The sequence below is a fragment of the Mauremys reevesii genome, linkage group 25 (assembly GCF_016161935.1).
Source record: "Mauremys reevesii isolate NIE-2019 linkage group 25, ASM1616193v1, whole genome shotgun sequence".
NCBI lineage: Eukaryota > Metazoa > Chordata > Testudines > Geoemydidae > Mauremys > Mauremys reevesii.
This window is the reverse complement of record NC_052647.1, coordinates 18486724-18557156: the sequence shown is the minus strand read 5'-3', so window position 1 is coordinate 18557156 and position 70433 is coordinate 18486724. Positions and strand designations below refer to the sequence as shown.

Genomic DNA, 70433 nt, shown 5'->3' with positions numbered 1-70433 from the left:
CTTATTTAAACTCCAGGTAAGTCTTAAACAGCGACCTCGGACAAATCCTCAACATCAAATAGCCGGAAAAAAATCACAACTGAAGAGGACAAAATGAAACGGATAGCACAGGAAATTACGAAATGAAACTGGAGATGGCTAGGACACACATGGGAGGAAAGACCGGAGCAACACAACAAAACAGGCATTAGAATGGAATCACCAGGGCAAGAGGTGACAAAGTAGATCAAGGATGACATGGAAACAAACCTCAGAAGCAGAACTTGGAGCCATCAAAATGCCATGGAAAGAAGCTAGGACTGCAGCCAGAGACTGTCAGAGATGGAAGACCCTATGTTTTTGGTATGGAATAAAGAAGTTGCTTGTCTTACTCCATCCCTCAGGTTCTCCTCCCAGCTCCCAATTAAATCAAGCTACTTCCTTTCATGTTTCATCTGCAGACCCAGGGGCTCCTGCAGGTGCTCAAAGTCTTCCTGCAGTCTCCTCCCTCAGCCCATCATGAGCTCCTGCCTGGGTCCCTCTGGTGTGGACAACCTCCTCCTACTCCCAGAGAGGCCCTGAAGAGGCCTCTTCTTCCCCTGCAGCTTCCTCTTTCCTTTCAGTAATGTCAGGTGCCGCCCATCAGGACCATCTGGGAAGCAGCTACTTTGTCACAGAGGAACTGGGCCCATTTCTCTTAAAGGGGTCAGTCACCCTGTGACAAACATCCCAGCTTCTGGGCAAGTTTTGTGGGGTTCCTTCTTCGTCCATTACCAGGGGTTCTGCAAGAAGTCTATGCTGATGCCACAGCGGCGGCCAGCAGGTTGCTGATGGGAGTGTCAGACCCAGCCCTACTCTTGAAGAATGGAAGTCAGGGAAGGATAACGGTAAAGGAAAAACAGTTGATAATGGGAGCACCTAGGAATTTTGAAATCGTATGGTCAAAATTGTGGACAGCGTAGCATGTTTCATATTACCACAGAATAGGTCATTTGAAATCCACGGTGGAAATTATGTAGCTAGGTTAATTCACCTATGTACACGAGTTATACCAATTTGTGTCACTAACTTAGGAAACGGACCTACGAAACTAATTACATTTACATTCACATAAATTGGGCATGTACATTACAATCCCCCTCCCCCTACACACACACACAGTCTCATGTTCTAATTCAAACAATATGCAGCCCAAGAATTATTCTCCAAAGAAATTTCCGAATGTCATTATCGGTTTCTGGGCAGTTTGTTCCGAAGGCCAGCACTAAGATTATACACCACATAAATCCCACTGATTTTATAACTTAAACTAACATCAAAGCAGAACCCCAGTAGAGCGTTAAGCAGATCTCAAGGGCTGAGTCAGATGATTTCCACAGACAGTTCAAGCCATGAAGTATGGAGTGTTGCTGTAGCTGTGTCTGTCCCCGTACATTAGAGAGACAAGGCGGGTGAGGTAATATCTTTTATTGGACCAACTTCTGTCCTTGTCTCTCTCACCAAGAGAAATTGGTCCAATAAAAAGCAATGAACTCACCCAACTTGTCTTCCCAAGTCAGGAAGCTGAAATTCCAGAAATTTCTTGGACAGCTGACAGCATGTAGAACTGTAAATAGTCCTACATATTAACATGATTGCAACCAGAAGCCGAAACTCAGGACTGGCACATTCCAGTTTGGATAGGAGTTAGGAGTGTCATGAAGTGAAGAAGGTGTGATTACGTGAGCCAGGCGTTTTCAACCTTTTTTTCATTTTGCGGAACCCTAAAAAAATTTCAGATGGAGGTGCAGACCCTTCTGGAAATCGTAGACAGAGTCTGTGGACCCCAAGTTGAAAGCCACTGCTCTATCGTAATGGCAAACCTTTCGTGGACCCCTTAGACAAAGTCTGCAGACCCATAGGGGCCCCACAGACCACAGGTGGAAAACCACTGACATAAGTCAATGAAGCAGAGACGCCCGCCAAATTAAAATGGGATAATGGTATCCCAAACTGTCCTCCTCTTAGGGCTTCTGTACGTGGCATGGTAATGTTCGCTAAAGGGATGTGAATTCTAAAGCACACGGCGCTTGGCGCACTAACTGGCCTATGTAGACCCTACTGGCGGGCAATAAATGTTAATATGGTGCACTAGAGAACTTTTAGTGGATGCCAGCAGGGCGTACACTGGCCAGTTAGTGCGCAACACGTTGGTGTGCTTTAGAATTCACACCCTTTAGTGTGCACCGCGGTGCCATGTAGACGAGCCCTTATATGATGGGATGGAACAGTGTTTGTTACGGGAAAAAGACAGAAGATGCTTCTGTTTCAAAACAAGGGTGGGACCATTTTTAACTACTGGCCTCAATCTGGTTTCAAAGTCAACACCCAAAGGAATTTGGCAATGATTACAGCAAACCAAGCAAGAAAAAAAAAATGCCTGCACTTTCCCCCTATTATTACTGATGAGTGAATTAGCTCTTAAAGATGTGATAACAAATGCAAAGAAACTTTATGAAGTGTATTTCAAACCATTAATTAACCTTGTATCAGAAGATCTAAGACATAGGAAAACATGTAATTAGCTGAATGGAACACACACATTACAACAGGGTGGGACGGGAGCCAGGTTTTTTTTCTTCTTCTTTTTTTTTTTGTCCAGTAAAAATTTTTGAGATGTCAAAACCATTTCCTGGCCCCAATGCAGAGGAAAAGTCAAAATCTCAAAAAAGGTTGAGAACTGACAATCCTAAAAATAAATGTATCGGTTGAGGTCAGTCAAATGCAGTTTGTTTTGATCATTTCAAAAGGCCTCGTTTTGATCTCAACCATTTTTAATGTATTCATTCATTTTTTTTACTTAGAATTCGCTTTGAAATGAAAAGTTGTTTAAACTCGAAAAACCGGAATGTAGCATTTGGAAAATGACAAAATGAAGTGTTTAATTTAGTCACTCTTTTCAGAAAAGGTGCTAGGATAATACAATGAATAATAATAAAGTACCGTGCATACGCCACACACCTAGAGCCTAAGTCTAAGCCAAAATCCACTGACGTCAATGAGCAGAATCTATTGACTTCAGTGGGCATTGGATTCAGCTCCTATTGAGCCAGTTGCAAGGGCTAATTTTTGTTGGGGCTTCGTACCCCACACTATCCACCTATTGATGGGCTCAGATATGCACAGTTTGGTACCATCAAACCCACACTCAAACTCCATCTGCTTTGCTAAGCAGCCCGGAGGATTATTCAGAATTAGTGTGTGATGTACACTGTGCTGTATGTGAGATGTGAAGGTATGGGGAGCTCATGTCATGGGATGGACGCATCGCCTGCAATGTATTGCTCTGCTTGCTTCTGGAATGGGCATTTTCCTTTATCATATTATCCACTCTTCTGTGCATGAGGCCAGTTATATGATTATCGCAAAGAAGGGCCATTTCTCAAACTACATATTTAAAGTGTAATTCTTCAGAATGGGCCCTTGCAGTATGCAACTGAAGAGATGGTAAAAAAACACAGTACTCCGTTCATGAACACACTCTGGGATAAATATTCTATACCATAATCAACATGAGCAGAATATGTTAAAAGCAAAGTATCTTCTTGCAAACTAAGCATTTTTTATTTGCTTATTATTTCTGAAATGTATGATATTTACTGTTGTGTTTTTCGTGATGAAAGGCATTAATTTGCTAACAGGCAAACCCAGCACTTGAAAACTCTGAATTATTTCTCAGATCTATCCAAGCCTAACTTTTCAAACACATATTAGGGTTTGATTCAAGGTGTTACATCAGGGGAGTACTTTCTCAAACCGCTCTTTTCCTATTTTGAATAAGCCACAATGACCGGATATACATCCATTAAAATCTATCACTGGATGAAGGGTCTTCACTTCTGATTCTGCTATTTATGGTCTAGGCAGATGTAGAACTTATGCAGCTCTGAATATCAGTCTTTTGGGAGATGAGGTGGAACTGGTGGTTATGACAGAAGAAGTCTCTATAATACAGGTGGAACGGGGAGAATTTCCCATGATTAAGGCATCTGGAGGCTTTAGTGTTGGACATTATGGGCACTGTGGCTATGGTAGTTCACCACAAACTATGGCAGTTCGTGGCAGGGTTTGTCTTTCTGGCTTTAGAAGACATGGTACTTTTGATGGTCTTGGTAACCTTGGTGATTACAGAATGTTTCAAGCTTATGACAAATTTGGAGCTCTTAGTATATCATAAGGTTCTCCTGGAAGCTCTACTGATTGCAGAAGTAATGATATCTGACGGGTGAGCACTGAGGAGAGCCTCCTGCACCCCATCTGTGTGTGGGAGCTGACCAGAGGACCATTAAGTGCTAGCAGAGGAGCGAGAACAAATGAAGAACCTCAGCAACCAGTTTGCCCAAGGTGAGAGCAAAACTTTATCTATATTCTATATGGCCTGTGCTAGATATGGATCCAGGTCCGATTTTCCCCAAGTTCATGTGTGGTTCGACCCATGGTTTCAGATCCATGCTCTTTCTAATGAAAAGTGAGAAAAATTGAGATCCTGTTTTGTGAAAAAGCATCTGCTAGTAATTAATATGTTTCCCAACCCTTCTTTGAGATAGACCTCAAGCACCCAACAGACCCCCGTGAAATCAATGGAAAGGCTCCCATTAACTTCAGTGGAGTTGGAGAACACCCATAGACCGTGCCACTACAGAACTTACCCCAGGGGTCGGCAACCTTTCAGAAGTCCTGTGCCGAGTCTTCATTTATTCACTCTGATTTAAGGTTTCGCGCGCCAGTAATACATTTTAACGTTTTTAGAAGGTCTCTTTCTAGAAGTCTATAATATATAACTAAATTATTGTTGTATGTAAATAAGGTTTTTTAAATGTTTAAGAAGCTTCATTTAAAATTTAATTAAAATGCAGAGCCCCCCGGACCGGTGGCCAGGACCCAGGCCGTGTGAGTGCCACTGAAAATCAGCTTGAGTGCCGCCTTCGGCACGCATGCCATAGGTTGCCTACCCCCTGACTTAACACTTTGGAAATAAATAACAATAGTGTGTGTGGATTACACTCCCTTGCAGTCATCCTTAAAACATCTTTAAAGCACCAAGGACCGCATTGCAAATTTACTAGTATTGTGAATGCAGCTGGTTAAAATTTTTCCAGTAGAAGTTTTCTGTTGGAAGATGCTGATTTGACACAATGAAATGTTTCATGGGACTGTAGCTATTTAATTGAAATTTTCAGCAGGAAATTAGCAAAATGTTTCATTTTGATAGTCAAAACAAAAGGGTTTGTCCTTATCGTTTTCACTATCATATCGTATATAATGCAATCTATGAAGTTGAAACAACATGTTTCTTTTGATAGGGGTAAAACATTTCCATAAGGTCTAAATGAAATATTTTGTTCATGAAAAATTCCGAGATTTTGAATTTTTGTCTCAAATTGGGGTGAAATTGCATTTTGAAATCTTGGCATTTCCTCTGGGATGGAAATATGTTCTTTTGGAAAGCTGTCATTGAGAATAGTTATTTTAACTGAACGGAAAACAATTGCAATGGATCGTTTGTCTAAAAGGGGTTAAAATAATTGTAGAAGCACAATTATGTTTTCTTAAAGAAATACAAAACCTGGGCCTGATTCTTCTATCCAGTATAAATAAATTTACGTCCGACTGCTGGAGCCGTAGAACAAGTTGCTGATGACCAAGTGGAACATCTTGCATGAGCACGTTAGTCTGGAAAAATCTCAAGCCATGCTGTGAGAATTACCTCTGCGGGCTGAGGAAGCCGTTTGACCATTTGTTTAAGCAACAGAGAATGACTGCGTCTTAGAGGGGTGATTAAGAAAAAACAGAAAGCATACAAGGAGTGGAAGATGGGAGGGATCAGCAAAGAAACCTACCTTATTGAGGTCAGAGGGTGTAGGGATGCAGTGAGAAAGGCCAAAAGCCGGGTAGAGATGGACCTTGCGAAGGGAATTAAAACCAATAGTAAAAGGTTTTTTAGCCATATAAATAGGAAGAAAACCAAGAAAGAAGAAGTGGGACCGCTTAAAACTGTAAACGGGGTGGAGATTAAGGATAAGCTAGGCATGGCACAAGATCTAAATGAATATTTTGCCTCGGTCTTTAATGAGGCAAATGAAGGGCTTAGGAATAGTGGCAGAGTGACTGATGGGAATGAAGGTGCGGGGTTGGAAATTACAGTATCCAAGGTAGAAGCCAAACTTGAACAGCTTAACGGTAGTAAATCCGGCGGCCCGGATAATCTTCATCCTAGAATATTAAAGGAATTGACGAGTGAAATTGCAAGCCCGTTAGCGATAATTTTTAATGAATCTCTAAACTTGGGGGTTGTACCGTTTGACTGGAGATTAGCTAATATAGTTCCTATTTTCAAGAAGGGGAAAAAAAGTGACCCGGGTAACTACAGGCCTGTTAGTTTAACATCTGTAGTATGTAAAGTCATGGAAAAAATATTAAAGGAGAGAGTAGTTATGGAGCTTGAGGTCAATGGCAATTGGGACAAATTACAACATGGTTTTACGAAAGGTAGATTGTGCCAAACCAACCTGATCTCCTTCTTTGAGAAAGTAACAGATTTTTTAGACAAGGAAAATGCGGTGGATTTAATATATCTTGATTTCAGTAAGGCGTTTGATACGGTACCGCATGAAGAATTACTGGTTAAATTGGAAAAGATGGGGATTGAAATGAAAATCCAGAGGTGGACAAGGAACTGGTTAAAGGGGAGACTGCAGCGGGTCGTATTGAAAGGTGATCTGTCAGGTTGGAGGGAGGTTACCAGTGGAGTTCCTCAAGGTTCGGTTTTGGGTCCGATCTTATTCAATCTATTTATCACTGACCTCGGAACCAAAAGTAGGAGAGGGCTGATAAAGTTTGCGGATGACACGAAGTTGGGAGGTATTGCCAATTCGGAGAAGGATCAGGATATCCTCCAGGGAGATTTGGATGACCTTGTAAACTGGAGTATTAGTAATAGGATGAAATTCAATAGTGAGAAGTGTAAGGTTATGCATTTAGGGATGACTAACAGGAATTTTAGTTATAAGCTGGGGACGCACCAGTTGGAAGTAACGGACGAGGAGAAGGACCTCAGAGTCCTGGTTGATCGCAGGATGACTATGAGTCGGCAATGTGATGTGGCCATTAAAAAAGCTAATGGGGTCTTGTGATGCATTAGGCGAGGTATTTCTAGTAGAGATAAGGAGGTGCTAGTCCCGTTATACAAGGCATTGGTGAGACCTCATTTGGAGTACTGTGTGCAGTTTTGGTCTCCCATGTTTAAGAAGGATGAATTCAAACTGGAACGGGTACAAAGAAGGGCCACTAGAATGATCCGAGGAATGGAAAGCCTGTCGTATGAAAGGAGACTTGAGGAGCTTGGTTCATTTTCCTTAACCAAAAGAAGGTTGAGAGGAGATATGATTGCTCTCTTTAAATATATCAGAGGGATAAATACCAGGGAGGGAGAGGAATTATTTCAGCTCAGTACTAATGTGGACACGAGAACAAATGGATATAAATTGGCAGTCGGGAAGTTTAGGCTTGAAATTAGACGAAGGTTTCTAACCATCAAAATTCTGGAACAGCCTACCGAGGGAAACAGTGGGGGCGAAGGACCTCTCTGGCTTTAAGATTAAGCTTGATAAGTTTATGGAGGGAATGGTTTGATAGGATAACGTGATTTAGTCAATAGGTCAATAACGTGCAACCACTGGTAATTAGTACCGAGGGTCAATGTTGGGATATTGAAAGTCTTTTTCCTGAGTGTCTGGCTGGAGAGTCTTGCCCGCATGCTCGGGGTTCAGCTGATCACCATATTTGGGGTCGGGAAGGAATTTTCCTCCAGGGTAGATTGGCAGTGTCCCTGGAGGTTTTTCGCCTTCCTCCGCAGCATGGGGCAGGGGTCGCTTGCTGGAGGATTATCTGCTACTTGAAGTCTTTAAATCAGGATTTGGGGACTTCAACAGCTGAGTCAAGGGAGAGAATTATTTCAGGAGTGGGTGGGTCAGCTTTTGTGGCCTGCATCTTGCGGGAGGTCAGACTAGATGATTATAATGGTCCCTTCTGATCTTAAGTTCTATGATTCTATGATTCTATGACTGGTAAGTAAAAGAGCATGCCACAAAGCAGCTTGTGGATCAGCTCAAGTGGAAGTAAGAGATTATCCATCAGTTATTTTCTTCTCTCTCTGCCTGTGGCTACAGTCCTTCCTCTCTTATCCACATTTCTTGCGTCCAAGGAATTCCACAGCCATTGCTGAGCTGTCTCTGGCTGGCACTGTTAATATGATTGACCTGCAGTATAGCATCATCTTCCATCACTAATTATACTGACCTTTCAATTAAGCAGCTTCATTTTTGCTCAGTTGGTCATAGTCACTAGCAGCTCAATTCTTTGGTCTTATTTGAAAACTCCCTGTGTTTGTTACCCCTGTAGCTCATTAGCACACTCCTAATTCTTTGTGTTCTCTGTGCATTGATCTCAGGCTTCTTTTTCAGGTTGGAATTACATGAGAGGTTATGCGAGCTAAGCCACTTCTTCCACTCTCCTTGTTGGTTTAGCAGCATCAGCCTTCTTTTCTCTTCACTCAAGCTTGGAGCCAGATGTGTCTCTCCATCAACTTCAATTCTCCTGCAAAATTCCTAACTATGTATTCAACCCTCTGTCCACATGGGCCACTTTTCCTAAGTGGATTTGCTAGTCTCTAAGGTGCCACAAGTACTCCTCGTTCTTTTTCCTCAAATAAAATATGGCAAAATGTAATATTAAAGATCTCAGGATTGATTCTCTACTGCAGGGGTTCTCAAACTGGGCGTCGGGATCCCTCAGGGGGTCATGGGGTTATTAGATGGGGGATGATCGCAAGCTGTCAGCTTCCACCCCAAATCCCGCTTTGCCTCCAGCATTTATAATGGTGTTAAATATATAAAAAAGTGTTTTTAATTCAGAAAGGGGGGGGGTCACACTCAGAGGCTTGCTATGTGAATAGGGTCACCAGTACAGAAGTTTGAGAACAACTGATCTACTGCGTTTCTACCATTTGGTGCCATTTTAACTTCAGTGGAATTGCACCAATGGGGAAATGGAGTAGACGAATCAGGCCTGATTTGCAGGTTGGAAGGGAAATGTATTGTCCATGTTTCCCGTAGTGATTGTTGAGTCTGACAAGATCACTCATCTCTTCTTTTTCCCACCAGAGACAAGGAGGAACTCAACAGGCCCGTGGCTACAGAGAATGAGTTTGTGGTGCTGGAGAAGGTGACACATTCAGGTGGCTAAAGATATGAATTTGTAAATAAATACATTTAATGTGGCCATTTCAGGAGCAGTAGGTTTCAGGAGAGATTTGAATGAGAAGAGGATGATGGCTTGGTGAACAGGACTAGATTGGGCTCAGACTCAGATAATAGGAACCACTAAGTACCTAAGACAGACCCTAGCTCCCTTTAATGTGATTTTTTTTTATCACTGGTAATAGATTGCTAGATAGATCGCACCTGTTGGGGTACCATTAACACCAACTAAATATCAAAGCCCTAAAACACAAGCACCTCCCAATTGTAACAGGGGCGGGATAGCTCAGTGGTTTGAGCATTGGCCTGTGTGACGAAGTGGGACTGTTCTTAATATTTCCTCAGTTATGCATTTCTTAAGTCTCTAGGTGGTGGGATAAAGGCCGGTGTGCATAAATGGCCGGCACTCTGTCTCCTGGCAACAAATGACTGGGGCCCTTCCCCTCTGCAAGGAAATAGCTAAAGGTGAACAAAGAGATCAGGTGACCTCCTGGCCCGGGAAAGAGACAAAGGCCAGGAAGGAGGGGCTGGAGGGGGTTTCAGTTTGGGGCTGGCTGGGGACATGGAGTGAGTGCAGACGGGTTGTCTGGCTCGCTGGGCCCCAGAATGGACCCAGCTGTGGGGTCCCATTCTCTGTACCTACAAGCTCTGTTTTACACCGTGTTCCTGTCATCTAATAAACCTCTGTTTTACTAGCTGGCTAAGAGTCACGTCTGACTGCGAAGTGGGGGTGCAGAACCCTCTGGCTTCCCCAGGACCCCACCAGGGGCGGACTCACTGTGGGAAGCACGCAGAGGGACATATGCTTAATGCTCCAAGGTCAGACCTAGGAAGGTGAAGCCGTGGGAGCTTCTTGCCCTGAAGACAGTCTGCTCCAAGGGAGAGGAGGCTGCCCAAAGTCCTGACTGGCTTTGTAGGGAGCAGTTCCAGAGCATCACCCGGGGACTCCGTGACAGCCTGCTAAACCCAGGGTTGTGAGCTCAATACTTGAGGGGGCCATTTAGGGAACTGGGGTAAAAAATCTGTCTGGGGATTGGTCCTGCTTTAAGCAGGAGGTTGGACTAAATGACCTCCTGAGGTCCCTTCCAACCCTAATATTCTGATTGCTAACAAAGTATTCACACATAAGGCTTTCGACTTTTGAGTCCCCTGAAAAACCCATGTTTGCAGAAGATAAAGAAATGTTGGCATTAAAAGAGTCCTAGAATGTTCTCCAACTGTTCTCCCAAATAGACTAAGGGGTACGGTTGGATAACATACATATGCTGACTTATAACATTGAAATATCAAGACGATGAATTGCTAAATAGTCCGTTTAAGAGCTTTGTTAGTTATACTTTAATCATGTATAATTACTAATAGTGAATGAGTGTTAATAAGGCTAAGGCCTTGCTGGCCTGCTTGTGGTTTTGCCAGTTCTTCTCTCATGTAGATTTGCTTCAAAAGATGTTATTGCTGACAGGACAGAGGTAACATCTTGTGCTGGAAGTTTGGAGATAAAAAGAATACACAAGCCTTTAATGACAAGAAGCCCTTTTGACTGGGAAAACCTAGGGGCAGGATGACCTGAAACAGACTGACACAGAAATTGTCTAAACAGCAGAAATTGCGCACATCAACACTTCTGCATGCGTTGCATAAGAAATGGGCCCAACGTGCCTAACGGAGCTGATCAGAGAGAGGCTAAGAAATATGTAATGAGGAAATACATATGAAGACCCTGGTGGAAAAGGCCCAGGTTGGAGAAACACCATACCAGAAAGTGAAGAAATAGACTGAAGGACCCAACCCAGAGACCGGAGGAGGCAGTGAGCATCCTGGAGCTCTGGTATGAGGTAACTTGGGCCCTGTACCTATTCTGTTATTGTCTGGCATAAATATGCATTCAGCCGCTATAAGGGACAATAATTCTGTCTGAAATTGTATAAATAAAGGCAAAACCTGATTAAAACTAAAACTGGGCTGGCTTGTGACCGAGTTACTCACCTCACGTTCTCAGCACACCTCTTCCTCCCCATTAGCTTTGGAGCTGTTTGATTTCATTCTGGAAGAAACTGCAGCATCTCCAGGATGCTTCTTAATTGGAGATATCATGCTTCAAAAGTCTGGTTCAAACGAGTGCTAGTTTTGCTGCGGCTTCCATTTTGTTCCGTGTTTGAATGGGAATCATTTTAGAACAGTGGTTTGCAACCTCTGGTCCATGGACCTTGGTCCGCAGACTAAGTCTAAGATTTCCAAAGGGGTCCATAGTTCCATTCAAAAATTTGTAGGGGTCCCTGAATTAAAAAAAGGTTGAAAATCACTGGTTTAGAATACCTGTGACCTCTTTTCATGCACATGTATTACCATGTTAGAGCTGGAAGTGAAGGTGGATTTGTTGAGACAGGAGCTGGAATTGCTGAGATGCATGTTTGAAGAGGTAAGGACTCCTCCCAGTCTATCCAGATGGAAATTCAGCATCTGCTTTTCCTGAAATCGCCTTCATTTTGGGAACGATCCAGATTGCATTCGACAGAATGGATTTCATAGCTGGAATTTCTATTTTTATTAATCCACTCCTACATATGGAACTGTCAATCCCATATAAAGTTATACTGGGAATCTTCAACATTGAGCAGGAATCCACATTGTGACAAACCAACAGAGGTGGGAATAGTAGGCCCCATCCACTGGGCATGGGCCACTTTTCTGGGTGGGTGGACCCTACGTCTGCATTAAAGGGGAGAGGACTCTATATTTCTCACAGGCAAAGCCTTTTACATTGGATTTTAGTTGCCGGATCAGAACTTGCTCAATAAAATTAGCAGGATGTTTTCCCATGCAGGGGTGGCTACAGGCACCAGCACGCCAAGCATGTGCCTTGGGCAGCAAGCCACGAGGGGCGCTCTGCCGGTCGCCACGAGGGTGGCAGGCAGGTTGCCTTCAGCGGCATGCCTGCGGAGGGTCCTCTTGTCCTGTGGCTTCGGCGGACCTCCCGCAGGCGTGCCGCCGAATCCGCTGGACCGGGGACCTCCCGCAAGCAAGCCGCCGAAGGCAGCCTGCCTGCCGTGCTTGGGGCGGCAAAATACCTAGAGCTGCCCCTGTTCCCAGGAGTATGAATGAGGGGATCTGGAGAAGGAGCTCTAACGCAATCACTTGATTGAAACTTTACGCAACTTCAATTTTCTATTTCTGCATATAGTGATAAACTGTGCAATGCACCAGGCAAATCGTGTGAAATCTGCAAGCAATCTCCTTAACCACTAGTTGACTTATGATATACACTTGGAGTACCTAGTAGAAAAACAACGGTGCTTCAGGGACATTATGCCCCCACTCTGTATCAATCCTCCTCAATCTGGAATTGAAACGGTAAAGTGAATCCTTAGTCTTAAATGCTCAATAATTACATAAAGGGAAAATAATACATTCCCTTTGTCTTTGACAGGTTGCCTGTTTGCAAACAGCCATTTGTGATGCTGAGCACAATGGAGATTGTGCCCTTAAAGATGCCTGAGATAAATATGTTAGATTGCAAAACGCCCTACAGAAGTCCAAGGATGGGCTGGCTTGCATGCTACGGGATTGCCACGAGCTGCTGAATGTCAGGTTGGTCCTGGATATTGAGATTGCTACATACAAGACATGGCGGGAATGAGAAGAAAAGAAGGAAAGAGACAGGCGCATAATACCTGTAGGTACTGTGTATAGTACTCAACATTTCAATGATCCCACTTTGTATTCAATGAGAATTCAATTATTTAATCATCAGAAGATATAGAACGAGTAATATTGCCATATACCAATACAGGAAGTTGTGTTGCTCCAAGATTATGGATGCTTGGATTTTCAAAGACACCTAAGGGATTTTCATGCTCAACTCCCACTGAATTTCAAATGGAAGTTGGGTGCCTAATTCACTTAGACGCCTTTGAAAGTCCCAGCTGTAGAATATGTCTCGTAGTTAGATGAATTTCTAAAGAAGTTAGGTCTTATCTAGTGCAGCTCCTTAGTAACATAGTCGGCTTATGGGATAATTTGTTTCTTTGTTTCCCCCCAACAGGATATGTTCAATGCCTCATGGTCACTGGGTAAATACTAAATGAAGCAGACAGTGGATGTAGGCCCTTACCTGACCAAATGAGCCAAAAGACCTTTCAAATTCCTGTGCACAAAAAGCGCGCTGACAAAGAGAACTGAAGAGCGAGGTATTTAACCCGGGACCATTTCAGAAAAAAATCAGGATAAGAGGGGCAAAGTGGTGCCAGCACAGAGAACATTCTGTGCCATTACGTTATAATCTGAAGTGGAAGATGCAATGAAGCATATAGACCTTTGTAAAGTAGGAGGGGAGGACCACAAACCAAGATCTGGAGGGGCAACTGCCTCCCCATGTCCCATAGCAAGTGATGCCCCTGCTCACTAATATGAACTGAATTGACCTTGGGCAAAATATAAAGGTAAATGAGGACTAAAGATGGATGCTTCTCTGTAGTGCTTTTGAGAAAATGGCACCGTATTGTTGACTACCTGGAGATTATGAAGTATCCCAATTCCAAATAGACTTTGTCTTGTATCAAAGAGATTGGCACCTCCATAGAGAGTTGGGTGAATAACTCATCTGGCAGTTTGGTGGCAGCTCTGAAGAAATGAAAAAATGATATGTTCCGTCTGAAATGAATCTGAAATTTTTGGTGAATTGAGAAGCTCTGTTTCAGAGTGAGGACTTGGACCTGGGTTTCTCACATGCCACTAAAGGGTATTAACTTAGGGAGTAAGGGTAACAAGGAAGGGGGCAGCATAGTAGAAGCTGCAACACCACCACCGTCTCCTCCTCCCCCTCTGTTTTAGACTAGATGAAACTATTCGTGTCAAATTTGTGAATAGTTTCAGGTCAACCAAAATTGCATTTTTCATTGAATAACCTATTTGTCTAAAATTTGTTGTCGGCTCTTCCTGCATCTACCATAGTCAGTGTGTCCTGAAAAGACCTAAGAGTCATATAGGGGATAGCTTTTATTCTACGTAAATTCTTATACATTGTTCCAGTAGTGCATTAGTCAACATGACTAACATCTGTCACATGTAGTTCGTTCTCCCTCTGATCCTCTCCCCAACGGAGGATAATTGCGAGGTTTTGTTTTCAGAGGGGTTTGTTTGATAGATCTCTGTAATGAGAAGACTGACAAGCTGACGGGGCTGTGACGGAGAGATGAGATGGATTTGAGTCAGAGATGCTTAGTGCAAAGCAATCTTTGAAGCCTGTCATCAAAGTAGGTGTGGGGAGAACCAATGGCTGGATTTCACAGAGGCTTTGTGAGACAACTTAATGGAAACTTTCGGTTCCCTTTCCAAAGGAACCACTGAATCTGCCAAGCCTCAAAGCAGGGAGTGTCGCACCAGAACTGTTACCTAGCAATAATGTTAATCAAGAAATGGCTGGGTATCCCTGATGTAATATTTTGGGGGAGACGGTCACAACTGAAAAGGATCTTAATATCTGGATTCAATATTTGAAGCTAAATGACCATAGGAACACTCCAGTGTCTCAGGCCTTGTCTAAACTACCACTTACTTTGGTATAACTTATATCCACCCCCCTGAGCGATGTAAGTTATACCGACTTAAGTGCCTGTGTGGACATGGCCTGAAATACTCATGGAGGAATAGTTATAGTGTTGACGGGAGAGTGCTCCCTCGTCGGCATGGAGCATTTTCACCAGACATGCTACAGCCGATGTAGCGCTTATAGTGTAAACTAGCCCTCAGTGGGAATAGTGTTTAGGCTCCAATTCAGCAAAGCACTTAAAACATTTTCCTAACTTTAAGCAAGTTCTTGAGTCCATCCCGATATAGCAGCTCATGCTTAACTCCTATGGAACTCAAGCGCATGCTTTAAGTTTAGCATGTACTTACATGTTTTGCTGAAGAAGGATGGAGTTAAGTAAATGCTTAAAAGCTCTGCTGAATCAAGACCAGTCTTACAGCCTGGGATTCACATCTCACCAAGGAAGAGGAAAAAAACCATCTGTGTACTGTGGTTCTTCAAAGATGCTAGTCAGCAAGGATACAGAAGGCAAAATCAGAAAGTACATTAAAGAAAAAGGTGGCTTCAGAATTTTACTAGTTCTGAGCGTATGAAGATAAATAAATAGACATAAAACACTATTAAAATGCGTCCTTCAAAAAAATGACCTTGCATAAACTTCAAAGGAGTACAGATTTCACATAGTGCTCAGGGCTTTGATCACATGACTTCAAGCCGACTTTTATGAGAAAGCAGTTAAAAACCTGAAGCGCTGCCTTCAGACGTCTCCTCTAATGTACCAGCAGAGCAATCTAAAATCAGAGTCACTTGTGAGCATAGGAGGAAGGAATCAAATGTTGAACCATACACTGGGAATTTGCAGCTCAGAGTGGAAAATGCTGCAAGTGTTACACATGTAGAAAGATATAAGTAGGCTTGGAATGATTCACTTTTTATTGGTACATGTCAATAAACATTGATTTCCCTGCACACACACACAGACTGACAAAAATATTTCCACCAATGATAATGAAAATATAGAGACAGGTGAAGTAAGGAAAATGCTATTTGAGAACTTATTGGAGTTTGATGTAAGGATGTTTACTTGGTATAGTTTGACATACGATGTGGACAGTTTGCGTTAATGGTTATAGAGCTTTAACGTTTTGAATCTCAGTGAATAGGGTCATTAAATAATTGTCTGACCCTCATCTTCATGTCCCACAACTCTGAACGTGTACATTGATAAAACTAGAAAAAACGCTTAAAATACATAAAATGACATGCATCCGACGAAGTGGGTATTTACCCACGAAAGCTCATGCTCCAATACGTTTGTTAGTCTATAAGGTGCCACAGGACTCTTTGCCGCTAAAATAAATACGTTTATGCAACCGTGAAAATTTAAATTGATAAACATCTAAAAAAGCTTAGAAATAAACATCAATATTATCTGTTGAAATTATTAAAAACAATGGATTCTGCCAAGCCTAGATATGAGTTATGGGAGTAGAGACCTCAGCTCATGGAAGGTAGGGAATTGGGAACCTTTTTATCACTTTAGGTCTGGTTTGATGGCATGATACAGAGCTTGTTGGAACTAAAGGCCAGATGATGTTTCAATTCAAAGCCAGGGTGGTAACATTTCTACCGACTGCACTCAATCTGTTTTCAAAGTCAACACCCAAAAGTCCTAAGCAACGATTGTGCCAAAACTCTAGTCGAAAAAACAAAGGTGTTTCTGAATTTTTCCCTTTCAAGTTACTGACATGAGCTTCAGCTACTTAGGAATTCCCTTGATTATAATTACATTCAATACTGTTGAAGTTAATTTCATCCAGTTGATTAAATTTGTATAGCAAGATCTACAGGACTGGAATAATAATTACATTATCTAGATAGGATGTACCAACCTTCTGAGCAGGGTTTTTTCCTTAATAACACGTCTTTGTTGCCTATACACACGCCCATTGAAATGTTCAGAAAATTCAAAGTCCCTTTAAGGATTTTAATTGAATGACACAAACCCTCTCATTAAAGACATTACAATAATTTAATGTCAAAGGGGTGTGGCACACAGAGCAAGGAAAAAAAATTAGTTTCAGATACAATTTTTCAACCCATTTAAAACTTTTCGTTCCATTTTGTTTATTGAGCTTCTCCAGAAATCACTTGCTTGAATTCTAGGAAGGCGCCAGCCAAATTACATACAGATATTGAGACTGAAAAGGCACAATTTCTCCCTGACAACTGCCACCCAGACATATAGTTTGACTATACATGCTTTGCTGGGTATGCCCAAGATTTTTTCATGTGTCCTGTGTTGCATCCATAGAGGTGTAAGAGCATGTGTGCTTATAACAATCCATTCAATACCCCATACTACTCTTCTCCCATAAGTTGATCATTGTACTTTTTGCCAGAAGCTGGGAATGGGCAATGAGGGGTGGATCACTTGATGATTCCCTTTTCTGTTCATTCCTTTTGGGGCACCTGGCATTGGCCACTTCAGAAGACAGGATACTGGGCTAGATGGACCTTTGGGCTGACCCAGTCTGGCCGTTCTTGTGTTCTAATGTACTGTGCCTACTGGCAGAATCCAGCTGTTTGAGAGATCCTGAAAAATGGACCAGTAACGTAGACCAGAACCCTGTCATGGTATCAAGTATCAGGGGTGGGGGGGGGTAGCCGTGTTAGTGTGTATCCACAAAAACAACAAGGAGTCTGGTGGCACCTTAAAGACTACCAGATTTATTTGGGCCTAAGCTTTCGTGAGTAAAAAACCTCACTTCTTCAGATGCATCTGTCATGGTAGGCACTGCATTTGTCGAGCACCTCGCACAATGGGATCTTGGTCCATGAATGGGACTCCTAGGAACTATAAGAATAAATAATAACAAGAACAACATTCTGCAGCCTGTTCTCTTATAGCATTAAGAGTGGTGAAACTCTGCTGTAAATAAGCCATGAGGAGTCCCTTGACTTGTTTGGCTAAACTATAATTAGACTTTAAGGAAGCAGAGTAATTAATTAAAATATAAGTCCCGCAAGTGAAGCTTGCAAGCAAAGCATATATTTTAATTTCACATTTATTTCATGTGTAATAGAATGTTTGCTCTGTTTAGCTTCTTTATAAGCCATTTCTTGCTGCCAGGCAAACCAAACCCACAATCTATAAATTAATTTTATGCATCCCATGCACCTCCTGAAACATATATAAGGTGAAGTTCCTTAACACTATTCAAAGGAAAGCTTTTTCCTTCACTCTCTGCTCTTCTCTTCCACTTGACTGCTTTGCTGATACTGCTCCATTCTCACTCCAAGCAAGCCACCATGAATCGAATGTGTTTCTCATCTGGTTCCCTTGGTGGAAGAAGGTGCTTCTCTTCGGCTTCTGCCGTTGGTGGCCTCAGTGGAGGTAGAACCAGCTCAGGCTCCATGTCCTGGCCTGCCGGAAGAAGTGAAAGCGGTGGCTTTGGCAGCACAAGTCTCTTTGAGCTGGGTAGAAGTCACAGAATTTCCTATGGTGGAGGCTATGGTCTTGGACACTGTGGTGCATATGGTGGTGGGGGGTATGGTTGCGGCGCAGGCTATGGCAGTGGCGCAGGCTATGGCAGCGGTGCGGGCTTTGGCAGCCATTTCGGTGTTGGCAGTGGTGCAGGTTATGGTAGCTGTGTAGGCTACAGCAGTGGAGGCTATAGAGGTTCCTCTGGCTTCGGAGGTTACTCCCCCTACCATTTTGGAAGTGGTGTACGTTATGGCATCGGACATGCAGGTAGAAGTGATGGTATCCAAGGGGTGTGCATCCATCCAGAACTGTTGAAGCCTCTTTCTGTGGGGGTTGACCCAGAAGAACATAAAATACGAGCACATGAGAAGGAGCAGATAAAATGTCTCAACGACCAGTTTGCCTGCTTCATTGACAAGGTGAGAGTATAAAGCGCCTTTCTTTTTCTTGATACTGAAAAACTGAGATAAGACAGAACTTCATATTGGAGATCCAAGCTTTCCCAGGGGTCAGAGGTGTTCATCTTTGGAACATTTAGTTTGGCCTCTGATGGCCCATGAGGTGTAGGAAAAGTTGATATTAGTAGGATAGGTTAATTTAGTTGATATTCCTCTCCTTCCTAGACAGAAGAATATCCAGGAAGCCACAGCATCTCTCAATGGTTCTCTGCTGAGAAAGAATCAATAGGAAAAAATTGATATATGGAATGCCACTCAGACATGATGGTTATGGGTAGCAGTATAAAATCCTAAACTAGAATAGGACCAGTGACAATTTCTATCAAAGCACAGTGGTTTAATGGTCTGTAACTAGGTATGTACCAATAGCCCTCACGGACACAGAAGGAATTTTATGCTCTAAAATAGTATTTGTGCTATAATATGTGGAAATACACAGGGATTTAACTAAGAGAAAGTAGTTCTCTTTCAACTTCCATGAATCTCACCCTGGTACAGTTGATTTAATGTAGTTATTTTGAGAAGCAAATTTCATATTCATTATTATTGTTAAGGATAAAATCAGCTGCATTAAAGTAACCTAAAAGGAACAACAGCGACAACAAAAAAAAGGATTTCTGCCTTTTTGCTTCTTTGTGACATATGGTGAAGAGGGCCTAGGTTGTTGTGTTTTTCAGCTTCTTTTCTCTTCCATGACGAACACCAGCAATGTCAAATCTTCTCTCCCCTGGGGTGTTTTTGGGAGCACTTTTTGAATGACTCAGTAAAGTGTAAGAGAAGCTTCTTTATTCCTATCATTGAAAATCAAGAGATGACTGAACCACGGTTTATGAGAATCTTCACAGGGAGAAAATAATCTAGCAGAGAAAGGCAGAACTAGAACCGACGGCTGGAAGCCGCCACCAGACACATTCAGATTAGAAATCAGGCACCAATTTTTAACAGTGAGGGCGATTAGCCATTGGAGCAAACTATCACAGGAAGTGGTGGATTCTCCAACTCTCGATATCTTTTAATCAAGACTGGATGCCTTTTTGGAAGATACACCGTACTCAGACACAAGTATTGAGCTCAATATAGGGATAAGTGGGTGAAATGCCATGACCTGTGTTTTACAGGAGGTCAGACTGGATGTTCTAATGGTCCACTTTGGCTTTCAAATCTATGAAAAGGCTAAGTTGTTGCATGCTTTTCTCTGCAGGACTTTATTTAAAGAGGCATTACCCATAATTTTCTAAGCAGTGTGAATAAAAATCACTTCCTCTCTCAGGCCAGGTCTATACTACAGGCCTATACTGGTATAGGTACGTTGCTCAGGGGTGTGAAAAACCTCCTTTTTATGTTGGCGGGAGAGCGTCTCCCGTTGACACAGCTACCGCCCCTTGTGGAAGCGGATTATCTACACCAAGAGGAGACGGTCTTCTGTCAGCGTGACAGCGTCTTCACTTAAGCACTACAGTGGCGCAGCTGTGCCAATGCAGTATTTTAAATGCAGCCCTGCCCTCAGTTAACAAGGTTAAATGTCTTTCGGAGGCTTTAGAAGAGTTAAAACAGTATTGCATATTTGGCTTTCAGGTCCGCTTCCTTGAGCAGCAGAACAAGGTGCTGGCAACCAAATGGGATCTCTTGCAGCAGCACGTTGTGCCAGCAAGGAGAGACCTTGAACCTATTTTCGAGAATTACATCTGCCAACTGAAGAAACAGCTGGAATGTTTGTTACATGACAGGGCGAGACTGGAAGATGAAGAAAAGGCCGTCCAGGACTTGGTCCATGAGTACAAAAGCAAGTAAGTGAGACGCTGAAGTGCATAAAAGCTGTATATTAGGGCTAAAGAACCATAGTGCGTACTGGAAAGGAACTACTCGCCCATGTTTCGGTCAAGAAAATCTAAATCCCAAGCCCTCCTTTCCTGTCATGTTTCTGCATTCATGAGCTATTCTCCAATATCAGAGCTACAGGCTCATCTATGTCCACTTCATCTTCAGATTCTTAAAGCCATTCTTGACTTGAACGTTCACGGCTGCTGTCAACCCCACAAAAACTACAGCCTGCGTCATTTCCTCCCTATGCCTTCCTCCTTATTGTCACCTCATTCATCCTACCTCCCAGCAGGTATCTGGGTTGCAGGTATTATTATTGTGCTGGAGCTGCCTAGAAGCCCCAGTCACAGACCGATACCCTATTCTGTTCAAAAACAGAAGCTGGGAATGGGCGACAGGGGAGGGATCACGTGATGATTACCCGTTCTGTTCATTCCCACTGAAGCACCTGGCATTGGCCGCTGTCGGAAGATAGGATACTGGGCTAGATGGACCTTTGGTCTGATCCAGTATGGCCGTTCTTATGTTTTTTATGTTCTTAAAAAGATTATTATTGCCCCAAGATCTTACCATCTAGGTGTCTCGGCTCTAGCTGCTCATTGTTCCACCAAAAAGGAATACCAGGCTCTTTAACTGGTTTTGTGTTGGTTCTTTTAGTCTTTGCTTCTTGGTTTCTATGGGTGCAAATCACACCTGTGCAGAGGGCCAGCGCAAACCCTGCCTGTGATTTATATCTTGTTTCAGGCTGGGATTTTCAAAAAGGATTAAGGGGTTGAGGCCTTTGGAAATCCAGCATAAGCGCTCAAACAAAAGCTTAAATTGGCCTCCCTGTATAAACTTACATGGAAGTAGAAAGACACAGAGATGTTCAAACCCACGACAATGTGGGAGGCCACCTCACAGATTTATACAGCTTTCCGTTTGTAAATGCTGGGCCTGATTCACCTCTGTGTTACTCTGGTTTGACATCAGTGTAACACCACTGAAATTAGTGAAGTAAGGATACGTCTACACGACTCGCCGGATTGGTGGGCAGTGATCGATCCAGCTGGGATCCATTTATCGCGTCTAGTCTAGATGCGATAAATCGATCCCCGAGCGCTCTCCCGTCGACTGCTATACTCCAGCGCCATGAGAGACGCAGGCAGATTCAATGGGAGAGTGGCAGCAGTAGACTCGCTGCGGTGAAGACACCACAGTAAGTCAATCTAAGTATGTCGACTTCAGCTATGTTATTCACGTAGCTAAAGTTGCGTAACTTAGATCGACACCCCCCCCCCCCCCCAGTGTAGACTGTTGGGAAACTGTAGGAATACATTGAGGCAGGATCAGTATTTTTGTCAGAAACAATAATATAAAAAAATGAGCAGGGTACAAAATTAATAGGGAACAGCTTTGTTTGCATCACTCTTCCTGTCTTTGCTAATGGCTTAGACGACAGAGTCAAACATTGGCTCTCCTTTCTTCTCATAGATATGAAGGGGAAATCAACAAACGCACGCATGCAGAGAATGAGTTTGTGGTGCTCAAGAAGGTAAGTCAGGCTACGAAAGCATGAAACAAGACAAAATTAGCTGTTTTGGGCATTTCACTTTAAACTCAGTCCTAGACCAAATCCTCAACCAGTGGAAGTGGTTGTATTTCAATGGAATTATGCCAGTTTAAATCAGCCGAGTCACTGATTTGCAACGGGGTTTAATAACATACCGAATGGAAAGGTTTTTGAAATCATTATACTTGAGGAAATGAATGGGCAAACCTTGCCCTGATGTTCTCCTCACACCTCCGCTTGATGGAGGACAATTGGCGCTGGGGTAGAAAAAAGGAAGCATATTTTAAGCATCAAGGGAAAACTATCAATTTTCCTTGCTTGCTTCCACTTTGGAATCAGCAGATGAAAAATCATATTTTCAGTATTCGTTTTGGACAATCGCTAATTGGTATTGGGTTTTATTAAGTCACGTCTAGGCATACTTTAGTGTGGAGGGATGAACGATTAGACAACCTTTTGGGGACCTTTCCAGCCCTACATTTCTATGAACCATGTGACAGAGCTGGACTCTGGTCTTAAAGGGCCAACAGAGATTCCCCTTGAGGAGGGAAGTTCTTTGCTGCCATAAATTCAGAGCTGGCAGCTGTGTCCCTCCCCACGTCCTGGCATGATGGGGGAAAGAAGAGTGGGGGTAGTAGAGTAGAACTCAACAAGGAAGATTCTCTGACAGTGGTAGATGCCTGAGCAGTCAATGGGCTGCCCTAAATGATGCAGGGGCTTGGGTATCACCTAATCAGCTGCCATAACAACCCCCTGGTGGCATCCCCTGAGGAGCTCAAACACAGGGAAGAAGAGAGCCTGTAGTGCCTGGTTCTTATCTACACCAAAGACCCTTACATCACTCTGACAGTGTAAAAGGGCCATAATGTGGCAATGAATCATATTTACACTTGATATAAGGCCTGTTTATATGGCCACATTGGTGTAAAGTGACCTTTGTGCGACCAGGCCAATACGGGTTGTAAAAAACAACAACCCATCATCTTTCCATGGATTTGGAAGATATTTAGTTTTTCCCCTATAAGACGTCAGAGGGTCCTGAGGAAGCCCCACGTCTGAGACATCCTGCTCCAAAAGCCTGACCACAAGATGACTGCGGGAGTTGCTATTGTTGCTATGTTTCTCAGTGTTTGGATCAATACCATTTCTGATTGCCTGGGGCTGCTTTTCAGGATGTGGACTGTGTCTTCATGACCAAAGAGGAGCTGGAGGCCAAGCTGTTGCAGCTGAAGCAGCACTTTGAGTTCCTGAAATGTATCTTTATTGAGGTAGGTATTCTGCCCATTCTAGCCACTTGGAGATTGGTCCCAATGCAATATTAATCGATGACTTTTCTGAAACCTCAGTAAGGGTTGTTACGATGAAGCCTAATGCAGGCAAAATAATTTTCTTTATAAAATTTCTAACCCTGTGGCCACTCCCAAAAAACATTATCAATCACTCTATATACAAGATATTTCTTTATAAATAAGAACTATTATATTAAAAAAGCCACGTGCTTTCAGACAAGCATGGAGACAAAGGAACAGACTGTCTTGCCTACATCTGGTTGGGAAATCAGGTTTATTTTTTCATGGAAAATTTGGACTTTTCATTGAAACAGTGAGAACCAGACAACTTTCAGCCAAAACCAATCACACTGAAAAATGTTTGGAGAAAAAACTGCTGAACACGTTCAGATTTTCAGTGTTCCAACTGATATATATATATATATATATATATGGGAAACAGCTTCTTTCTTCTAAAAAAGTTTGTTTAGCCAGAAACCCAATTTTCCATCAGAAAAAGTTTTGTCTGAAAATATTCAACCAGCCCCAGCCTTGGACGTTCTGTCTTCGTTTACCCTTATGCATAGTGCGTTTGAATCATAAGGGTACAAATGATGATACAAGGTGAGCAGTAGTAGCATTTCAGGCCCAGTGCCTCTGCCTCACAAAGCTCACAGTCTAAAGAATGGCAAAATAAATGGTACTTTATAGTAGCGATATTGTTTTGTAAATATCTACATTGGGATTTCTCCATCCTTCATCAGAAAGTCACAATGTGGCAAATAGGTTCCATCCACCAGTCCTCACACCCTGCAGTAGCTAGAAACAGACTAGCTACCGGGTAACTCAAGCCTTATTTCTGGCTTAAGGGAAAACTCTTTTCTTTGCGGCTTTTCAGAGTTTGGCCAAATAAATTAGGGGCATGCTTCTTGACAGAATACATGGGAGTGTGGATGAGGAGATCTGTACGTGAAGGGGCTGTAACGTTAAGACCTGACTGAGATTTTATGCAACTTGCAGGAGCGAGCTCAGCTAGATGGCCAACTCTGCGATACCGCCATTGTTTTGGAAATGGACAACAACCGAGACCTGGACCTCAGTGGCATTATCCAGAGTGTTAAATGCTGTTATGAGGAAATCGCTCAAAAGAGCAAAGGAGAAGCTGAGACGTTCTACCAAACTAGAGTGAGTAATCACAAAGCTATAGTGTATGGAAATAAAGCGGTAATTTTGTCACTCTACCACTTCCACAAAACCATGAGCATGGGACAATTTCTTTCTTCTCAACATATGATACATGCTGAAAAAACATCTTCGCTCTGCTCAGTTGCAGTGACGCGTCTTGTGAAGACGTGATTCACATTGACCATCCACCTCTCCAATCTGCTTAATAGCTAGAAGTGGGATATTTATGAAAAATAATCATAGAATCATAGAATATCAGGGTTGGAAGGGACCTCAGGAGGTCATCTAGTCCAACCCCCTGCTCAAAGCAGGCCCAATCCCCAACTAAATCATCCTAGCCAGGGATTTGTCAAGCCTGACCTTAAAAACCTCTAAGGAAGGAGATTCCACCACCTGCCTAGGTAACCCATTCCAGTGTTTCACCACTCTCTGAGTGAAAAAGTTTTTCCTAATATCCAACCTAAACCTCCCCCACTGCAACTTGAGACCATTGCTCCTTGTTCTGTCAGCGGGTACCACTGAGAACTGCATCTATCATTTTAGTACAAAGCAGTGATCGATAACTGGGATGCTCTTTCCCAACCTTGATATATCATTAAATATTATTATTATTATTATTAAGTCCCAGTTATGGATCAAGACTCCACTATACGAACACATAACAAAAAGACAGTCCTGGTCTCGAAGAGTGTACAGTCTAAGTTACTTATGTTTGGGCCCATCTATGAATTCCAGATGACGCCTTCCCTTGTTTACACTCATATCACAGCTGTGTATTTTCCTATGAGCAGCGGTTTCTATGAGACTCAAAACAACTGCTGCCTGTCTTGGAATGGATGATGATTAATTTATAGCAATTACCTTGTTTCTGAATACTAGCTTGAGGAGCTGAGCACCAACAGAGGCAGATTCTGCGATGACCTGAAGAATATCCACGGTGAAATAGCGGAGCTGAAACGGCTGATCCACAAACTGCAGGGCGAGACTGATAAAGTGAAGAAAGAGGTAGGATAGATTTGTTTGCTTTCTCCTGGATTGATTGCTCTTGCCTCGGTGTAAAATTCACAGCTGTTCAGAGGAACAGCACAAGATCTACAGGCCAGTTAAGTGCCAATTCAGAATAATCCCTGATGGTTGACCCTCTGCACAGGAGTGAATTTCAACACTGGCAAGTCTATATGGGGCCAGGAATCAGCTGGCAGAGTTCAGCATAACTCCATTGACTTGAATGGAGTTAAACCTGTTGACACAAGCAGAGGATCTAACCCATGGACGGTGTTCTAAAATCCAATAAGCAATATGACTGGTATATACTCACCTGCTCTGTTAGCTATTTCAAACCTGAGCGTTACTTCCGTCCTTCCTTACCATTTACTTGTGATACGTCATATAAGATGCTTGGTGTTGTTTATTATTGGTATCTCCGAGGTGACCCGAGGGGCCTAATTGGGAATCGGGACACCATTGTTTCAGGCAGCATGCTTAGCATCTTCAGGTTTCTGGTGCTAATGCTCACAGAATGTGACCTGAAAGCCGGCGCCGCATGAATGCTCAAAGTTTGCAAGCTTAACGTTGATGTTCATTGCTAGTAACACTTGATCTCACAACAGTAGGCTGCAGACAAAAAAAGACAGGTGGTGGAAGCACCTCTGAAACAGATCTATTTCGATATTCAAATGGGCATTTAGAAAAGAGGTTTGCAGTATGGTCTTAACTCTGGTGAAGAGCTGCACAATGGTTTCCCCCCTCTCACCCCTTCACAGATTGCCTGTCTGCAGACGGCCATTGCTGATGCTGAGCAACGAGGCGACTGCGCCCTCAAAGACGCCAGAGAGAAGCATATTGATTTGCAGAATGCCTTGCAGAAGGCCAAGGACAAACTGGCCTGCATGCTGCGGGACTACCACGAGCTACTCAACGTCAAGCTGGCCTTGGATATTGAGATAGCTACATACAGAACACTGCTGGAAGGAGAAGAAACCAGGTAAGTACATCATATGTTTTGTAGCACGGTAACATTTCAAGTAGCCCCAGTAGCGTTTGATGGGAACAAAGATAATATAATCAGTAAGAAAGAAAATGAATCATATTGCAACATCTGGATTCAGGCCACTATCTGATTTATGGAGGAAGAGTGTGTCTAAGAGAAGGAGATGAGTTCTTTAAAGATAGTTGGGGTAAAATTTTCAACAGCATCTACGCGATTTAGGAGCTTAAGCCCTGTTTTGAAAAGTGAGGTAGGCACTTAAAAGTCTAAGTCCCGTTGACTTTCAATGACCCGTAGACTCCTAAGGCTGGAATTTTCAAAGGAGCTTAAAAGACTTGAGGCACCCAATTTCCACTGAATTTCAATGGGATTTTGGTGCCTAAATACCTGGAAGTCCTTGGAAAATCCCAATCTAGGTCACTTTTTTGAAAATAGGATTTAAGATCCCTAATTATCCAGGCATGCTTGAAAATTTACCTGAGGTCTCATTGGCTACAGGTTTCTAAATGCATATGAGGTCATTTACCTGTATTGTTTTTCTTTCCTTAACAGGATATGTACAGGAAACCCCACGAATGTCGGTAAGTAAACTGAGGATTCACCTTGTTTTTGTAGAAGTCAGGTCAGATTTCTTTAAGAGCTTCAAAGCTGCTGTTTAAGTGACTGAACATCTCTTTTTCTCCCAGCTGTGGTCAGCGGTGGCCATACCATCGGGGATTGCAGAGCCGGCTTTGGAAGTGTTTGTGGACCGCTAAAGGGAGGATTCAGCCATGGAATTGGAATGTTTGCCTCCAGTGATGGATTCAGCTCCAGAAGTGCAGAAGGCATCTCCAGGATGGGAGGTGGCTATGGCACAAGGAGTGCCGTCAGCTCTTCAGGAAGGGGATATAGTTCTGGAGGACTAGGTAGTGGAGGAATTGGGTATGGCTTGGGAGGATTCAGCTCTGGAAGTGGAGGATACAGCTACAGACGTGTGCTCAGCTCTGAATTTGCAAGCTCCGGGGGTGCTGGTGGTCACATGGGTGTAGTGAGCAGCTCCGGGAGTGCAAGCGGCGGAGGTGATGTGGGATACCATTCCTCGGGCGGAGTCAGTTCTGTGGGTGGAGTTTGCAGCTCTGGAGATGTAGCCTCCTCTGGAGATGCAGTAGGGAGCTCTGGCAGTGCAAGTGGAGGGGTAGGCAGCTCTAGTGGTGGAGTTTATAGCAGCGGAGGTGTAGGAAGCTCTGGTGGTGGAGTTTATAGCAGTGGAGGTGTAGGAAGCTCTGGAGGTGGAGTTTATAGCAGTGGAGGTGTAGGAAGCTCTGGTGGTGGAGTTTATAGCAGCGGAGGTGTAGGCAGCAGTGGAAGTGGAGGAGCATACAGCTCGGGTACGCGCATGGTATCAGTCAGCTCTTCAAGCAGAAGGATCATCCGATAAAAGTCCAAACACAAAAGTCTCCTTTGCTGGAATGAAAAATATTTCCTGCCTTCTGACAGCCACATGAATCACAAAATCTGTCACTGACAATAACCACACGTTAAAGAAAAAACCTGTGTCCAATGCAATTCGTATGATCAGAAACCACATTCTTCTAAATACCCCTTTTTGAGAAGCTTTATGCGGTGCTAGTCCTAGAGGATTATGAGATCTTTTTCGTTCAGTGAGTCTGTGGCTGTCTATAGGCATTATCTTGGCTATTAAACAAGGCTCCTTTGCCTGATAATTTTGCCCTTCTCACTCTGGGTTTTCTTGCATTAGCTACACTGGGGATCACAAAGCATTAGGACCCAGAATTTTCCTCATCCTATGGTGAAGCATTCAGACCGGGAAGCATTAACCATTCGAGATCAGACTGCAGATATCACTTAGCTTCTCTTATGACACCAGGAAGCAGTTTTGTGTTGCTTTTTTTTTTTGTGAGGGTTAGCTGGTTTTGATCAGTTTGCATAATCACTGCCATTCCATTTGCTGCATCCACTTCAGTGACCTTTGCTAAAACTCAGTGTAATTACACCAGAGATAAGCATCTGTCTGATTCATCTGCGGTTAAATGTTTGCGTTGTTATTCCTGTGTGTATATCGGCTGGAAAGGTCTTGTGCTTTTTCTGTATATACAATTGGAACACCGCTGACTGTCCTCTGCTTATAATTGAGCATTCTAAACTCTCTGCCGTATCTCCAATAAACTGAATGCATAATTCAAGCTTTGTTTCTGAAGGGTTGTTTTTTCTCTCCCTCTGAGGTTTCGAAGAGGCCCTGGAGGTTTTTCGCCTTCCTCTGCAGCATGGGGGCACTTGCTGGAGGATTCTCTGCACCTTGAGGTCTTTAAACCACGATTTGAGGACTTCAATAACTCAGACCTAGGTTAGGGGTTTGTTACAGAAGCAGATGGGGGAGATTCTGTGGCCTGCGTCGTGCAGTAGGTCAGACTAGATGATCATAATGGTCCCTTCTGACCTTGAAGTCTAAAGTCTATGAGTCTCATAGTTGCTCAGGGCCAAACAGAAAATCCCAAATGGGTCTGTGGCAAGGCTGAAGTGAAATCCCTTTGAAAGCTCTGCTAAAATGCTGGCTAAGCCCTGCTTTCTGGTAGGGAGGCCAGGTGCGGGGACCCAGGCAGTCAGCAGAGAGCCCAGCTGCAGGCCCTAACGAGGGCTGGCTCACTGCAATAAGTTAAGTAGCGACAACTGGGCTGAGGACAGGAGGGCTATAAAAGCCGTGGGGACAGCTCAGTCAGGAGGCTAGCCTGGGAGGGGATAGGAAGGTTGCATCTCTGTCTCCTCGCCAAAGGAAAGGAGCCTCATGGGCCAGGAGACCTTGGGAAGGGTCTGACTGGGGATAGCTGTTGGGGGAAGACGGGGGACTACACTGTTGCACTGTAAATAAAGACACAAGGACGAAGCACCGAAGAAGGCGTGAGGGCTCTTTATTTAACCAGCCAACACAGGGCACAGGCACGAGAGGGTGGCAACCTGAGCAGACCCTGTGACGTGGTCATTCTGTAACTAGGGGATAAAATTTTCAAGAGCACCTGTATGACTAAGGAGTCTGACTTTCTGCAAGACTTTGGAGATGATTTTCAGAGACACCCATTAAAAGCGAATAGGAGTTAGATGTCTCTTAGAAAATCTCCTTTGAGATCCTAAGGCCCAGATCCACAAAGGAACTTAGGTGTTGCAACGCCTAACTTTTCAGTGCCTAGAAAATCACTGGAACCATATGATCCACAAAGCCTGAGCGAGGTGCCCAGCTCCCTATACAATGAATGAGCTAGGCACCTAGGAACGGGAGCCACAAAAGCCAGCATACTAGGTCGGGAGTTGCCTAAGTTAGCCAACGGGTGATGCCGACCGGAGGGGTATGTCCTAAGCCCCGCCCCTCTCTCAGAGATAGGCACTGATGTCCAGGCTGCAGGGAGCCTGGAATCAGGCATCTACACCATTTCTTGCAAGATAGAGTTAGGCACCTGCTCAATTCCACACAAAACAGAGAGGGAATTTGGGTGGGGGGGACTTCCCTTTAGCCCAGTGGTTAGGATACTCAGCTGGGATGTGGGAGAGCCTGATTCAAGTCTGCCTTCTGCCTGATGAGGAGAAAGGATTTGTGGAAGGATCTAGAGCCTGTCAGAGAGGTTAGGCTTTGGGATATTCTGAACTGGGTGCTTCTCAATCTCACCTGTTGAAGCTGTTCTGCTTTAATTTAATCATTAACGAGGCTAGAGAATGAGTGAGAACAACTCCATATAGCCTGGGGAATGCAACCAGCCTGGGGAAGAGCCCTCTTCCAATGCCTTCTCTTCAACAAGCAGAGATGGCCCATGCCTGCCGATATTGTGGGGGCAGAAGTGAGGAGAACCAGCTTCAGCAGTGTTACTGAGCATGCACAGTAGAAGCCAAGCATCAAATCTGGGGGGGCGGGGCACATGCCTCCCATGCATCACCTCTGAGAGGGGGGACTTGAACCACAGTGGGTACCCTTAGGTGGGTACCCTGGCCACTGGACTGAAGGAGGCCTCATCCACCATCATCCCTTTAGTGTGGACCTCTGAGCATGCCTACCAGATCAAGCCGAACATGTGAGGTAGGCGTTCCTCCACTTATCTTCCCCTGGTTTGTGAATCGCTGGGGAGAGCAGGGAGACGGACCCAGAGCCCAAGCTCCAGCCTACGCCTGGATGTCTACACTACACTTTTATAGCCCTGCAGCCTGCACCCTGCAAGGCTGACATGGGCCAGCCGTGGGTGTTTTATTACAGTGTAGACATACCCACTGTGTCTACATTGCTGGGCGCACCCACATCCTGGTTCACAGGCTTGAGAACAGAAGCCAAGCAAGCCCACCCCAGCAGTCCACCCTGCAGGGTCGTACATGCACCAAATGCCGCTCCCCCGAATCCACACTGGCACGTCTGGTGCGCAGGCGTGGTGCTGTGATTGCCTTGGGGGGGGGTATCCCAGGATTCTTTGCACCACAGCACAACTGGAGCTGCTCTAGGAACTGTAGTGGGGACAACTTGTCAGTCCTTTCCGATCTGAACCTGTAAGTCAGGTTCGCCTGTCAGTCATCCATGCCCAGTGCATCAGCAGACAACAGGGTTCCTTTCCACCCATCTTCGAGGCAATGGATATTCCCTTACAGCAACCTTCTTGCTTCTGGATTTTAGAGGCAGGAGTTGCAGAACAAGAGGGGCCAGCCGTGCGATGACCCGAGAACCAACCCACAGGAGATTGCAGAGCTGAGCCCGGCCGAGCCAGAGGCTGCCGTGCGAGAATGGGACACGCAAAGAAACAGGTAAGGCAGATCTTTCATCCCTTGGCTTAAACGGGATTGATTTGGTGTGTATAGTCCTGCCAGGGAGCCAGCGGCCGCAGGGTCAGTCTCCTAGCAACACACTGGACACAGCCAATGTTGGCAGGGGCTTCCTGAGTGGTTGCATTTCCTGACTGGTGGAGGGGTGGAGCTAGCTTACTACTTGACCCAACCACTGCCAGAGCTGGCCAGCAGCTCACCCTGTTCCATGTCCGTAGCTGTGCTTGGTCTTGTTCCCTGTGCCTGCTGTTGTCCCCTTTTCAGCCCTCGCCTTTCTCCGTCCTTGACGGCCTTGGCTCTGACCTGACCATGTTTCTGACTCACCCTTTGGCTCTAACATTGATCCCTGGCCCATACACCTCGACTCTGCTCCCCTGGGTGTCTCATTGCCTTGATTCTGGACTCCAGCTCGGCTCCTCTCTAACCTCCAGGCCTGGCCGTCCCCAGGGCTCCGACCATTAGGCTTGACGGCCCATGTCCTAGTCATATCCCTGATGAGTACAGATCTTGAGGTCTAGCCGAGGTCCTTTGGCTTGGTGAGTGGAGGAGCTATGGGATTGGGATGTCTTATTCTAGTCTGGATGTTGCCACAGTGCTATTGTTCAGGCTGACCTGAGCTGGTTTCCAATTAAAAGAACTTAGATTCACAATAGCTCTGAGGTGCTCCAAACAACATCAGGGCCCCTGGTATGCTAGGCACAGAGATGGTCCCTGCCTAGAGGAGCTTACGACCTAAATAGACAAGGCAGGAAAAAAATAAGAGTGAGGAAAAAATGCCACAGTGACTTGCACAAGGTCATGCGGCAGGTCAGTGTTAGAACCAAGGTCTCCAAGTCCTGTTTAGGAGGCCACCAGGCCTTCCTATGCTGGCTACGTGTGCTCCTGTGATTCACAGCAACATCTGAAGACTATCTGCGAGGAGAATAGGCAGTTCAGACATTTGCATGTGGTTTTGTTGCTACAGTTAATTGTGAAGCCTTTCCAGGATCTTGCCTGGATAGTCATGGTGGATTAGATGAAGGGGTGTAGGAGCATCATATCCTTTAGAAAGGATAGCTGTGTGCCCTGTGGGTGAGAAGCAGGCAAGAAATAAGAGCTTGCAGAGTTAAAACAAGCTGATGAGGTTCTCAAAGATGAATGTTCCTTTGGTGACTCCGGTGTTCTTCCCTGGCACATTAGGTAGAGTGCAATACATTAGAGTGCTCTGTATATCTCACCCCTTTGGTCTGCTTTGCCATGCCGTGCAGACAAACCCTATTTCTCCAACTGTGGACTCAAGCTCAGAGTACAACCCGTTCCAAAAAAAGCAAATATGTGCTTGCACAATAATTATTCTCGCAACGCCGATGAACAAAGTGATAAGGGAGCCTGGAGATGCCAAGTCTAACCAAGAATGAATGATGAATCAGATTCAAATGGATGAGTTTGGGCTCAGAAATCTTTGGGAACGTCCTGAAGCAAGTTGGGGAGCAGAAGAATCCATGCAATTGCCACATTATCATTGTGAGGGGGAAAAGATACATTAATGTACCTGGTATTCTGTTGTTCTTGGAAAGCACCCATGCATTACGACAATCAGGGTCTCTTTCCCCCATGAAATTTGTCTGGAGTGCACAGTGCTAAAGCACCCTCTGTTCACCCAGCCCTTGACTTCAGACCGTATGGCTCCTGCACACAGTGCTAACGCTACAGGGCCAGATTCAGCAGGGCAGAAACAAGCTCCATTTGTATCGAAGCAAATGAAGTCAGGTTCCACTTCCCGTGTGCTGGAGATGATATTCACAGAGATAGACTATTTGTGAAGTACTAATGTACACATAGCTATAATAGCCTTTACCGTGCGCATCGCAGTGTGTTAGCTGAGCTCGTTTGTGTGTGTACATGGTTCATCCAGCTGGAGAAAGACTAAAAAAAACCCTGAAACTAGAGAGCAGCCTGCAAAATGGGGGAAGAGAAGGAGTGGAAACAGGCCAATGGTACAGCATGTGGGGACAGAGGTTGTATGGGGCTCCGAGAGGGAACAGGGACTTGGGATGGGGAGGGGAGGCTGAGAGGATAGTGTGCCAGGGGTGGAGGGCAATGAGACAGGGGATGCAGGAGAAGGCCAATATGAGGAGACGGAGGCACTATGGTGGGGGAGGCGGTTGGAACAGGGGCTAGAGGAGGACGTGGGGGGGATGGGAGGATCAGAAGATCCCCCACAGCCTGTTTCCCTTTGGGGCGCCTATTCCCACCAATCTACCTCCTCCCCTGCTTGCCAGCCAGGCCTTTGGGTGGTTGGCTGCTGTCCCTTCCCCCTCCTACTCGCTTTCCACTGGCAGCTCCAGGCTGGCTGGGCACCAGCAGAGGGAGCATTGAGAGCAGAGGAGAAGATGTTACAGCCGGCCCTGCTCTAAAGGGAAGACCAACAGCTGCCCCTAGTGGCCAGGAAAGTCACTGCAGCAGAATTCCTGCTGGATGTGTGAGGGAGATGGTAGTTGTTTAACTGGAACAAACTGACGGGGGGAACCTAACAGAGAATCCATTCGCATAGTCTGATTTTTCAAGACATTCAATAAAGAGTAAAATTCAGGCCTGGCTCGGAGACCGTGCAGCCCCCACCAGCGGGTCCTGGACCCACAGTTTGAAAAAGCCAGGTATAAAGTGCACGTCCAGGTAGGTATAAACTGAATGCAAGTTAGAAGTAATACAACTTGCACCAATTTGGCAGTCAGCGAGTATGCAATATAAGTGTAGCATACACCAGTACCTTCCCCAACCTTTTGAAAGCTGAGTCCCACCCTTAGGGAAAGGAAGGAGACAGAGCTGCTCCAAAGTTTGCTGTCAAACCATTTTCAGCATTACCAACTCTTGTGGTTCGAACTCAAGTCTCACGATATTTGGTATGTTTCTTAGAGCCCCACCTCCTGGAGTCATATGATTGCGAATCCCAGCTTTTTTTTTTTTTTTTCTTTTTAAACACTACATTTCTAGCCCTTTTGGTTGCTGCCGCGGGGGGAGGAGGGCACCACAGGGGAGGGAGGAGCTGGGGGGAGGGGGGGGGGGGAGAGGAGCTGCAGGGGGGGGGGGGGGGGCAAGAAAGTGGAAGTTTCACCTAGGGCATGAAACATCCTTGCACCCGCTCTGGGCCTGACTCATTATTTTTGAAATTTTTTTTTTTGGGAATGTCTTCCCCTCTCCCCCGATTTTTTTTGAATGCACCAGTTGTTCATGAAAAAGTTTGTTTTCATCACAAGTGTTTAGTTTTGAGGTTTTCAATGAGAATCCAGCCCAAAAAAGCCTGTTCTTCAAAATATTCGTAGGGGAAGATAATTTCCCAACCAGTTACAAGATCATCATACATTGTAAAGGTCTACTATCTTCCATGGCCTCACCAGCTGCCTATCCCTCATCTGTGCTTTGGGAAATCCTATTTTACAGAATCAACCACTTCAGCTCACATTAAAATCAATGGAACTTAAGCCACGGATGAGTTTTCCCACCTAAACAAATCTCTGCGTCACCTTTAGGTGCTTAATGGTGGCACAGAACATATTTTCCAGTATGTACAAAGCACCTAAGTAAGACGCAGCTCACTCATACTGTAAATTACAGGGGGCAATGTTGGCACAATCTCTCTCTGCAGAAAAAGTTCTGTGCAGAACTTCAGGGTCAATGTGACAATTGAATCAAAAGACAAACAATGGGATTCTGTAAGCTCAGTGGTTTGCGCATTGGCTTGCGAAACCCAGGGTTGTAAGCTCAATCCTTGAGGGGGCCGTTTAGGAAATTGGGGTAAAAATCTGTTAGGGGGTTGGACTAGATGACCTCTTGAGGTCCCTTCCAACCTTGACATTCTAGGAGAGATTTGGGTTCAATTTCTTGCTCTGTCACAGACTTCCTGGGTGATCTTGGTCAAGTCACTTCATCTCTCTAGTGGAATTTGGGGGCCTCTGTGTCCCACTGACTCCAGGTGGGGTTGTGGGTGGTGAACTTGTCTGAAAAATCAGGCCCAGGGTATATCAAGTTTTAGCACCCAAAATTAGAGGCAGTTTTTGAAATTGTGGGTGTCTGGCCCATCAGTCTCATACCTGGGTGTGGAACATAGATGGGTCCCTTTTGAAGCCATTATTGAATTCTCTGGAGCTCGTAACACTGGCCCAGTGGATGGAGCTGCCACGGGGCAACTGCAGAGAGCATGGGCTGGATTATTTGCAACGGCACCAGGTTGATTTACACCAGCTGAGGATCTGGCTCCATACACCCAGTGCACACTGAGGGCCAAATTCTGCTCTTCGGCACTTTGGATTTATACCATTGTCACTCCATTGAATCCAACAGAGCAGATCCAGATTGACAGGGGTGTGACTGACAGCCAAATTTGGCCCTGGACTGGCAGTTCCCTGTAGAACCCTTCCATAGCTGCCTCCTCTACACACAGATGAACTGGATGAGGGAGAGTCAAGGAAGAGAATCACGCCTTTTCCCCACCCCTTGCATTACTTGCATACCTCATGCACAATAGACCGAATGAGGGATAGTGTGGGAACCTGAATGGAAAGTGTCCTCGCTCTTGTTGGGCCAGGCCACACCCTTAATCTCATTAGATTTTTTTCATAATTCACATCGGAGCTGAAGTTGTGCATCAGCTTTAGGGCAATTCTCCTTCACCGGGATCGAGACAGCACGAAGACGATCTGATGCTCCTCTAGCTCTTGGTGGTTGTATTTCGTATATTACCTGGACTAGTCAATGTGTTCTAACTTTGGGCAAGACCTCAGATGGTATAAATTGGGCCCAAAATTCCTTCCATGGGTTTTTACATCAGCTGGGAATCTGGCCCTGCAACTAGAAGCTAGATTTCTGTGGTCAAACTTTTACTCTCCTAATTTGACTGCACTGGCAAGAATTTGTTCATTTTACTTGATGTCTCTTCAAACCAGCAGTCCATCTTCATTCAGCAAAGCACTTAAGTTCTTTATATGCTCAGCGTTAAGCATGCATCTCCCATTGGTTTGAGTAGGACGTAAGCATGTAGTTAAGTGCTTTTTCTGCCAGGGAAACCAGGTCAATGTGCATTAGGCCCCAGTCCTGGAAACACTTATGCCGAGGCTTAACTTCCAGTGCATGAGCAGTTCCACTAGCGTCAGTGGAACAGTCACGTGCTTCACATTAAACACACGCGGAAGTGCTTGCACAAGCAAGGCCTTGCGGATCAGCCTGCTCAAACAGAGATTTAAAATACTATTGAGTTGGAGGTGGATCTTCTTACAAACAAGTTTGTTAAAATATGTTTGACTCAAAACAGCAAATTCACAATGTCGACATGCGCAACCCACTTTTGATTCAGTGTTGGCCTATTTTTGCGTGAGCAAAATTTGGTTCATGTAGAATCATAGAAAAGTAGAGTTGGACGGGACCTCAAGAGGTCACCTGGTCCATCCCCACTCTGTTTCTCTGTGTGTAAAATACTTTATATCGTTGCCAGATCCGCAGGTTACATCTTTGCTTTAAAGTACGGCAGCCGGTTCTCTCCCTGTGGAAAAACAAACCGGGTGAAACGTTTTTTGGCAAACACTGGAACAATGTGATTAATTTCTATTTGCTGCATACAAGCCGGTCAGAAAGACATCTCAGTATCAGCGGAATGAAACGCTGACGAGTGCTATTAAATAGGTGTGTAGTGTTTGTCTTTATTTAGCAGAGTATAAAGACTTTCTCATATTGCTCCCAGGCAAACCAAGCCCATCAAAGCACTCCGTTCGGCTCTGGTTTCCCATGTAATCCAGCCCAGTTCCTCAAACGCACAGGGCCACCTGGATCCTGGGTGTAACTCTACTGAGGTCATGGGCTGAATCTCAAGTTCTCAGGTCCTCAGAGTCGCAACCTCAAAGCACCATCTGCACAGTGTTTTTAGTGTGCACTGCTAGCTCAAGCCCGGCTAGAACAAGTCTGTGGACTCAGGCTGGGAGGTTCAGTCCCAGGTGCAGTGTAGACACACCCGCAGAGTACAAAGGGAAGGGGGCAGTTCTGGCCAGGCCCTCTCAGTAGTGTCTACATTTGAGGCCCCTTTTGAGCTTGAGACCCAGACCAAATGGTCCTCCTGCCCCCTCTCCCCCTGATTGGCTCTGGTTCTGGCAATCAGTCTGTTTAGTTCTCTGCTTTTCTCCTGCCTCCAGATCTTTGAACAAATCACATGGTTGTGCAATTGCTACATGCATAGAGCTCCCCCAGAGAAGACCTAGGAGATTCTTGCTTCTCATTGGTCCTGATGAAACATATCCAAACATCCATTCTCTTCACTGGGCAGGTCTGTGTGTGAAGCAATTGCAGGACCATGTGATTTGTTCAGAGATGAAATGAAGAAATAATCTCAAACCTCCAAGGCCACGAGAAGAGCAGAGCCGTGCAGAATTTAGCTCGTGGTGACTGTTGCAGACAAATGCATTGCAGGCTTAGAACATAAGAACGGCCATACCGGGTCAGACCAAAGGTCCATCTAGCCCAGTATCTGTCTACCGACAGTGGCCAATGCCAGGTGCCCCAGAGGGAGTGAACCTAACAGGCAATGATCAAGTGATCTCTCTCCTGCCATCCATCTCCATCCTCTGAAAAACAGAGGCTAGGGACACCATTCCTTACCCATCCTGGCTAATAGCCATTTATGGACTTAGCCACCATGAATTTATCCAGTCCCCTTTTAAACATTGTTATAGACCTAGCCTTCACAACCTCCTCAGGTAAGGAGTTCCACAAGTTGACTGTGCGCTGCGTGAAGAAGAACTTCCTTTTATTTGTTTTAAACCTGCTGCCCATTAATTTCATTTGGTGGCCCCTAGTTCTTGTATTATGGGAATAAGTAAATAACTTTTCCTTATCCACTTTCTCCACATCACTCTGATTTTATAGACCTCTATCATATCCCCCCTTAGTCTTCTCTTTTCCAAGCTTTGGTCATTCTGTTGTATCAGGGGCTCATGTAAGAAAGATGCCCAACAACTAGATGTAGAACTGGTCGGAATATTTTTCCTCATGGAAAATTTCAGCTAAAACTAAACATCTTTGTTTCCATGGAGATTTGCAGTGGAAAGTTTCAATTTTTGTCACTAAAATGAAACCCCCAAACCTGAAAAATTTTGGCTGATATGCAACCTATTATTATTATTATTTTATTTTATTTTATTTTATCATTTCTTAATATGAATATATAATTAATGTAATTCCACATGAAGCTGGTGGGAAAAAATTCCCACACAATTCTTTTTTCAGAGAAAAGGCTTTTTAGAGCAACTGAACATTTTCACAAAAAATTGCCATTCGGAAATTTTTGGTTTCATTTCTTTTCAGTCGGGGAAATAAACCCTCTCAGATATTTACTTTATTTATTGTGGGGAAAAATGTGTGTGTGTGGGGGGCAGAAGGGAATAGGAGGGTGTTTTTGTTTTGTTTTGTTCCTACTGAAGTGAAATTTTCCATTGAAAAATGTTGAATCAAATTAAAAATGTTCATTTCTTTCTGACCTTTTCACGAACCTTTGTGCTGCCTCGTCTTCAGGAATTCTGAACGTAGAGAGCTTAACTGGGATCCCCTTGGGCGTTTATCGAAGTAAGCTAGGGGTGGCCAATTTTGGTTGCATGTGTTCCTGGAGATTTCATCACATGACATAATCTTCAATTAAATATTAATCTTTAATTCCTGGAGACTCTAGGCCAATCCTGGAGGGTTGGCAACCCTAAAGTAAGCCCTCAGTACCAAAAGAGGAAGGGTTTCAGGTTCTGGACCAAATGCTTCTCCTTACTGTATCATTATTATCATTAATTTTACTGCTGTAGTGTCCAGGTGCCCCAGTCATGGATCAGGGCCCCATTGTGCAAGGTGCTGTACAACCCCAGAAGAAAAAGACAGTCCCTTCCTCAAACAGCTTATTGTGAGAGTATGAATGTAATAATAATAATACCTGGCTTTTCTATCATGTTTTTCATCCGTAGGTCTCAAAGTGGTTTACAAAGGAGAGCACTATCCTTAGTCACATTTATGTTTACAGATGGGGAAACTGAGGCACGGAGTGACAAAGTCACTTGCCATGGGCACCCAGTGGCCAAACCAGGAAGAGAGTCCAGGTCTCCTGAGTGCCAATCCATGCTCTAGTCACTAAACCACACTACCATAGGAGCAATCCATTTGAGGTTTGCACAAATCATGGCCCCTAAATAGAGCTGTCCTTGTCAATGATCAGCAGGCCAGTGCAGCTGCCAAACAGCTGTTCTATGCCTCCAGGCCAAGAATCCTCATGAAATTTTTGTCCAGCATTAGTAAGCAGGAGATTTTAAAAAGGCACTAATAGGATATAGACACCACTGACTTTCATTCTAATTAATTCAGACAAGTCTTTGGTAAGATACCAGATGGATAATCCTGGAAATTGATGTATTCCATCCACCTCTGTTCCTGGGTGCATTCATTTACCTTGGGGCTTCAGCTTACTGTCTGCGTCAGTGAAAGCCAGTAGAAGACTGGCTTCATCTGGCCCTGCAGTTTCCACCTGCATTATTCGTGGTAAGGGCTGTCACTCGAGAGTGGGGTTTTTAGCACCTTGCAATGTTACAGCATGGTGCATAGTAACTGAACAGCTTTGGACAATTGCCACCTGGGGGTGTGTGAAACCAATGAGCAACCATCGCTGACTCAGATGAGAGTGCCAATTGGATCTGAAATTGGTTCTCAAAACATGGCTTGTAGTTCGGGACACATTCATATCGAAACACCTTTGTTTTGCAGCAGGAAAATAAAAACGATTCGCCTCTGAAAGCGAAGCTCCGTGTCTGAGCACTCACTGCTGGAAAATGAGGCGTTAGATAACCCTGTTGCTGGGTCGAAGCCGATCAGCGATGCAGACTCCCATCAGTTCCATGGGAGTGTTTGAGTTCAGTGAGCGTTTAACAAGTTCATTTCGACACCTGCCTGCCAGGAATGTCAAAACCATTAAGGCGCTCAACTGATCACTGCATTTCCAGGCAACCCAGCCCAGATCCCCCAAAGGATAAAAGGGGCCAGGCTCCGGTGGGGTGTTCACCAGAAGGCACCGCTTGCCAACTCCGCTCCTTTCCCGCAGCAGCGCTGATATCTCCCGCCACGATGAGCTGGAAATCCGGCAGCATCCGAAGTGGAGGTGGGAGCAAGGGCTTCAGCACAGTGTCTGCTGTGGTTCCAAGTAGCCACAGAGCCAGCTTCAGTTCGGTCGCCGTGTCAAGAGGCGGCGGAGGTTTCGGAAGGCTCGGTGGCGGAGGCAGTTTTGGCAGCAGGAGCCTTTATAACTTAGGGGGCACTAAGAAAATTTCCATCAGTGGTGGGAGCAACCTCCGGAGTGGATTTGGGGGTGGAGCTGGTGGTGGCTTCGGTCTTGGCGGCGGAGGTCATGGTGGCGGATCTAGCTTTGGCGGGGGAGCTGGTGGTGGTGGGCTCAGTATTGGTGGTGGAGCCACTGGGAGTGGATTTGGCTTTGGTGGCAGTGGGCTTGGTTTTGGTGGCGGTGGAGGCTTTGGTGGTGGTAGAAGTCCAGCAGGATTTGGCAGTGGCAATTCACCTGGCATGGGTACCATCCAAGAAGTGACCGTCAACCAGAGTCTCCTGGCGCCACTGAACCTGGAGATTGACCCAAACATCCAACAGGTGCGAAAAGAGGAGAAGGAGCAGATTAAGAGTCTCAACAACAAATTTGCCTCTTTCATTGACAAGGTGAGAGTTTATCAGAAACTCCGGTGATGGGAATGCTGTGGGAAAGGGCAGATAGGTGGAAAGGAACGGAAAAGGCATGTTTTCATATTTGGACATCTACAAAAACCCATGAGTCAATAAGTCTCTCACCCGGCAAATGTTTCCTCTTTGCACTGATTGATTCAAATCTCCCAGTAAATGAATGTGCTTCTAAATAGCTACGAGAATCCAGATTTCTCAGTGGTTAACATTGGAAACTGAACAGACAGCGACTTGATTTGCTTGACCCCCAAATGCACACAGGGTTGCCCAGAGGATTCAGGGGGCCTGAGGCACAGCAATTTCGGGCCCCCTTCCATAAAAAAAAGTTGCAATACTATAGAATACTATATTCTCGTGGTGGCCTGGGGCAAATTGCCCCACTTGTCCTCCCCCCTGGGTGGCCCTGAACGCACACAGAAAGAGGGAACACGTGAAATATAGATTGCAAAATTCACCACTATTTCATTAATATTTGTAATCCCTTTTGGGGACACAATTTGAAACGTCAGTGAAAAATGTTATTCATCTCTAACTTGGGCATTTCCTCTAACACTCACCTTTCTGCTAAGGCTTGACCACAAGCTGAGTCAGTTTTCTCTCAGTCACTATTTAAGTACAACTCCATGTTTCTGTATTGAGGTCCTTACTTGGGTTTACTCAGGAAAAGGCCATTAAATGGAGTACGCCTGAGTCAAGACTGAGCCCAAAGCAAGGAAAACTGGAGTAAGCCAATACTTAGCAACAGAGGAAGTTAAATATCATTACGCCACCTACAAAGATGAGGAAACTGAGGCACAGAAGTCACACAGACGGTCAGCGATAGGAATAAAACCCAGATCTCTTGCCTCCCAGTCTATATTGTCCTAGCTAGTACATCAACCTGCCTCAGGAAGATTTGCTTGGCTAAAGACTACGTTAATGTGAGAGACCCTGAGGATCTGGCCCGTTGTTTTTGAGAAAATGTAGGGGTTAATTTAATACGTCCTCTCTTGTCCCCTGAACTGCCAAGTTACTGAATCTCAGGTGTCAACCTGTTTGCGAATATCTTCCATTAAATATCTTTTGCCTGTTGGGGTTCAGGTCCGCTTCCTGGAGCAGCAGAACAAGGTGCTCGAGACCAAGTGGACCCTGTTGCAGGAGCAGGGTCAGAAATCCAACTCCAACAAGAATAACCTCGACCCCCTCTTTGAGTCTTATATCACCAACCTGAGGAAGCAGCTGCACAGCCTGTTAAATGAAAGAGGGCGGATGGAGGGAGAACTGAAGAACACGCAGGACCTTGTAGAGGATTTTAAGAACAAGTAAGTGAATGTTTAACGGAAGGACATTGAGCCGATCTGTGCTGAATTTTATACTCTACAGTCGTTCCACTTTGGGAGGTGGGTATCAGGTCCCTAACTGTACAGTAGCTTCATTGTGATAAGGGCTAGTGGATAAAAAGTAGATGGAACGGTTTTCTGTTGGAAAAAGCAGTCAAAAAGTTTCATGGGAACATGTTGATTTTGACGAAATGTTCAACGGAAAAGCGTCAAAATGAATTGTTTTGACTCTTCTTTCATGCTGATAACGTTGAAATGTTTCATTTGGACTTTACTGTTTTGTTTCATTAACTTTAATGGTAGAATGATTTGAACTATATATTATAGTTCACATTTTACAGACACATATTTAAGATAAAAATATCATATTTTAACATGATCTGCACAAAACAATCTGGTATTACCGGAAGACAACCGTTCAATGTTTCACATTAACTTTTTTCAGAATTTCTACACTGAGAAAAATGTCAAAATTCCAACTTTCTGTTCTGATTCAGAGTGACAACAAATTTTGAAATGTCTGAATTTCCCCTAGAGGAGAAATTCCAGTCTCGAACCAGTTCAAGTTGTGCTACATTTTTTTCATGCTTACAGCAGGCATGACCAACACACATGGCCGAAATCTTAAGCCTGCACATGTGAGTTTGTTAGGGACAAAAACCCAGGAGACGGAGCATGTTTGCTGAGGAGATGTATGGAACACCATGTGAGTCTAGTGGCTGGCGTACATAGAATGTTTATGAGTTTTCTACTACTCCAAACAAATGTATTAATTCCATTAGTTTAATCAGCACAGGCTCATGCTTTAAGATCTGGTGTTCAGTCCTTGCACACGACATTCCAGCAGCATCAATACTGTTGCAGGGGAAATTAAAACATCCTGCAAGCTTATAGAGCACAGCTTTACAGCAGCTTTGCAGAGTGCATGTGGAAAGAGAGAGGAGGTGAGACCACCAGGGTCAATGCCAGTGGGCCACGAACACACACAGAGATCGAGCTGCATCCAGATGTGAATCTGAGTTCTGTAGCAGACTGGACCTTGAAAGCCCCCCTGTCTTCCCCTGCCAAAATTTTAGAGAGGTTGAAAATATGGATCATGTTGTGAAGCTAAATTTTGAAGCGAAAACCAGTCGCTAGCCTGGACTGCAGCTAATGAAGATAGCGTCTAAAAAGATTTTCTTTTTTCTAAACATCCATATTCCCGTTTTCAAACCAAAAATTCAAAGAATCAGCATGACCAAAGGAAGTGCAATTTGTAAAAAGCATTACCCTAAATTTCAGTAGAAAAGACAATCATGCTACGAGAAAGGTTGCCAGGTTAATCTTAGAAACAGGCATTTGCAAATGGGAGCTCAGGCAAGAAATTCTTGCCTTCCTGTCTCTCCTATTCCATGAGTGAGGTCTAGCGCTGCCTCCCCTCCGTCCCTACAGGTACGAAGATGAAATCAACAGGCGCACCGCGGCGGAGAACGAGTTTGTGGTGCTCAAGAAGGTGAGCCGTGCCGAGATCGATTACAATTTTCATGGTGTTTGCGTTATCGAAGGCTGAGATTTTCAAAGGCGCCTGAGAGAGCTTGGTGTCTATATCCCATTGAAATGCCTCCTTGGCCCTACATGGGACAGTTGTCCCACTAGGTCTTCCAAGGGGGCTGGAGGTAGCATCTTGTCCCCCACTCCCACCCCCCTGACACTATGCTAGAGCTGGCCTGGATCTGGCAGAATGCCAGCATTTCTGAAGGGTAAGGGAGGGATTGTGAGCAGACCCCCAAATATTACCTCCATGTGAGCTCAGCTGGGTAAAAATGCACCCAGGGCTTTACGCTCTCCCTGTCTTTGGCCCAGAATGCTTCAGAGTCCTTCCCCTATAAGATCTCTGCAACCCCTAGCTGAGCTTTGTCCTTTCAAAGTCAGCAGTGCAATGAAGTGTCAACTTCTCCAGCCCACATAGAGCCAGGATGGCCACTTGATCTTCACCCCTAGGCAACCCTTGGCTTCTTTTCTGGGCCAGCCAAGGCCGCTAGGCTGCAGCTGTGACTGTGCTTGCTGTTTCTCAGGACGTGGATGCCGCCTATATGAACAAGATAGACCTGGAGGCCAAGGTGGATGCGTTGATGGATGAGATCAACTTCCTCAGAACCCTCTATGACACGGTATTGCTTCTTCTCGGGGCGTCTTTGCTAGGAAATTAAACACGGCCTATGTTCATGAGCAGGCTTAACGTGGGAGGGAATCAAGACCACCACAGAAGGTGGTTTTGTCCATTGGATAGGCCATTGGGCTGGCAGTCGGTAGACCTGGGTTCTGTTCCGAGCTTTGTGACTTAGCTGCTGTGTGATCTTTCAGTCACGTCATTTCATTGCTGTTTTGTCTACTTTTATAAGAAGGTCTTTGGGGCCAGGTCTATCTCAGTCTGTGTTGATACGGTGCCTGACTCAATGGGGCCCTGACCTTGGCTGACGCCTTTACATGCGACTGCAATATTCATAAAAACACAGATGGACTTTCTCCTGATTTGCACCTGTGTACATAGAAGGAGAATCAGGTCCAGCATTTTTAAAGGCAGATGGTGGCTATCTGGACATTTTTGCACTAGAGGTGACTCAGGCGCCCATGTCCTTCTGCAGGAACTGGCCCAGCTGAATGTCCAGGTGTCCGACACCTCCGTCATCTTGTCAATGGACAACAACCGAGACCTGGACCTTAGCAGCATCGTGAACGAAGTCAAAGCTCAGTACGAGGACATTGCTAACAGGAGCCGAGCCGAGGCTGAGTCATGGTATCAGATCAAGGTGAGTGGATCTACAAACGGAGGAACCCGGATTCTTCTCTGGGTGTTCAATTCTTTTAAAACAGTGCACAGAGCTATGCAGTTATTGCTGCCCCAATGAGTGGCTGCTTAGTTAAAGTGCATGGCTGGGCATTAGATTGTGTATATATATATTTTTTTTGCTCTTGTTTCTGAATATTAGTTCGAGGAGCTGCGAGCCACTGCTGGGAAACACGGCGATGACCTGCGGAACACAAAGGGAGAAATCTCAGAGCTGAACCGGCTGATCCAGAGGTTACGGGCCGAGATTGAGAATGCAAGGAACCAGGTAGGAACGGCTCTCACTAGAGACGGGAGAAGACAGAATTGCCTACTCCTGTCTCCCAGTTTCCTGCCCCCTGCCCCACTCTGTGAGGATGTATAGCCACACCGGCTGCAGTCAGTAGAGGGCGACATATCACACGTAAGTAGTTTCATTCCACCCTGCAGAGGGCAGTGGTGTGCATGCGTGCTCACACACATACATATCAGCCTTCTCTCCGGGCACTAAATCATTCTTACTAAGCCAGAGACTCAGCCTTCACAATAGTTTGTACGCTGCAGAGATGGCCATAGCTCAAAACGTTCCAGCACAAGACTTAGCAGCAGTAAATATAAATCAGTCACCACCCTCTGACTGGATATTGTGCCTCAGTGGCATAGGCCAGATTAGTGGTGGTGATGATGCAGAAAAAAGCTGCAAAGACTAAATCTCTACAGAAATGTACAGGCCAGTCACCCCTCGGGTGCTAATAGCAGCAAGGACAGATAGGAGCCAGCTCTCTGCCTGTGAATTCTGCACTGTTAAAGGAGAGAGGGAAAACACAGAGAGAAATGGCTGGTAATTAAAAGGAAGCCAACTCCCTTCCCCTGCAGTGCGCCAGTCTGCAGACGGCGATTGCGGACTCGGAGGAACGTGGTGAGCTGGCTGTCAAAGATGCCAGGATGAAGGTGGCCGATCTGGAGGATGCTCTCCAGAAGGCCAAGCAGGACATGGCCCGCCAGCTGCGGGAGTACCAGGAGCTGATGAACGTCAAGCTGGCCCTGGATATCGAGATCGCCACCTACAGGAAGCTGCTGGAGGGAGAGGAGAGCAGGTGGGTGCGAGATAATGAGCATGATCATAATGCTTCTGACTCATTGAGATACAGCACTCTTCATCTACAGCTCTCAAAGCACTTTTCAATGGAGGCAGGGGAGCATCTTTATCCCTATTCTACAGACAGGGAAACTGAGGCACTGAGAGTAAATTGAGGTACACACAGTGGTGAGTCTAATATAAATTCCTAGATAGAGCGATAGTAATGTATGCACATAGAGAGAGAGAGAGAAAGTTCTATATGCAGATTGATATAGCAATTCAGGGTAATGTAGATGGAGGAATGTATATGGAGGATGGATGGATGGATAGATGTGTATGCATGGGAATAGCTAGATACTTCCTTTCCCAAGGTTACCTAGCAAGCCAAAGGCAGAGATAGAATAGAACCCAAGTCACTTTATTATTTGTATTGAAGTCACACTAGAGGCTCAAATCCGCAATCAAGAGCCCATTGGGCTAGGTGGTCGACAGTCCCTGCCCCAAAGAGCTTACAAAGTCCTTGCCCAGAACAGGAGACAAGAGGTGGACACAACAAACATATGGAGGAGGGACCACAGGGAGCAGCATCTCCTGACTCTCAGCCCAGCACGCGGAGTGGCTAAGCTTTTGCAAAATTACCATGGCTCTGTTGGGGGCTGGGTTCCCTATTCAAGAAGGATGGATGGTACAGTGGTTAGTGTAACCTGCAAATTAGGAGAATCTGGTCTGGTTCCCTGCTTTTACGGCACCGTTCTCCTGTGATGTTGAGCAGTTCACTTAGGGCCAGATTTTTAAAGGTATTTAGGCTCCACGGACAGAAACAGACTAGCCTCCTAGGAAAACCTGAAAACAGATGGTCTCGATGGACTAGATGAATACGATGGTCCCTTCTGGCCTTTTAGTCAATGAGTCTTTGAAGATCTTAGCACCGCAAAGTTGCAAATGTGCTGGAAAAAGCAGCTGTGATAAACTTCCACCCATCTTTACAGGGGGAGGGATAGCTCAGTGGTTTGAGCATTGGCCTGCTAAATCCAGGGTTGTGAGTTCAATCCTTGAGGGGGCCATTTAGAGATCTGGGGCAAAAATCTGTCTGGGGATTAGTCCTGCTTTGAGTAGGGGGCTGGACTAGATGACCTCCTGAGGTCCCTTCCAACCCTGGTATTCTATGAATAATGTGACATCTCAACCTTAAAAGCCAAACTTTGACTTTTGTCTGCCTTTCCCCACAGGCTGTGCGGAGAGGGCGTCATCCCTGTCAGCTACTGTGAGTATCTTTCTCCTGTCGGGAGCAGCGTCTGGGCTTATGTAACCCGTGCTAGGCGAGTGTGGGTATTTGCTCCCTCTATGGCTGGCCCACATAAGCTATTAAAGGGTCTGCTCCTCTCCCTAGTTACAGGGTCTATCCCCAGTTCATTTAGACACCTATGGTCTATTGATTTCAATGGGGCTTGGGTGCCTAACTATCTCTGAGGCTCTGTGGCCTAGTCTTTTATCTCCAGTGGTGGGCAGAGGCCCACGCTTTTAGTGCCAGAAGGCCCAGGTTCAATACCCAATTGTGGGCCCAGCAGGTAGGGTCGCCAACTTTGGTTGGGCGAATTCCTGGAGGTTTCATCACATGAGGTAACCTTTAATTAAAGATTCATCTTTAATTCCTGGAGACTCCAGGACAATGCTGGAGGGTCGGCAACCCTACCAGTAGGGCCAGTGAAGAGTCCATGTTTCACTGGAACCGAACACCTGATTCAACCGAGCGTCTGACCAGGCTGTGGTTTTCTTGCAGCGGTGGTCAGCTCTAGCGCTGTAGTTGGTGGCGGAGCCGGTTTAGGAGGAGGATTTGGCGGCTTTAGCTCGGCAGGAGGCGGAGGAGGATTCGGCTACGGAGGTGGAAGCGGTCTCAGTCTCGGAGGCGGAGGGTTCGGCTTTGGAAGCGGAGGTGGCTTCGGAGGGGGCAGTGGCTTTGGCTATGGAGGTGGCAGCGGGCTGAGTGCCGGAGGAGGAAATTTCAGCGCCGGAAGTGGGAAAGGCACTGGGGTGGGAACCAGCGCGGGCGTGAAAATTGTCTCCAAAACCTCTTCCAGCAAAAAGACCATTAAAAGTTAAGCTTGAGGAATTCCCCACAGCTCAAGTAATAGATATACCACCCCCCCAGCCCACCCATGTATAATTGCCTCTTGATACTAGCCCCTGCGGCAACAATCCATCACTTTGCCAAGAAAACCCCTGTAGCATCTTGAATTCCTTCAGCCACCCCTTTTCTAATTCTAGTGTGAATGACCTCGATGTGCCTGTTTCTTTGGCTCCTGGCATGGTAGTTCTTAAGCATGCGGGTCTTAATTCAGGAAAGCTGTTAAGCATGTGCTCAAGTTAAGCATGTGCTTAAGCATTTTCTAAAAGGGACTTAAACCCATGTTTAAAAGTTAAGACTCTGCTTAAGTGAACAGGGGCCTTTGTTGCATTCCGTGCGACATGAGAGGTTGTCAACATTTTCAAATCTGGCACCCAAGCCTAAGAACCTAAGGGAGAAAATTTCAAAACAGCCAAATGGATTTAGGAACAAGTGTCCCGTTGAAAGTCCTTAGGACTCATGCTCCTAAATCTCTTTAATGCTTTAGAAGATCTCTCCCAAAATCTATATGTAGACTCCTAAAATAAGTGGCCTAAGAGTCTCAGATGCTGAGCAGCTGCAATTGTTGAAGTCAATGAAGCTGTGGGCACTCGGCGCTTCTGAAAATAAGGCCATGTATGCAGAAGCTGAATATCGATTAAAGTTGTGAAACTGACTTTGGATAACTGTGTTTGCAATGTTAGCTACAGCCACGCTGATTAGATTTACAAATGGCTTATCAAATACTAATCCTTGTGCTCTTTTATTGAAAGGAAAGTTTACCCCGTGGTGTTACATTTTCAAAACTAAACCAAAGGCAAACATGAGATTTGCCACACAGTTTACATGTAGTCTTGTGGTCAGGTGTTATCAAAGGCTAGAAGTACAAATGATCAGATCTGTTTATTTAAGAGCTCTGGTTTTGATTTACTGAGATTAAAACAAAATTAACCGGGGCAGGGATTGGTTTCCAAGAGAACAGTTATTATGATTTAATATTTACACTGCCAAAAGGCTCCTGCTAGACTCAGTCCAGCCTTGTGCTAGGCACCATGGTTAACATTTTCAAAAGGGTCAGAGTGATTTAGGAGCTTACATCCTCTTGGCTTTCCATGAGAATTAGGCTTCTAAGTGATTTAGGCACTTTTGACAAATTTAACCTGTATATACACATAAGACAAGGAATGGGATTTTCAAAAGCCCCTAACTCAAATTTTCAAAAGTGCCTAAGTGACTTAGGCACCTTAGTGCTATTTTTAAAAGTGACAAGCATTTGGGTTCTAGATCCTCAAAGGTATCTAGGTGACTAACTCCCATGGAAATCAGTGGGAGTTAGATGCCCAAATAATACCTTTGGGGATCTAGGCCTAGAAGCCAACGTCTCATTGAAAGTCAATGGCATATAAGCTCCTAAATTCCGAAGTAACTTTTCAAAATAAGACCCAAGCACCAGATTTAAGGGATTTAGGCACCTAAAGATGCTCATCGGTGCCTGGTGGGATTTTCAAAAACATTTAAGTGCCTAACTGCCTATGGACTTAGGCACTTTTGAAAATCTCACTAGATGCCTAAAAACCTTTAAAAATCTGGCCCAGATTCCTAACTCCCATAGGTGCGTTTGAAAATTCCACCTCAGCTCTCTGCACTAGAGTTTCTACGATGTTGAAAGAGAAATACAAAGAGAGAGAAAGTGGATTTGTGTTTAAAAAAAAAACCTTTAAGAACAGTTAACTTTTCCAACAGGGCAATTTTAAGTCTGATTAATTAGCTATTAAGAATGAATTAAGAAAATTATAGTACAATTCTTAAAACACTTATGTGGAAAATTCAAGCAACATATACAGCAGATGGGAAGAATATCTTTGTCCGAGGGGGTTAGACTTTGATGTAAATTACACTGATGTAAATCAGGAAATATGTCCCTTGGTCTCAATAGAGTTACTCCATATTTGCAATTGACATTTGAATCTGGCCCAGGAGTACTAGATAATTTTATTTTATATTGCACTTCTTGTGAGTATAGTCATCAGTAGCAATGGTACCGCAAAAATCTCCAGCACTGTGTGTTTTAGCAAAAATTTATCTGAACAAACCATCTTCATGTGTACTATCCAGTTTATAAATACCAGGTTTGCCATGAAATTCCTTCATGTTATTTTTTGTCAGTGCACCACTAAAAAAGGCTACAGATTTCTACGCTTCTTCAATAATAATGACAAACAATTATTATACTCCCTTTTGACTTTTTGGTATGTGTCCAATAAAACTGGATTGTATTTACAACGTGTTGCTGCCTATTTTTACAGAAGAGGTGAATTTATAGTACAAAATATTTCTGCACCATCTTTCACAGTAGAGGGATGTATTTATAACAAGGAAAATGGGATTTCTTTTCCCATGGCAAATGTTTAATGTTCGTCAAGCACATGAAAATTGAAAAACCGAAGATTGAGCTGACTTTTTTTGTTGTTATTGTTTTTACCCAAATATTTTCAGTTTTTGGCAACTGAAAGCCAAAACACTTCCGCGAAAATGGAAAAATATTTGGCTGAAAACTGAAAAAACTTGGATTTTGGGTTTCTGATCAAAAATTGTCAAGGAAAGTGAGTATTTTCTGGAAACGTTTTTATTTCACTGAAAATGCACATTCCATCAAAACGACGTTTTGAGCAGCTCTACTAACTAGCAGAAATAATTTTGTTGAAAGATTTCGAGGAAGGTCTATTATGGCCTGATCACAGTGGTCTCCTCTGGCCTTAGAAACTATGGATCTATGTTTCTATTTCTGCATTTCTTAAGGCACAAGATGAGAAAGATACATTCACTGAGTTTTTTGGTGGCTTTGGGGGAAATAACCTGAATTCAGGTTGTGCAGCTGTGGGGTTCTTTTGCTGGAACAAAGCATAAAACACCTAGATGCATCGGTAGACACGGAAGGTGGAATATTCTAGGGCAGTGATTCTCAACCAGGGGTACACGTACCCCTGGAGGTATGCAGAGGTCCTACAGGGGGTTCATCAACTCATCTAGATGTTTGCCTAGTTTTACAACAGGCGTAGCTTGAAGATGATGTGGGTTAAAGATCATCTCAGTTTCAGTCTAACTTAAAGCTGGTCATTACCAAAATCACTGGTGCCAGATGCTGATGTCAGTTACACCCATGTATATAAAATGTAACCCCATTATGATTTCATTAGTTGTTGTTGTTCTTACAATACGATGCAGAGGTCCCAGCTGAGGTCCATTGTAACAGACCACACTCTACAAACACATAATAACAAGAAAGAAAGTAAACATAGGCACAAAGACGGAACACGAATGCCCAGGGTCACACAGCAGGTGAGTGGTGGAGTGAAGAATGAAACTCGTCTCTTTGGAATCCCAGTTCAATGCCCCTGGTTATTAGACCACAATACCTCTTAACGATCTGGTCCAATCTCTCTTTGTCAATTGAGAAATGCCTTACAGACAGACATTGGGCCAAATTCATCCCTGATTTACCCCAGTGCAAATCCAGATTAACTCTGAAGTCAGCGCAACTGCTCCAGATTTAATTGATGACAGAATCTGTCCAGTTTTCTGGTGAATACACAATGTTGCTAGAACACATAAATGTTCAGAAGCAGAAGATGACTAATTAACTCTGGGCACAGCCTCTTTGCAAACTAGGCTTCTTTGGGAATAAATCATCTTGACATATAACAACAGCGAAAGAAACCTGTATCCCAGCAGCACAAACAACCCCGCAGGGCTGGGAGACGCTGGAATTCACTGTCTTTCCAGGAGAGCTTTCCTCTGTACATGAGAGCAAGATCTCAGGCTGGGAGGAAAGTCTACTGAACTAGAAACCTGATTTGGAAAACTCCATTTGAATGTTATAATATTACAGCGAAAAAACCCCAGTCATTTTGCTCAGCCCAGAAATCTGAAAGCTCAGCATAGACAAAGTGCGATATGTTTGCATATAGAGGGGGTGCAGCATCAGAGAAACAGGAAGGGGAAAGTTACTGGGAGAAAGGAATGCCAGGATTCCCGTCTCAGCTGCCACTTCTGGGTCATCTAGGACAGGGTAGGGCACAGCTTTGACGTGCCTCAGTTTCCCCCACGTGTAAAATGATGATAACGATCTTGTCCTTTGCAGAGGTGTTGCAAGGATTTCATTGCAGTAGTTAACATGCCCCACCCTGGGAGGGGCAGAGCATTTTTATCTCCCTGTAAAGCTAACGGGAGCTGAGAACACATGGCCCCTTGCAGATCCGGGAGTAGATCCACCAGCCGGTGGCAATTGTCATGACCAGTTGAGGAGCTGCCCCCGGGACTTGCCATTTGCAAAGTGCTTTTGGGAGTTTAAAGTGCTACACGAATGCCAAGTGAATTCAGTGTTCTAGCAGACTGAAATATAAATGCAGGGGTAAATTTTCATACCAGGGGTCCTAAAGTCAGTCCCCTAAAGCCAGGTTTAGGGACCTAAATAAAAACAACCTGATTTTCAGAGGTCTGACTTCAAGCTCCCATTGAAATCAGGGATTGGTGTCATGCAGAGTGAGCTATAACAATCCGTCCCTCTTGCATTTTAAAAGGCCCTTCCTTAGACTGTCAGTATTTTTGGACCGGAAGCATCGTTTTGTTCTATATTTGTACAGAGCCTAGCGCATTGGGGTGCTGAGCCATGGGTGTGCTATTGGAACACATGGTATTAGTTTGTCATTAATACCCGAATGCCATCAAGCGATGAATAAAGCAAATATACAAAAGGTATAAAACCAAGACAAGAGATTTTCAAGTCTTTTTTTTTTTCCCCGCCATGAGCCTAAAAATATTAGGACTGATTCTTCTCTCACTTAAACAGGTGTAAGTGACTTCATTGAAGTCAAAGGAATTACACAGGTGTCAAAAGAGAACTAGACCTAATGCTCCTTGGTAGGATGCACCACACTTGAGGTGTGCTGCAAAAACGACACCACAGACGTAGATGGAAGTAGAAGCAACCAACTGGCCTTCTGGATGACCTCACTTCCTGCTCCGTGCCTCGGTTTCCCTAAATGTAAAAAGAGGATAATGATACTGCCCTCCTTTGTAAAGTGCTTTGTGATCTCTACGCTTGGAAGGATTAGGGTTTTTATCAGTGAATGTCAGTAAAAGCCAACCAACAAACCAATATTTTGATTGAGAATCATCAGAATTCACAGATCGGCAAAGGACGAAAAATGCTACTTCAGAACTTATTAGAGTTTGATTTAAGGTTCTTTACTTTGCCCGTTTAACCATGATAAAGCTTTCACTTTTTGAAGCTCAATGTCATTAAAAAACGATTGTCCCCCCGCCACACTCTCTGACCTCCGCACAACTTCCTACCATTCCTGAACTGTAAACAAATAAAAATATGGCTTAAACTCCATAATTTTGTGCAACTGAAAATTTAAACTGTTTAAAAATGCCCAAAAGTAAACATTGATAGCGGACAAATTTATATAAAAAATAGAAATCAGAGTTTCCCAGGCCTAGCTATAGAAAAGCCAGGTATTATTATGAGGCAAACCGACATTGCTGATCTTTTAGTACCATGCCCTGCTAGCCTGATTTATGCAGTCATCCTCGCTTGTGATAGTGCAGATGGCAAAAGGTGAGTAAAGGTTGACGCTCTGCAAAATGACCGGCTAATTTATGTTGGAAAGAAGCGGTCTACATTGCGTTCTTTGCTCATGCAAATGTTCCACTGCTGGGCCAAATCGAGCTCACGCTGGTGACTCAATTTACCTCAACAGGCTTACTCAAGCGAGTAAAATGAGCACGCTTTGGCCCTAAATTCATGACAATATTGCCTGAGTGAGGACTCAGTATGCACTGTGTGACCTTTCCATGCATAAGTGTCTCACGTAGGGTGACCAGATGTCCCGATTTTATAGGGACAGTCCCGATATTTGGGGCTTTGTCTTATATAGGTGCCTATTACCCCTTACCCCCGTCCTGATTTTTCACACTTGCTGTCTGGTCACCCTAGTCTCACGCCGCCAGTTGCTTTACATTTTGCTACTCTTTGTAATGACCCAGTGAATGAACATTATTTGGGGGTAACATGCATATTTAGACGTTCCAGTGTAGAGTCATTCATTCATTCAAATAAAAATGAACATTTGATACTTTTTAATTCAAACTTTTCACACTGTGGTCCCGCTGGCATAACTTGGCATTGCTCCACTGGAGTAAATGGGGCCAGATTCCCACCTGGTGTAAAAATGGATGTAGCTCCATTGAAGTCAATAGATATACGCCAATCTACACTTGCTGAAAATGTATCCCTTGCTGTTATGGGAAGGTACCTATTAATCTAAGACACTTTGGGCCTGATTCTCCTTTCCCTTGCGCAGCTTTTACATCTGTATAGGTCCACTGACGTCAGTAGACTCCCAGCTTATGTTGGTACCAATGAAAGGAGGATCGAAGTCTTAATATCGTCCATAAAGCCAATGCATGTTGGAATGGACAATGCATGTTGGAATGGACAATGCATGTTGGAATGGAATCCATGTTGCTATGGCAATGTCTGGACAGATCACATGGGAGCTGATGGCATTATCTTTGTCGTAGATAACGTTACATTTTTAAATGTAACCTCCAGATATGCAAGCAACCAAATGCGTTCTAAATTCTACAATCCCATGATTAGAGCACCCCCTTGCTACAACTCAGCCTGATCCCTGCCACTGGAGGTTTAATTAAATGATTATTTTCCTGATTTCTTACCTGAATGAGCTTCAGGTGCTAATGACTCACATAACTGGCAATAAGCAGCAACAGGAATGCTGGGGGAACACACATTGTGCAAACATCAGATTTTCTGACTGCAATTAAAAAAAATCAGTTTTAATCAGTTTCTTTCAAGTTCTCAGCAAAGGAAACTAGTTTTGGAACGTTATCACAGAAAACAAGCCATGATATGATGATGATGCCCTTAAGCTTCTAATTTTGGATTCATTATCTCTGCTGGCTGCTCATGCACCCAACTCTGCAAAAAATCCAGCTCAAGACAGGGTCTGAGCTGCCTGCTTTCCTTATACAGAGCAGTATCTTACTTTGCCAGAAGTCCCATTGAGGCCAACGGAACTAACTGCATAGCGAAGGTACCATTCCGGATGGACGCAGTTGGCAGAATCTGGTTTAGGAGTAAGACCACTGGCCAAGATTTTCAAAAGTTTCTAGTGATTTTCGGGGGCTTGCACGATTTGCGATACCTTCCAGGGGACTGACTTTCAGAAACTGCTCGCCGAGAATTGGAGCCTCCTTAAACTGACTCAAGTCGTGCACCCAAAAAACAAAGTGACCAAAATCAAACAGAAACTTTTGAAAATCTTGACCAGTACGGTAAGTTCCAACAGCTCATTTACCGGAGTGAGGATGTGCAGCAATGGACCTAAAACCAGAATGCTGAGAATTCCACCAGCAAATTTCACTACTGGGCACTGATGACTGGAAACCCCCTGTTGAACATCGTGATTTTGCAGATCAGCAGGTGAAAAACAAGCGCAATAAAAACACAGCCTCACTCCCTTACCTTTAGAATTGGCCCTGACTGAGAAGTCCAGTAGAATTGAATAGGAAATTTTACCCTTTCATAGGTTTTAAAAAAAAAAATCCTATAGAATTTAATAGATAATTCCATCCCTCCTATCTAATTCCATAGGTTGGCTCAAACAGACTGTAGACATCTCATTATGTACCAAATTCCATAGACCATATCCTCAGCTGGGGTAGCTCCAGTAACTTAAAGGCTGAAGAGTCTTTCTGACCCTATAGAATTTGAGTAATTTCTATAGACCCCTACTGAGTTCATTCCAGTTCAGATCTATAATGCTTTTCCTTAGGGGGCAGGAAAAGACCTTGATAATGCTCCCTAATGTAGTATAGATTTTTTTTTTGAATGAACATCATTCAAAAAAAATGTAGCCTCATTCCACAGTTCTGCAACAGAGTCTCTCTTGAAATGTGGGGCGCTTTTGACTTGTTGTTTGGTGCAAGGATTAGTTGGCTTCATCTTTGAAAGCCATTTCAACAGCCATTTGCAGCTCTGTTTGCCATAGCCGAATTAAAGCTCAAAAAGCTTAAGGCTAAGATTTTCCAAGTTGCCTGGAGGCTTTGCACACCCAACTCCCACTAAAATGATCAAGAGTTGGTCATCTAAATTCCCAAGGAGCCTTTGAAAATCTCTCTCTCACACACACACATACTCGCACAGCAGTGCTGTAATAGCTGAAACTGGCATTACTGATGTCTTTAGGTATGCAGATTTCTAAGCAGATTGTGGATCATGTCCTCTGCAATAAGAACTTGCAGCCCCTTTGCAATGTAAGAACCATCCCCCCCAGCCCTGCAAAGACTTGAGCGGGGAAGTAACTTTACCGGTTACAGTCAATTGCATTGTTCACGTTAATAGAGGAGCTGGTGTGGTCTTTTACAGATGCTAGCTCTGGGATAGTGGATGCTCCAGGGACTAGTCCTGACACACATGAGTAGCCTCTTCATGCCAAATCTCATGAGTCAGTGTTTCAGAATCAGGCCTACAATCTCGTTTAATTAAAAAAACAACAACCCTCCTTTGCAAGGACAAGTAAGTGCACTCCGTTACTTTCTTGCCCACAAACAATGCATTTTTTCAAAGCCAGGCTGCTACCTAGGTGTGTTTGACAAGACAAGTTGCTGCAAGGTACATCAAGCCCATGAATGCAGCGGATTGTCTCTGCATCCCTGCCAAGTGCTCCAAGCAGATAAAAGAAGCGGCTCCCTGCTCTCACACCAGAGGGGTTCCATCTCCTTCACTCTCTGCTCTTCTCCTGCAGCACAGCTTCTATTCCCACACTTTGCTCTCCACTCTTAGTTTTCAATTGAACGAGCCACCATGAGTCGAATCTCCATGAGAAAATCAACAAGCGGGGGTGGAAGCAAGAGCTTCAGCTCAGGTTCTGCTGGCTTAGGCGGAGGTTTTGGTGGTGGTGGTGGTGGCAGAAGCAGCTTCAGCTCGGTCTCTGTCTCTCGAGTTGGAGGAGGAAGAGCTGGTGGCTTTGGAGCTGGTGGCGGTGGCGGTTTTGGCAGCAGAAGCCTATATAGCCTAGGTGGAAATAAAAGAATTTCCTACAGTACCGTCGGCGGAGGTCTCCGGAGTGGATTTGGTGGTGGTGGAGGATATGGTGTTGGTGGAGGAGCAGGCTTTGGTTACGGTGGTGGAGCAGGCAGTGGTTTTGGTCTCGGTGGAGGTGGAGGTGGCGGCTATGGGTTAGGTGGTGCTGGCGGTGGCTATGGGTTGGGTGGCCCTGGGTTCGGTGTAAGGGGTGGCCCTGGGTTTCCCGTTTGTCCACCTGGTGGCATCCACGAAGTGACCGTCAACCAGAGCCTCTTGGCGCCGCTCCACCTGGATATCGACCCGGAGGTCCAGAAAGTGAAAGTGCAGGAACGAGAACAGATCAAGACCCTCAACAATAAATTTGCCTCCTTCATCGACAAGGTGAGCACCTGTCCTGAACCCACAGGCTGCAAAGTATCTTCTCTGGATAGTTCAGTGTCTTCAAGAAAAAAAATTGAATGCTATCATTTCCCATGAGCATGTGTTGTCTGGGCAATTTCTGTATTCGCCATGGTTTATCCACAGGCAGCAGATTATTAGTATTAGGAGAAATTGCTGATTAAAAACCAGGAATTTTTCTTAAATCTCCTTGTCACAGAGACTTGCTGGGGGGTGAGCGGGGAGACAATACATTGTTTTGTTTAATCCTTCTCAGCTACTGTAATTCGGTGGAGCTCCATTGGACTCAAGGGGGTTACATTGATTTAAAGTAGTCGTGAATCTGGATCCAGACTTTCAAAGATATTTAGGCACCTAAAGCGAGGTGCCTAGTGGGCTTTACAAAAGTACCCAAGTAGGTAGGCGCCTAACCTGCTTAAGTTCTTTTGAAAATCCTGCCTGCATCTTTAGTTACCTAAATGCCATTGAAAATCTGGCACCTGGTCCCAAAATTCCTATATGAAAAGTATCTGTCACATTCTCCCTACCCCCATCTCTCTCTCTCTCCGCCCTGAACTAAACAATCAACCTTTTTCTTGTCAGTGATTTTGTGGATTGTTTGAATAGGTTTAAGCACCTGCCTGTGGGTTCTGTTTTTTCCCCAGGTCCGATTCTTGGAGCAACAGAACAAAGTATTGGAGACCAAATGGACTCTACTGCAGGAACAGGGTCAGACGACTATCAAACGGAGCCTGGATCCTCTTTTTGAGGCCTACATTAATAACCTCAGGCGGCAGCTAGACAACCTCTTGGGGGAGAGAGGAAGACTGGATTCAGAACTGAGGAACATGCAAGACATGGTGGAGGATTTTAAGAATAAGTAAGAAAGTCTGCATTAAAATCTATGCCAAGCCAGGCATTTCATACTGTATTGAGCATCAAAATGCCTTACACTGGCATCACGTGGCATTTGCTACTCTCAAAGCAGATGCTGAGCCGGATTCTGATCTCGGAGCATCTGGCTCTAACTCCATCATTGAAGTCATTGGAGTTACTCTAGCATAACTGAGATCAGAATTTGACCCACTGATTTGTTAAAAATAAAACAGCAGAGGATTTTAAAATTCACATTCACAAGTATAGTGGATGTGCAAAAATTTCAAAGGCACCAAAGTGACTTAGGAGCTTAAGTCCCATTTTCAAAAAGTGACCTAGCGCTTAGAACGAAGACCCATTGACTTTTGATTTTCAAAACTGACAGTTACTTAGGTGCCTAAATCCTAGTGACTTTCCATGGGACTTAGGTGCTTTTTAACATTTTACCCTTATCTAAAATGCCTTCTCTCCATCCCTCATATTTACAAGACACTCTTAATCCTTGCAGCCTATAAAGCATTAGGTAGCAAGACTGGCAAAGTGCAGATCTGAGAAAATTAGACTTGAGGGTCAGAAAAGTTTAGATAGATGGATGGAGATAGATAGATAGATGTGTTTTTAGGAATTGGCACATAATATTGCATGGTGGCATGGCATGAATTGGCTTCTAATATTCATTTGTGTTTCTTGTATTTGTATATTTCATTGGCTTTTTTAATGGTTCAAAATAATACATAGTCTGTTTTACGCATTATACTATGGTTTCTAGAGGATGGAAATACTGCATGGGAAACAGACCGTGTCTTATTTCAAATCCCTCTTCATTGCCTCTTTCCTCTCATTCCCATGCCAAAATCAGGCACAGAGTTGGCAAAAGCCTTCTGGAGACATCCAGATCACGTTTGCCACAGCGCGGTCAAGATAACGCTTCCTTTCTCCTATCTTGCCAAGACCCACCCTGCCTCTTTGATTTAGCCCTAAGCCATGAAGTTTCACAGAAGCATATTTTTAGCATAACGAAGTGCTTTTGCAAAACTCCAGCTAAAAGATCTTGGAATAAATGATACAGTTTGTTAGACAGGCTGATTTATGATGTATTTACAGGCATTTCCATGGCAGTTGCATCTAAAGCAATTAGTGACACTTGATAATGGGCCCCGATCCTGCAAAGATTTTGTCCACATGCTTAACTTGATGCCTGGTGGGTAGCGCCATTGGTTTCAGCTGGGACTACTAAGAATGCAGAAACTTAACCATGTGGGTGATTCTGTGCAGGTTTTGGGTGAGTAACCAACCAGTAACTACCCTTACATCTGGGGCTAGATTTTAAGCAGGTGTGTCAGTTCTGGACTCTGTACTACTTTTCAAATGTAGACCCCTTCTTTCAGCAAGCGACAGCTAAAGAAAATCAATGGTATTTATATGGCCCCAGGTTGTGCAGCATCTGAGCAGCACGCAGTTGCAAACGTATTTATCTTAACACCCCCTTGAAAGGGGGCAGTGCTAGTACCCCTTGTTAAAGATGGGGTATGGAGGGAAACATTTTCCAGAGCTCCCAAGGGATTTAGGCGTTCCGGTCACTTTAAAATGTCTGACTCCATCAAAGTCCTACAGGAAGTTTGTAGCTGAGCAAGGATTTGAACTGAGGATTCTGACCTCAGGTGCTCGCTCGCATGCAACACACTGGATCATTTCCTTCTGAGGCAGTTGTAGGAGAAATGCTACAGTTAGTCACTTCACGATGTGGATTCTGCTACCACAAGACCTGGTACCACTAGCTAAGCTTGGAGACTCAGTGGAGAGATTTTCATAAGCACAGGTTGGATCTAGGCACCCAACTCCCATTGAATTTCAGTGGGAGTTGGGTCCCTAACTGCTCTGGATTTAAAATCCTCCCCCCCCCCCCACACGGCCCCTATCATTTGGAATAGGAGTGACTTGCACCATAGAAATGTAGGACTGGAAGGGACCTTGAGAGATCTTCTAGTCCACTCCCCTGCACTCAAGGCAGGGTCCGTGCCTTCTCCGCTAGTCACTCAAGCGGACGGGTCCTGATCTAGCACACTCTCTCCTCTCTCCCAACAGATATGAAGATGAAATCAACCGGCGCACAGCTGCAGAGAATGACTTTGTGGTGCTCAAGAAGGTGAGTAGCCCAGTGTCACTCACGGGCCTGAGTCCAAGAGGTGTGAGGTACCTGCAGAGTCCAACCAATGCCAGTGGGAGCTGTGAACCCCCTCCCCACCCCACCCCCCAGCCCCTGCGCGATTGGGAGAATTACAGCTCAAACCAGAATGTTTAGCACTACATTGTGGGCGAGGTCCTCAGCTGGAGTAAACCGGTCTGGCATCATTCACCTTGGAAGTGAAACCCCCCGAATCAGGCCGGAGAGGAAGAAGGCTTCTTCCCTGCTGGTTGCATGCTTGTTACATGAAAACAATGGCCAGTGGTATGCCTAGTGGTAAATCTAGTAGCCCCATCCTTACCCTCGTGCACCCTAAACCTTTGCCACCCCCAAATCCAGGGCTGCCACAAGGCACTTGGCACCAGCTGCCCAGGAACTGCAGTCAGAACTACCAGGATGCCCCTTCCCAGCTGGAGAGCTGGCTGCCCTCTTCCAGTAACTCTCCTTGCTTGCCCTCCCATCCCTCTGCCCCCTGCCCCACCCCAATCATCCCTGCACCGATTGGAACAACACGGCCCCTCCCGCCTCAAGGGGCACTACCTCACCTAGGCCCATCCATGGCCACAGAAGAAGGGACCAGCCTTGCCCTTTAATGACACATTTTAAAAGACCTTCTACGTCGCGATGCAGCGGCCGCTTAGACAATAACACTCTGAAAAGGCTGATGGCAGCGGACGGGTGGGTTTTTTTGCTGTGTTCAGCCCTTTGGCTGACTCTGTCGCTCATCAGGGTGTCCGCGACTTTTCTCTTCTTTCCTTTAGGATGTGGACGGCTCCTACATGAACAAGGTCGAGTTGCAGGCCAAAGCAGACGCGCTGCTGGATGAAATTAATTTCCTGAGAGCTTTGTTTGAAGCGGTAAGCATCGGTCCCCCACTCTTTTAGAAACTTAGAGAGTTCCCCACCCTACTGCACCAGGCACTGATGACTGGGGATGTGTCAATCTATGGTCTTTGTATGGTCCCCTTTAACATGGAATCTGAGCACCTCATAATTGTCAGTGTATTTATCCTCCCAACACCCCTGTAAAGTAGGGAAGTACTATTACCCTCATTTGACAGATGGAAAACTCAGGCACAGAGACGCTAAAGCATTTGCCCAACGTTGCACAGAGAAGAGAATTAAACCCAGGTGTCCTAGGGTAGCGCTTTAACCATTGTACCATACTTCCTCTGATAAGCAAGCACTAGTAGGTACTACTGTAACAAACCCCTCATCATCCATCAGCAGCAGGGTTTGAATTCTGAACCTGCCACACAAATTGCTACTAGTCAAACAACAGGACTGGCTTCTCTATTGATCCCAGTGGTTGATGACTCAGCAGCAGACAGATCACGAGTCATGGAGAAAAATCAAATAAGAGAAGGGACAGTCTATCCCATACATTTGGAGCTGGTGAGACATTTTCAAAACCCCCCTCCCAAAAATTGAGTGTTCACCAAAAATGAGATTTTTTTTTTCCTGTGGGAAAATGTCGTTTTTGACAAAAATTTTCAATGGTAAAATTCCCTAACATTTTTTTTTGTTGGTTTAATTTTGCTTTTCGGGTAGGGTTTTTTAAAAGTCCCCCAAAGGAATGGTTTTATTCAAATTAAATCAAAATGAAAAAATCCAAACCCTTGGTTTTATTACATGTTGACATTTTCCACACCAAAAAAAAAAAAGTTAGAACATTTTAAAGGAAAAATTGTTGCTCAACATATTTCTTGGAGGAAAAAAGGCAGGTTTATGTCCAGGTCTATTATTACTTATTAGCTGTATTATGGTAGTACCTAGGAGCCACAGTCACGGACCATGACCCCACTGTGCTAGGGGCTGTACAAATGCAGAACAAAAAAGCCCCTGCCCCAAAGAGCTTGCAATCTAAGTATAAGACAAGAGGGGAAAGGCGGATACTGACAGACAGACATGGGAGCCCAAGGAAACAGAGAGACACAAAGTGGATGGACAGGGATCTCAGGACACCAGCTGCCTCACGGGTGTCAGCTCTACACACAATGCAAATGACCCAGGCTTCGTGTCTCTTGTAGGAACTGAGCCAGATGCAGCAGCAGGTCTCTGACACCTCCGTCGTCCTGTCTATGGACAACAACCGAAGCCTGGACCTGGACAGTATCATCCGGGAGGTCAAAGCGCAGTACGAGGAGATTGCCAACAGGAGCAGAGCTGAGGCGGAGTCTTGGTACCAGACCAAGGTGAGGACTGAAGGCCAATAATGTTCTTGGCTTTTTAAATTCCTCTTCTCTACTGCTTGCATTCAGTTCCTCACACTGCACCACGGAAGCCAATGGGAGCTTTATCCTTGACTTAGACGGGTACATGACAGAGGATGGATCACTTGATGGTTGCCTGTTCCGTTAATTCCCTCTCAAGTACCTGCCGTTGGCCACTGTTGGAAGACAGGACACTGGGCTAGATGCACCTTTGGTCTGACCCTCTATGGCCATTCTTAAGTTGCACCAGGAATGAATTTGGCTCATTGCACCCAGTAATAACAATAGTAAACTACTCTGCAGAGATTTTCATCATTAGTTTGCAAAACACTGAACAGTGGCAGATAAGTATCATTTTAACTATGGGGAAACTGAGGCAGGGACCGTTTAAGTGACTTGACACTCATTGCCCAAAGAGTCAGTGGCAGAGCCAGCATTAGAAGCCAGGTCCCGTGGGGTGCGAGGCCGTGTATGCTTTCTTTATTGTAGTAATTGCAAGTGTGTCTTTGCTCTATACGCAACATTAAGAATAAGTGGAAAGACATTTGGATTCCAAGTACTGGGATTACTAATGCTAGACAGACACACAAGGCCCGGCTGCATACATAAACCTTTGTCCTGCTAGTGTCCGGTGGCTTCTGCCATACAAGACATAGGGCTCCCAAACTATTTAAATGGATACTATCCAATTCCTCAACACTGCAGTAAGTAATGGGTCATGTTCTCCCTCCCCCACAACCCTTATGTCTGAATATTTAGTTTGAGGAGCTGCAGATCTCCGTCGGGCGGCACGGTGATGACCTGCGCAACACAAAGGTCGAAATTTCCGAGACCAACCGGATGATCCACAGGCTGCGGAATGAAATCGACAGCGTGAAGAAGCAGGTAGGGTGGAGCCTCTCGTTACCTGGGGCAGGCTAGTGGTTGGGCGTGAGGCACAGGCCGGGGCTCGTGCGCTGAATAACGGTTCGGCTGATGGGTTCGGAGCAGGGAGGTGGTTGAGGGTCTTCTCGCTTTGTAAGAAACGGTGATGCCAGCCTGACGGAAGCGTGCACGAGACACTGTGCATTGCACACCGAGCACTCATACTTGCAAGGCCTCCATTGCCATGATATCTCAAATTGCTAGCCACTGGCCCCTCCTTTTACTCAACTCTTCTAACACTCAGTGGTAACTTTCTGGTGGTCCACGGAGCAGTTCTCGGCTAGTTCTCTAACCACTGGGCCATCCTTCCTCTCTCTTCCTCTATTAAAAACAGTGAAGCAGCTCAAGTTTACACCAGCTGAAGATCTGGCCATATTATTGCCAGAGGGACTCTACCCAAGACACAATACAATACACAATAAGCTTGAGAACCACTGATTTAGTTGGGGTTGGTCCTGCTTTGAGCAGGGGGTTGGACTAGATACCTCCTGAGGTCCCTTCCAACCCTGATCTTCTACGATTCTATGATATTGAGAAAATATCTGTTTGCCCCTTACTCACGCTAATGTGATTCACGTCAATGGAGGGGCTGATGATTTACACCATTGTAAGCGAAAGGAGTCTCATGCCCATTCCATTCAGCGAAATTACTCCTGGTTTGCAATACTGTAAGCAAAAGAGGAATGACACCCATTGGCTTCAGTGGAGTTACTCCCAATTTACCCTGGAGCACGCAAAAGAGAATCATGCCAATAGCGTGACTCCTGAGTTGCATCTGTGCAGGAGAAAGAGAATCATATCCATTGACTTCAGTGCAGTGGTGCCTGGTGCATGCAAAAGAGAATCGTATCAACTGACTTCAATGGAGTGACTCCTGATTTGCACAAAGGAGACTCATGCTAATTACTCCAGGTTTACATGGGCCTACATGCCCAGAGTAAGCTTTCACTCTCACATTTGGTCACCCCATTAAATAATAATCACACTTCAACGTTCCCGCTTTGCAGTGCGCCAGCCTGCAAGCGGCCATCGCCGAGGCCGAGGAGCGCGGCGAAATGGCCCTCAAGGATGCCCGAGGGAAACTGTCTGAGCTGGAGGATGCCCTGCAGAAGGCCAAGGCAGACTTGGCCCGCCAGCTGCGGGAGTACCAGGAGCTGATGAACGTCAAGCTGGCCCTGGATATCGAGATCGCCACCTACAGGAAGCTGCTGGAAGGAGAGGAGAACAGGTGGGTGCACGATGCAATGATACTGCAGCCTTGAGGCACGGGAGCAGCTCCATTGCTCCCCTGAGAGCAGGAGGCGAGATTGGAACCCTATGCGGTATAATTCAGGGCATGTCTACCCAGCAACGCCGAGGTGTGACTGCAGAACCCGCGCGAGCTCTGACTGAGCTCACTTGCTAAAAATAAGCCACAACGCCTGGGCAGTGACGGGGCTCCACATTTGAGTACACACCCGGGCTTGGGCTCAAGCGGTTAGTTCGTACTGCCGTGGCTTCACTGCTATTTTTAGTAAGCTGGGTTGATCAAAGCTGCCTTGGGTATGTCCATCTACACATGCGGCAATGACACCTCCCAATTGCAGTGTAGACATACAGGCAACGAGGGCCAGAACAAAGTCGACGTGGTAGTGTGAGCAAATAAGGTGCCTTCCTTCATGTTTGCACAGTTCCTAGCACATTGCGAGTGACTCCGGAAATATGTCCCAGTAATGAGGAGAAGAAGATAAAAAAGACGGTAAAAGTGCCCTTGTAATTGAAGCAGAGATGGGATAAGGAGCTGCAAATGCAATCCCATGACCATGAGCTAGATTAGATGGAGACTGATGTGTGATGTTCGACTGACGTTCAGAGTTTAAAGATGGGAATCAGCTGCAGTGGGGGAGGTCTAGGTTGGATATTAGGAAAAACTTTTTCACGAGGAGGGTGGTGAAGCACTGGAATGGGTTACCTAGGGAGGTGGTGGAATCTCTATCCTTAAAGGTTTTTAAGGTCAGGCTTGACAAAGCCCTGGCTGGGATGATTTAGTTGGGGATTGGTTCTGCTTTGAGCAGGGGGTTGGCCTAGATGACCTCCTGAGGTCCTTTCCAACCCTGATCTTCTATGATTCTGTGACTCCTAATGCTGGAAGCATTCATAAGGCTGAAAATCTAGCTGACAAAACGATATGTGTGAGGCGGGCTGGAGACTATTCCCTCCTTTTCCATTGTTTTCATCAGCATTCTACATTTTTTACCTAAACATTTCATCTGGGCTTTGAGCAAATGTCAACTGGCTCCATAGCTGGCTGGAAAATGGGAGGGAGAAAATGCACCAACATTCAGATAACTTCCAATCTCCCCCTTCCCATTTTTCCATGGCCTTAAAAAAGTTTTTCCCTGAAATTTCCAATCCTGAAAAATACCGGTCGGCTCTAACAAGCAATGGAGCTTGAATTTTCAAAGGGAGTAGGTAAGACCCTTTTGAAAATTCCAGCCTATGATCCTAAATCAATTCAGACTCAAAATAAGGTGCAACTTACCTAGGGTCAGGGTAGATTCTCCATCACTGTAGGTCTTTAAGTCAAGACTAGGGGCCTTTCTAAAAGATATGTGCTGGCTCAACCAGGAGTTATGGATGCAGGAATCCCTAAAGGAGTTTCTCAGGCATGGGTTATCACAATAGACAAGCACAATGGTCCCTTCTGACCTTAATGTCTGCAAATCTATCTGTTTTGGTCATTGTGTCTATGAACTGAGGGCATCACTTACATCCTTTCCTTCCTGTCTCTCTCTTCCCTAACAGGCTGGCAGGAGAGGGAGTTGGACCCGTGAGCATCTGTAAGTGACTCGACCTCTGACCTATCACTGGTTTTTCCAAATGAAGCTGATGTGTGGGTTTGGTTTCCCTCTGGAAACCACAGAGATCTCACTTGTTGTGCTTGTCGTTTTGCAGCAGTGGTCAGTTCCTCGACTGGATACAGTGGCGGAGGCAGCCTGGGAGGAGGATATGGAGGTGGGCTTTCCCTGGGAGGTGGCGGAGGAGGTGGCGGCGGCGGCTACGGTCTCAGCATCGGAGGCGGGAGCGGATACGGCCTTGGCGGCGGCAGCGGTGGCGGATATGGCTACGGAAGCGGGATGAGCGTTGGAGGTGGTGGCGCTTTCAGCTCTGGAAGTGGAAGAGGCCTGAGTGGAAGTCTGAGCTCCGGAGGGAGGAGCAGCTCCAGCGTGAAAATCGTATCCAAGACCACGACCAGCAAAAAATCCATCAGATAAAGACGAGGCCCACAGCGATCCCCGCATGAATGAAAACACGTTTCCTACCTACTGAAAGCAAGTGCAGCCCTTAGAAATCCATTGTGTAAATAGCTGAGCTAACTCCCCCACTCAAGTCCTTTCACCTTTTCCCCGTGGATTGGGTACAGCCAGGATCTTATCATGGAAATCAGGAATGTTGTAGGCCAAAGCATTGCTTGCAATCTGTTTCACATGTGGGGTTCTGACCAGCACAGAGGCCAGACCGTATTCCTGATTCGGCATGTGCTTTAACGTTCATTCCCATTGGAATTGTGAACTTAAAGATAAGCCGAAGCGCTTTGCTGAATCGGGACCCGTCTGATCACCGCGGCCAGTTAAATCCATCACTTACAGCTGCTGGGAAAGGGGATTTCCATTTACATGCTGTGCGAACGTGCCTAGATATATGTTGCCTGAAATCCCTTTCCTGTTTGGGCATGTTCATTTAATTCACAGTAAAAAAGAAAAATATAGCGTCAGCCTCACGAAATTACAAATCCATCTGTTCTAGCCAAAGAAAATAGTTACACGACATTATAATCAGGTAAGATCTGTGCCCCAGCATGTGTTCTAAGCTGCGGGTGTCCTCCTGGCAACTAAAAAAATATCTTCGACGCTGTCTTTTTTGTGAGTGATCCGGTGGAAAAGGTGATTGCTTTTTTGATGTATAAACTCCAGCACTGATTTCTAATTCTTTGTCTTCATGGCTACAGCCCCTTGACTTTCGGGCGTCTGGTACTGTATGTCCAATAAACAGCATCTGTCATTTTTAAACTGTCGTTTTACTGTTTTTTCCTCCCTAAAATATTATGAGGTGTATTATCGTAGCGCCAAGCGGACCCCGATTGAGAGCAGCTCTCCATTGCACTAGGCCAGGGCTGGCCAATCTGTGGCTCCGGAGCCACATGCGGCTCTTCAGGAGTTAATATGCGGCTCCTTGTATAGGCACCGACTCCGGGGCTGGAGCGACAGGCGCCAACTTTCCAATGTGCCGGGGGAGGGGAGGGGTGCTCACTACTCAACCCCTGGTTCTGCCACAGGCCCTGCCCCCACTGCACCCCTTCCCACCCCCTCCTGAGCCTGCCGTGCCCTCCCTCCTCCCCCCCAGAGCCTCCTGTACGCCATGAACTAGCTGATTGGTAGGTGCGGGGAGGGAGGGGGAGGTGCTGATCAGCAGGGCTGCCGATGGGTGGGAGGCGCTGGGAGCGGGTGGGGGATCTGATGGAGGGCTGCTGATGTATTATTGTGGCTCTTTGGCAAGGTACATCAGTAAATTCTGGCTCCTTCTCAGGCTCAGGTTGGCCACCTCAGCACTAGGTGCTCTATAAACACCTAGCAAGAGACAGTCCCTGCCTTGGAGAGCTTACAGAATATGTCTATACTACAGCTGGGAGGTGTAATTCCCCGCTCAGCTGGAACTTTGGACAAGCTAGCACCCTACAAATAGCAGCGTGGCCGCAGCTCGAGGGACAACCGTGCAGGACAGCCGCACAAGTACAACCCCAGCCGAGATCCTCGGTCTATGCTTGGGTGGCTAACCCCAGCCGTTGCCCGTGCTGCTGTGTCTATGCAGAAATTTTTAGTGCACGAGCATGCGACATCTACCCAAGCTGGGAATGACACTTCTTAGATGTAGCCACCGTGTCCAGAGATGAAAGGTCAGAGAAAGGAAGAATTATTACACCCATTTTACAGATGAGGGCCTGAGGCACAGAGAGATTATGTGAGCTGCCCAAAGCATCTCGCAAAACTGGTGGGAGAACTAAGTATGGAACAAATTGGAAAGAGTCCTGCAGAGGGCAACGAAAATGATTAGGGGGCTGGGGCACATGACTTATGGGGAGAGGCTGAGGGAACTGGGGTTATTTAGTCTGCAGAAGAGAAGAGTGAGGGGGGATTTGATAGCTGCTTTCAACTACCTGGAGGGGGGTTCCAAAGAGGCTGGAGCTCGGCTGTTCTCAGTGGTGGCAGATGACAGAACAAGGAGCAATGGTCTCAAGTTGCAGTGGGGGAGGTCTAGGTTGGATATTAGGAAACACTATTTCACTAGGAGGGTGGTGAGGCGCTGGAATGGGTTCCCTAGGGAGGTGGTGGAATCTCCATCCTTAGAAATTTTTAAGGCCCAGCTTGATAAAGCCTTGGCTGGAATGATTTAGTTAGGGATTGGTCCTGCTTTGAACAGGGGGTTGGACTAGATACCTCCTGAGGTCTCTTCCAATCCTAATATTCTATGATTCTATTAACTCAGGCCTGCTGAATTTCAGGCCAGGACATTAACCAAAAAAAGAAAAAAAAAATCCTCCTTTTCCCCTGAAGCTGCACTCATTTGAAGAAGTGGACAAAGAGGAGTGGGGCGGGTAGCACGCTCCAAATGTTTCGCAAGGGTTCATGCCTCAATGTTTATTGGCAGGGTCTAAACCAGGGTTCAGCAACCTTTCAGAAGTGATGGGCCAAGTCTTCATTTAGTCACTCTGATTTAAGGTTCCGCGTGCCAATAATACATCTTAACGTTTTTAGAAGGTCTCTTTCTGTAAGTCTATAATATATAACTATTGTTGTACATAAAATAAATAAGGTTTTTAAAATGTTTAAGAAGCTTCATTTAAAATTAAATTAAAATACAGAGCACCCCCACCCCCCGACTGATGGACAGGACCCAGGCAGTGTGAGTGCCACTGAAAATCAGCTCGCATGCCGCCTTCGGCACGTGTGCCATAGGTTGCCTACCCCTGGTCTAAACCATTATACCGCACCCCCTCCCCCCCAAAAAAATCCTTAGTTAACAGTGGAAATGCTGACATAACCTGAACTACATCAATGAAACTCAGTGGCTTCAGAATAAGAATTTGTGGAATACAGTCGGAACAGGTGACATCCCCAAACTGGCCCTACCATAGCAGACACACACAACGGATGCTGTAGCTGGTCCTTCACAATGGACACGACCCACTCTTTACTTTTCTGGAGTTTAACTTTATTTTTAATGAAGGCTGAGATTTTCAATAGGTCTTAGAGAAACTGGATGCCTGATTCCTATCCAGTTCCCTTCGGTGACCAGAAATCTCAGCTTAAAAA

General features: G+C 45.1%; 2 protein-coding genes and 1 long non-coding RNA gene across 3 annotated transcripts; all 3 read left to right on the top strand.

The window, feature by feature from the left end:
* Positions 1-4230: 4230 nt before the first annotated feature.
* Positions 4231-12588, top strand: LOC120390861. The gene is made up of 3 exons (XR_005591154.1): positions 4231-4362; positions 10738-11110; positions 12457-12588. It is a non-coding gene; the product is annotated as an uncharacterized LOC120390861 (long non-coding RNA).
* Positions 12589-18114: 5526 nt separating this feature from the next.
* Positions 18115-28707, top strand: LOC120390856 (keratin, type II cytoskeletal 4-like). The gene is made up of 9 exons (XM_039513784.1): positions 18115-18708; positions 20323-20534; positions 22042-22102; positions 23293-23388; positions 24409-24573; positions 25453-25578; positions 26337-26557; positions 27113-27141; positions 27247-28707. The coding sequence occupies exons 1-9, from the start codon at positions 18115-18117 to the stop codon at positions 27975-27977; spliced, it is 2235 nt and encodes a 744-aa protein (XP_039369718.1). The 3' UTR covers positions 27978-28707.
* Positions 28708-40390: 11683 nt separating this feature from the next.
* Positions 40391-67337, top strand: LOC120391258. Its single transcript, XM_039514739.1, has 21 exons — positions 40391-41062; positions 42164-42384; positions 43834-43894; positions 44457-44552; positions 45027-45191; positions 45372-45497; positions 46085-46305; positions 47519-47553; positions 48070-48384; positions 53953-54016; positions 55454-55514; positions 55633-55755; positions 57266-57889; positions 58552-58766; positions 60848-60908; positions 61709-61804; positions 62977-63141; positions 63919-64044; positions 65091-65311; positions 66868-66902; positions 67018-67337. The coding sequence occupies exons 1-21, from the start codon at positions 40463-40465 to the stop codon at positions 67335-67337; spliced, it is 3951 nt and encodes a 1316-aa protein (XP_039370673.1). The 5' UTR covers positions 40391-40462.
* The last annotated feature ends 3096 nt before the right edge of the window (positions 67338-70433 follow it).

Coding starts and splice junctions, on each gene's coding strand:
- LOC120391258 (XM_039514739.1), top strand. CDS start 40,463: ATGAGCTGGAAATCCGGCAGCATCCGAAGTGGAGGTGGGAGCAAGGGC. Junction 47,554..48,069: donor CGTCATCCCTGTCAGCTACT/GTGAGTATCTTT, acceptor GTTTTCTTGCAG/CGGTGGTCAGCTCTAGCGCT. Junction 55,515..55,632: donor GAACTAACTGCATAGCGAAG/GTACCATTCCGG, acceptor GATACCTTCCAG/GGGACTGACTTTCAGAAACT.
- LOC120390856 (XM_039513784.1), top strand. CDS start 18,115: ATGAATCGAATGTGTTTCTCATCTGGTTCCCTTGGTGGAAGAAGGTGC. Junction 20,535..22,041: donor GTCCATGAGTACAAAAGCAA/GTAAGTGAGACG, acceptor TTCTTCTCATAG/ATATGAAGGGGAAATCAACA. Junction 24,574..25,452: donor AGACGTTCTACCAAACTAGA/GTGAGTAATCAC, acceptor TCTGAATACTAG/CTTGAGGAGCTGAGCACCAA.